The sequence below is a fragment of the Indicator indicator genome, chromosome 15 (genome assembly GCF_027791375.1).
Source record: "Indicator indicator isolate 239-I01 chromosome 15, UM_Iind_1.1, whole genome shotgun sequence".
Taxonomy (NCBI): domain Eukaryota; kingdom Metazoa; phylum Chordata; class Aves; order Piciformes; family Indicatoridae; genus Indicator; species Indicator indicator.
Window position 1 is genome coordinate 3238160 of NC_072024.1, and position 72089 is coordinate 3310248.

Here is a 72089-nt window from a genome sequence, read left to right on the forward strand (position 1 = left end):
GGGGTTGGTCTCTTCTCCCAGGCAACCAGCACCAGAACAAGAGGACACAGTCTCAAGCTGCGCCAGGGGAGGTTTAGGCTGGAGGTGAGGAGAAAGTTCTTCACAGAAAGAGTGATCTGCCATTGGAATGTGCTGCCCAGGGAGGTGTTGGAGTCACCGTCCCTGGAGGTGTTCAAAAAAGATTGGATGTGGCACTTGAAGCCATGGTTCAGTTAGTCATGAGGTGCTGGATGATGGGTTGGACTTGATGATCTCTGAGGTCTTTTCCAACCTTGTTGATTCCATGAAAGGAAGAAATGTGTTTCCGTAACCTTCCATACACTTGAGTTCTGTTGCAGCAACTTGCAGTCTGGTAGACACAGAAAAATCAAGCTCTGCTGGGTTTTCTTTGGTCTTTTACTATGTGACACAGACTCTCTGACTCTGTCTTATCCTACAGAATCATATTGCTGAATGATTTTGTTTAAAATAGGACTGAAGACCTGTCAAACTATAAAACCTTAGCAAAAGAAACTACCAAAATCTAAGAGCACTTGGGGGAGAAAACAATCAAGATAGAAATTTCATTTTTGTATTTAATTAAAAAGAAGTTCTAAAGGTGAGGTTGTTCAGCCTGGGGAGCAGAAGGCTCTAGGGAGACCTTCTTGTAGCTTTTCAGTACTTACAGGGGCTGATAAGAAGCCAGGGACAGACATTTCAGCAGGGCCTGCTATGAAATGAGAAAAGGTTGATGGCTTTAAACTAAAAGATGGAGATTTAGACCAGAGAGAAAGTAGAAATTTTGTACACTGAGGGTGGTGAAACACTGGTCCATGATGCCCAAAGAGGTGATAGATGCTCCATCCTGGAAACATTTCAAGTAAGGTTGTCTGGGGCTCTGAACAACCTGCTCTAGTTGCAGATATCCCTGCTGATAGCAGGGTGGTTGGACTAGATGACCATTAAAGGTCCCTTTCAACCCAAACCACTCTGACCTTCTCATGCCATAAGAAGTTCATTTAGTTGTTTAGATCCCTTTCATCTCTGAACTATGACTGTTTTTCATAACTTCAGGCAGGATTGTTTAGAGTTAGGATTTCCCCCCCGCTATAAAGAATACAAAGTTTTACTCCTCACTTTAAAATAGTCAGAAGCAAAGCTGAGATTGCCAAAAAAAATCAGGACAGCTGCAAGCTGCACTTAAAATTCAACACCACAAGTGTGTCTACCACATGCATACCTACCTGAGGTAATCTCAAACTGCCAGCACCAATTTTTGAGCTGAACAAGTGATAGATTCACCTGCAAAACACACTCTAACTTAACCAGACACCCATTTGCAAGTTTCCTATTTAAAGGCATAAATCCCTATTATTATCATCAGCTCAAGATCACAGCTCAATACCTGTCTGTGTGGATATTTTATTGCTAGGTGCAAAGTCTTGTTCATTTGCTCAAGAAGTGAAGGTTTAGGGGATTCTCTTAGTGCATACAATACCTCCTGAGGCTGTGCCTTGCTCTCCAGGGACAGTGAGGGTGTAAACCAGCTCACCTTCTTGTTCAAAAGAATTATTTGGCAGTACTAGCAAAATCTGACATAATTAGAGAGACAGGGAGCTACTGGAGAGAGTCCAGTGGAAGCTATGAAGATGCTGAGGATGAGGAAAGGCTGAGAGACTTGGGGCTTGTTGAGCCTGGAGAAGAGCAGCCCCAGAGGGGATCTGATCAATGCTGACCAGTTGCTGAAGGGGGTGGGAGCAAGAGGCTGGGGCCAGACTCTTTTCAGTGCTGCCCAGTGACAGGACAAGGGGCAGTGGGCACAGATTGGAACCCAGGAAGCTTCACCTGAGCATAAGGAGAAACTTCTTTCCTCTGAGGGTGCTGGAGCCTTGGAGCAGGCTGCCCAGAGAGGTTGTGGAATCTCCTTGTATGCAGAGATTCCACACCCACCTGGGCACTGTGATCCTGGACAAGCTGCTGTGGGTGACCCTGAGTGGATCTCCAGAGTTGATCTCCAGAGGTCCCTTCCAACTCTCTCTATCCTAGAATTCTGTGATGCTCTGTGCAGGTCTTATTGTGCTGTTTCTGCTACAAACAAGCTGGGTGAAGCTGTGCTAGGTGAGAGTAAGCTTAAACCACACTGTATCCAGTAATGGCAAGACCAGCTCACCATTCCAGACTATTCCATTATGTAACTGGAACTAAAAGAAAACTTCTTCCTTAAAGACTTTTTTTTTTTCCCCTCCTGACCTAATTCTCAAAGAGATATTTTAATTTACAATTATTATAAAGGCAGAAATAGGTTGAAAATAGTGGGATTTATACCTGTGAGAGATACACAGCAGCTATTTTTATGACATTATTTTTTTAAAATGAATTTCTATTTCATGGTGGCCTAGTTCCAAGTATTTGTGTACTCAGAACTCTATGACATCCAAGTTGAGGGTTATCACAGAACAGTGTCAATATGTGTCCATATGATTCACAAATCAAAATGAACTTGTTTGTGTGTACAGATTTGGGCTTTTTGGGGGGGAGTTGGGGTTTTTTTGGTTTTTTTTAGGCGTCTGTACCTAATCCTGATATTCCTGGATGGCTGCAAACTGTACATGTGAACAGAACTGCTTCAACCTCTACCACCCAAATCACAAGCTTGAAAACTTCCACATTTTAGCATTTAATGGAATTGTAGCAGATGGGAAAACTTTTTCTAGTTGTACTATTTAAGACATCCCTCTGAAATCTGTTTGTTCTTCTATAGTGTTATGAGTTTTGGTGGGCTTTTTTTGTTCCTGCAGATAAACAGCCAAATTGACTTCTAACAAACCCAAATCACCAACAGCTCTCTTTATAAATACAACAGTGAGCTTTAAAGTGAATGTAATCAGGGTTTTCACAGATGTTTTTTCCTAAAGGGCAATAATAATAGTAGACTTTGAGCAACTTTCATACCTGGGAGCTTAAAACACCCTTGCAGAAAATCTTCTCAGCTGTGCCCCAACTTCTGTAGCACCTCTGCCAAAAGGCAAGTGTAAAAAGAAAAGATCTGAGCACACAAAAGGCTCTTTTTCAATGCATTCTGAAATGTGAAATACAACATTCCTGACTTATCCAGGGCAAATTCAATCCTTGCAGCTTCTTCTGTCCACCACCCAACTGGAGACGTGGCCTTCAGCTTCTGTATGGGCTGTGCTGATGGAAAGCAGGGATGCTGATCAAATAGAATCATAGGAGTATATAATTGTCAGGGTTGGAAGGGACCTCAAGGCTCATCCAGTTCCAACCCCTCTGCCATGGGCAGGGACACCTCACACTAGGGCAGGTTGCTCACAGCCACATCCAGCCTGGCTGCAAAAACCTCCAGGGATGAGGCTTCCATCACCTCCCTGGGCAACCTGTGCCAGTCTCTCACCACCCTCATGGTGTAAAACTTCTTCCTAACATCCAATCTGAGTCTACCCACTTCTAGTTTTCTTCCATTCCTCCCAGTCCTATCACACCCTGACATCCTAAAAAGTCCCTCCCCAGCTTTCTTGTAGCCCCTTTCAGATACAAGAAGGCCACAAGAAGGTCTCCTGGGAGCCTTCTCTTCTCCAGACTGAACAGCCCCAACTCTTTCAGTCTGTCCTCATAGCAGAGGAACTCCAGCCCTCTGCTCATCCTGATGGCCCTTCTCTGGACATGTTCCAGCACCTCCAGTTCCCTCTTGTAATAGAGGCTCCAGAACTGGATGCAATACTCCAGGTGGGGTCTCACCAGAGCAGAGTAGAGGGGGAGAATCACCTCCCTGGACCTGCTGGCTCTGCTTTTCTTGGTGCAGCACCCAGGCTGTGATTGGCTTTCTGGGCTGCAAGTGCTCACTGCTGGCTCATGTTGAGCTTCTCATCCACCAGCACCCCCAAGTCCCTTTCTTCAGGGCTGTTCTCAAGCCACTCACTGTCCAAATATTCCACTTTTTGCACAATGACTTTTTTTTTCTTTCCCCTAGTACTCTAAACGTTACCCAGACTGCCACTCTCTGCTTAGTTTAGTTAAAACCAGTAGAGATTTGATTTTTTAATTTTTTTTCAGGGTAAGTGAGATAAGAACAATTTGTTTCATATTTCCTCTGCAGACTTTTGGATGCTCCTTTGCCAAACCACAGTAAGGAAAACGAAATGCTGTGCAGAGTGCTTTGAACATGCCCAGGTTGGAGCTGCTGCATTTGGCACGTATAATCATTACCTTCTTCCCACTTGCTCTAAAGGAGCCAGCCAGCAATCTCCAGGTTGTTTTCCAGGGGGTAGATTACCCACTCTTGTAGTCATTTCAGTGGCAATCCAATTACTAACAAATATCCTGGACACAAAACACAGCAATTTTGTGCTGGAGTGACTGCTCTCACCTACCCCCAGGCTTAGTCACTGTGCTCTTCCCTCTTCCCAAAGTGAGGTCACTGGCAAGCAAGTTCTTTTGGCTGGAATGACACAAATGCAGGTGGTAAGGAGAGTTAATTGTGTAACAGTATGAATGCTGAACATCCTAAAGGATGTCAAGCAATTTCCACTCCTCCTAATCTGTTTGGGAGCAAGGAGCACCTGTGAAGAAATGTTTCACATGAAAATGGAAGTTTGGAAGAGCTCAACACATGGCCCTTGTCCCAGATTTCCTTTTATGCTGAATTTAAAAGCATAAAAAGAGGGAGATAATAGCTGGGCAAGGACTGCAAAAAGTGATACTTAGAGACAAGAGCATTTCAGCCTGTAAGTCTACAGGAAAATAATCTAAAGCACATGAAATCTTGATTGCAAAGAAGAGTGTTGTAAAGGTTTGCTCATAAAGGAATCTCACCACAGGGAGAAAATAAACCCTTCCTCCACCTCTAGGCCTTTCAGTGGGGCTTTGGGAGAGCTGGGGACAGTCCTTTTAGCAGGGCCTGTTGTGGCAGGACAAGAGACAATGGCTTCAAACTGAAAGAGAGAGATTTAGACTAGAGAGAAGAAATACATTTTTATGAGGTTGGTAAGACAGTGGTCCAGGTTGCCCAGAGAGGTGATAGATGCCCCATCCCTGGAAACATTCCAGGTCAGGTTGTTTCGGGCTCTGAGCAATCTGCTCTAGTTACAGATGTCCCTGCTGACCACAGGGGGATTGGACTAGATGACCTTCAATGTCCCTTTCAACCTACACCATTGTATGATTCTCTAAGGTCCTGCTGTAGCTGGAACAGTTCTGGGCACCACCTGATGTGAAGCACTGGCAGACTGGGGGGAGAGGACAAAAGTTATTCAGGGAGCTGAGGGTTTCCCTCATGCCCCACCCTGTTTGAATCCATTTGCTACCTTTTGTTTTCTGCTCAGCTTTCTGTGTTTCTTGTTCAGGGTCTTAACATGAGCCAGCAGTGTGCCCAGGTGGCCAAGAAGGTCAATGGCATCCTGGCCTGCATCAAGAATAGTGTGGCCAACAGGAGGAGGGAAGTCATTCTGCCCTGTGCTCAGCACTGGTTAGACCACACTTTGAGTGCTGTGTCCCGTTCTGGACCCCTCAGTTTAAGAGAAATGTTGAGGTGCTTTAATGTGTCCAGAGAAGGGCAAAAAAACTGGGGAGGGGTCTGGAGCACAGCCCTGTGAGAAGTGGCTGAGGGAGCTGGGGGTGTTTAGCCTGGAGAAGAGGAGGCTCAGGGGAGACCTCATTGCTCTCTACAACTACCTGAAGGGAGGTTGTAGCCAGGTGGGGGTTGGTCTCTTCTCCCAGGCAACAGTGACAGAAGGAGAGGACACAGTCTCAAGCTGTGCCAAAGGAGGTTTAGGCTGATGTGAGGAAGAAATTCTTCCCAGAAAGAGACATTGGCCATTGGAATGTGCTGCCCAGGAAGGTAGTGGACTCACCATCCCTGGAAGTGTTTTAAAGTAAGAGTGGATGAGAAACTTAGTGCCATGGTTTAGTTGATGAGATGGTGTTGGGTGATAGGTTGGACTTGATGATCTCAAAGGTCTTTTCCAACCTGGTTAATTCTGTGATTCTCTGCAATGGCCTCAATTTGCATTAGGGGAGGTTTAGATCAGATATTAAGACAAAAATTCTTTACTGAAGGACTGGTCAGGCATTGGAATAGACTGCCCAGAGAGGTGGTGGAGTCACCATTCCTGGAGGTGCTCAAAAAGCATCTAGTCATGGTTAATGCTGGGTGGAAAGAGTGGATGAATCAACCTCTGTTTCAACAGCTTTGGGACGCTGTGTTTCGATTCTCACTACTCCAGCTGCTTGCAGATTTCATCCTTGCTGCTCCTGACAAAACCAGGTGGAGCTGGAAGAGAATTTCAAAATGAACTGGGAGGAGAGTGTGGGGGGATGCTGGAAGCTTGCTTCATGCACAGGACAGAAATAGCCTCTGGTACATCAGCTGGAGTGAACACACTGCACAGTTGGGAGCTGGTGGTTTCTGTCACCTGGCAACCTAAGGCTGCCTCATTTTCAGGGGAGGGTGCTGATAGATTTTTCATAGAATAATTGGTTGTTGTCTGCCCTGACAATAATGAGGAAAAAATAATTTTTTAAAATTACTTTTCCTTTTTTTTTAATTACTTTGTGTGTGGGGGGGAAGGAGGTAAAGGATTGTTTCACTTGGTCTGTAAATGAGCAGTCAGGCATAGAGATTGGTGTTTAAGAAAAGCAACGTTTTAAGGTGCAGAGATGGAAATTCACAGTGAGATGATTTTAACTTGTCATAGAAACATACTTTTTCTTTTAATGCACCATTATGCTTAATGCCAATGCAATTAGAGGCTGAGATAATAGCACTGACATCTGGTTCACGCAACCACCTGCAATAGGCTCAATGCTATCACTACAACCACTGCCCCAAGCTGTGGTATGCCACCAGCACAAAGTTCATTCCTGCTGCTGAAAGTAGGATTCATCCCAACTCTCCTTTGTATCTCAAGGGGTGGGTGCCAACATCTCCAAAAAGACCAAATTGTCAAGCAAGGTGCTCATTTCTTCTGGTTTAAAGAGCTGGAGGACACACAAGCTTGTGGGTTCTTGTACAGAGGGTGCCTCCATGTGTGATACTGGACAAGACAGAGTAGTCCTGAGGTGTCCAAGGAAGACCCCTGGCTTGGTGGTAGGCTTGATCTGCTGGTCATGTTGCCCCACAGGATTCAGCAAGGTTGCCCATCCCCAGAGGTGTATGCTCAGTGTTTCAGATGAAAGCAAATTCAAGGGCAAAATGCCACAATCCCCCCCATTATGGTGTCTAAAGCATGTGTGTGAAAGTCAGTGTGTGGTGTTTCTGCCTAATGTTGGTGGGTGTGAGGAGGTAAAGACATTTTAGGCAGCTGGACCTCACCTGGACCTCACCTGGACTCTTATAATTGCCAATGCATATTGTTTAGTGTTAGGAATCAGGCAAAGAAGCTGCTGGAACACAACCAAAATGTCTGTTGAACCCCAGACCTGATCTGTGCAAGAGACACACAATCAAGCTTTGGGGAGACTTCTTATTTAAGACTACCCTCCTGTTAGCACCTATTTCTCACCCTGGAAGGGAGATGTGTTACCACCTGAAGGGGAATGAAAAGGCTCAGTTATTTAAGATATCTCTACCCCATGTTCAAAGAGAGTGGAGCTTCAAAAGTGTTCAGCCCACAGGAGCTCCATCTGGTTTTTGAACTGTTTTCCCCCTTTGACCTGCTTGGGTTTTGTGTCAAACCCATCTGGGAGATGGAGCAGACCCTTAATGACATTAAGTTTATTGCCATAACTCTAAATGCAGTCCAGATCCAGAGTAACTCCAGGTTGACCACTGCTAGCAGATTTACCTCTTCTAAACTGTCATTTATTGAAGGATATGAAGTAAGGAGCGAGGAGACCAGCGAGGGAAAGTCCGTAAATTAGTCTCCCAGAGCTGTTTGTTTGTATTGCAATGAAGAAAAATGAACTTTCAGTTGCTTCTAAAGGCCTGGGACTGGGAAACCTTCAAACTTTTATAGTTAAAAATTAACTTTGCTTGCTGGGATAAAACAAATATCAGTATAACAGCATTTAGTGGTGGCTCATTCTGAGGTCAGGACCCTAAAAGATAAGAGATCAAGAAGAGGAGGGGTACCATCCTTACTTCCCTGGTGCTGAGTGGTGTAGTCATCAATAATAAATGATGTTGCTAGCTGGAAGATGATCTGTATTCCACAACTGTATTTCATGTATTAAAGAAAGAGAAGCCAATTAGCATCCCACAGAGATATTTTATTTATGCTTTCTTATTTCCAAACTTTAATACACCCAGAACTAAAGCTCAGACATATAGAACTCTTCTTGTTTAATACAGCTCTTCCTCTAATTTTGCTGGAATTTGATAATTTAAGATGAAAATAAGGGGAGAAAAAAAACAAAACTAAAACCAAACAATAAATGCCTTGAAATGATAGTTTGAGACTAAAAATGCATCCACTAAAGACCAGAAAAGACCACAGCTGAATCACAACATCTGGCCTGACCTTCACAGCATTTTCATGCTCCTTGCTGCAGATACTTTTACAAAGAGTTTTGGTTTTTCTTCACCAAGATGTTTGGGGAGGTGATTTTCTGGTTTGCTTGCTTGGCCTTTGTGAGAGGTGTGGGTGTTGAAACCATCTGTGGGCAAATGACTGCAAGAGGACAGAGGCAGCACTGGTAGTGGCCATAATTGAACCCATTCCATGTGTTGGGAGGTAAGGAGATGGAATGGGCTGCAGGGGAGGTAGTGGAGGTGTTCAAAAAAAGATTGGATGTGGCACTTGGATTCATGTTTTAGTGTTAGGTATCAGGTAATAGGTTGGACCTGATGATCTCTGAGGTCTTTTCCAGCCTGGTTGATTCTGTGATTTAAGGGATTTCTTGCTGTCATTGGAAGCAATTCCTTGTGTTTGGGAGTGGATAAAGTTGCTGTGGAAGTCCTGTACTTGAAGACCATAAGAAAATTGCTAACAAGAAAGGATGGAGAAATAAAATCCTCAGATGGCAGCAGATAAGAGAGAAGGAACTTACTGGAAAACAAGACATGGCACTTGGACTAGATGATCTTTAAAGATCCCTTCCAACCCAAGATCACAGAATCACAGAATTAACCAGGTTGGAAAAGACCTTTGAGATCATCAAGTCCAACCTATCACCCAACACCATCTCATCAACTAAACCATGGCACTAAGTTTCTCATCCACTCTTACTTTAAAACACTTCCAGGGATGGTGAGTCCACCACCTTCCTGGGCAGCACATTCCAATGGCCAATGTCTCTTTCTGGGAAGAATTTCTTCCTCACATCAGCCTAAACCTCCTTTGGCACAGCTTGAGACTGTGTCCTCTCCTTCTGTCACTGTTGCCTGGGAGCAGAGCCCAACCCCCTCCTGGCTACAACCTCCCTTCAGGTAGTTGTAGAGAGCAATGAGGTCTCCCCTGAGCCTCCTCTTCTCCAGGCTAAACACCCCCAGCTCCCTCAGCCTCTCCTCACAGGGCTGTGCTCCAGACCCCTCCCCAGCTTTGTTGCCCTTCTCTGGACACATTCAAGCACCTCAACATCTTTCTTAAGCAGAGGGGGCCAGTTGGGGCCCAGATGTTCTATGCTTTATGACAGCTGGGTTCACAAGTTGCTTGTTTGGTGTGAGAGTCTCTCTGTCTGTGGGAATAGCCATGATGGTCTGCATGAAAGTGGGGCTGGGCTGGCTGGCAGGCTCCACCATGGGACTCTGTCCAGCCACTGGTCCCAAAAGCCTGCAGATGCCTTGTGCTGCTTTGCCTGAGGGGTGGATCAGGGCACTTCTTACAGGTGGTCTCTGTGAGTTCTGAAGATAATCCAAGGTATTTTTATTCTTTACCATCTCTTCAGTGACAGCATACAGGTGAATTTTCTCCTCCCTAGGTACCCCAGATTCAGGCATCTGATGCCCATCACCTGCAGGGCATTCACAGAACTCTCTGACTGCAATTCTCTTGCAGAGAGCACTGCAGATGGTCCTTGTACCTTCAGCTTGTATGGGCTAGCTTGGCTTCAGGGGAAAGGCAGCTCTCTAGCTCAGCTTGGCCTCTTATTACTTTGCAGGTGCCTTGTGTTCCAGGATATCATAGGAACTGGAGGCTGCACACATCTGCCCACAGTTTCAGGACGCTTGGCAAGCTTCCCTTTCTACTGATGCTCTTTAGATTCACAGCCCAAGGTAAGGATGTGTGCAAGTTTCTGGGAGGCTGGCCCAGGAGTGGTGGCATTGAATCGAGATTACTTGGAAAATGTTGAACCATGGATCATCTGGAATTCATTTCACTCCTGCCAGGGAAAGAGAGAACAGAGGGCTCCAATTAGCTGGTGCTCATTTTCAGCCATGTCAGTTAATTAGTTGAAGACCAACCAGATGGGAAAGGATTTATCATACTGCTTTCAGAGGCTTGGGCACTGGATGTTGCCCAGTTTCAGGCACTTGGGAATTTTCATTAATTCTTTCTTTTTCCAGGAGGCTAAAGACAGGATGTAAAGGTGGACTCCCTGTTCTTCATGAGGAGGGTTAGGTGCTCATTAAGCTTCAGTTTGCAGGACATGGAAGATGACTTTGCCACCTAAAATTTTCTCTCATAAAAGATACAGTTGTGCTCTGTATCATAATGGATGGGAACTGGGAATGAATTCAGTCCTTCAGGTACCTACTGAGATAGATTTGCTACACAACTTATGTCTTCCAGGCAGGCATCTGCCCACTGCCTTGGTGAACTGAGAGCCAGAAGGAGCAGAAGCAAGGAGCCAAGCCAAGTCATTCAAGCTCATGATGGGGGTTGGTAGGGCTTTCCAAGGCTTGTTTGTAATGAAGGTAGGCAAGGTGTGAGCCGTGTAGCTGACCAGTAGCACTGGGGAGTGGTTTGTGGATCGTAGAGGAGACTTGGCTAAGGAGCTGGAAATCTGTCTCCTCTTTCCTATTTCAGCACAGTTGCAACCATCCTGGAGAAGGACTTTTCTTGGGCTGTGGATACACACAGGTGAGTCCATGCCTTGGGCAATGATTTTATGCAAATCAAATATCCTTGTTTGACAGTGTCATCCATTTAAATATGAGCATCTCTCTCTGACACCACTGATCAGGCTTTGTCCCCATGGCAGAGACACTCATCTGCACCTTCTTTCCCTTGCCCTTAGTTTTATTTTAGGGAACTCTGTGTGCTCTAAACAGAGCTTCTGCCCTGCTTCCCCAGACACCTGTCTCTGCATCCCTTAGTTGAGGCTCTTCCACAACTGCTCCTTTCCTTGAAGACTTCTTTTATTGCACTGCCTCATCCTAACACATGTTAGAACAGCAACATCTTTTTGTAGCACTAGTTTTAATTAGTCCTCACCTTCCCCTGGGATGGCTGCTTGCTCTAAAGCTTTCTGCAGGTGTATATTTTGCACTCCATGTCCCACCTGTATGGAAACACGGCTGCCTGCCCTGAGCTTGTGGGGATTATTTAGGTGGTTGTGTTTCCTCCCCAGTGTGAAGAATTCTCTGATCATGGCTGATGAAAATTCTTGGTGATGGAGAAGGAATATTTTTCATGAAGAGAGAAGGGAAAGATGAAGGAGGACACTTTCAAAGCTGCCTCTGTGAGTTTGGTATTCAGAGCCCACTTGCTTGAAGGGAAATCAGCATCTGAGTCCCAGAAATGGCTTTCAAGAAGTTTATCTTTCAAAATGTGTTAAAAGCAGAAAGAGAGAAAGTAGTTTAGAAGACAAATAAGGAAGTGGATGACACAGTGCAAGGAAGTTATTTTATCCATGTTTTGCTGTGCTTACAATGACTAATCACAAGACTAGCTGGCATGAAGTGCTGCAGATCTCTGTGAATCTGCCATACCAGGCTTTCATGTCATCATGTTCCTGTGCAATGTCTTTGATAATTCCACAGTGTCCTGTGTTGATCTGGTAGCCTCCATAAACCCTGGCTAATTATTTTTGCATTCTCCATCTTCTAATTATAACCTGTTTGCCTGAACCTCTGTGCCATGCTGTTCACAGCAAGTTTTGTGGAACATTTCAGATCATCAGCAGTTTTGCTTCTTGAGACCTTGGAAAATAGAAAACCTGGCAATTCTTTCTCAGTTTGCTTTCCAACACCTGGAATCTTGACATTGCTTATGTGAGCTGCATCTTGGCCCATTTAATTATTCTTCTGTTTGTATGCAATAGCTGACAAATTAGCTGTAATCAAAATATTTGTTATAAGTGCCCTTTTAGCCTAGTTCTGTGTGTGCCCTGCCACAGGGTTTCTGCATAAACAGAAGCTCCCAATAACTTCTGCAGGTTCTGCTTCAGTGGGGGGAAAAGCAAGGAATTATTTTAGATTTTCAGAGGGATTTCTTCCTGGGATGGAGGAGAGAAAGGACACACCATCCTCTTTCTTGGCCTTGACAAAAGCCACTGTGTCCCACTCTGATACATTCAAAATATCTCAGTAATGAATCTTTGGTTCCCTCATCTGAGTAGTTCAACCCCCTGGCAGTGCTGTGCCATTAGCCCCTCCTTGTGTGAGAGCAAACAGAAGCTGCTGGTTCTCATTTCCATGACCTCTCCTCACTCAGTTCTCTCTCAGTTCATTACTGGGATGTTGTCTTCATGGCCCAATAACACCCCTAGGCATTGCTCATCCCTGACACTCCCAAGCTGCTGTGTTTCATCTCTGCTGTGGGAAGAGCTCCCCCAGCTGCACAGCCCCCCAACTTCTCACCCCAAACTGGAACTGGGCTTTACCCATTGCTCTTGTAGAGCTCAACAGCCTGGCACTGGGTGGGCAGAACCTCCCCACCCACCCTGGGTAGCAGGGCACCTGCTTACCAGCCTGTCTGTCCATCTCTGTTCTTCATGTGAATTAATACAGAATCACTTTGGTTGGAAAAGACCTTTAAGGTCACTGAGTCCAACCATTATCTAACTCTGCCAAACCTGGTACTAAACCATGTCCCTCAGCTCCCCATCCCCATGTCCTTTAAACACCCCCAGGGATGGGGATTCAATCACCTCCCTGGGAGCCTGTTCCAACGTTTGAGAACCTTTTCAGTGAAGAAGTTTCTGCTGATAACCAAATTAAACCTCCCCTGCTGCAAATTGAGGCCATTTCTTATTGTCCTATCACTTGTTACTTGGGAGAACAAACACCACCACTTGGCTTCAATCTCCTTTCAGGGAGTTGTAGAGGGTGAAAAGGTCTCCCCTGACCCTTCTTTTCTCCAGGCTGACCAACTCCAGGTCCCTCAGTCTATCCTCATAAGACCTGTTCTCCAGATCCTTCATCAGCTTCATTTCCCTTCTCTGGACTCACTCCAGCACCTCAATGTCCTTGTAGTGAGTGTCCACTTAAGACATAAAGCATCAAGCTCAGTGAAGTCCTAATGTCTGGAAGCCTGAGAGCCACACAGTGCTGAGGGCAAATAACAGGAAAAAAAAAACCCACAGCAACATTCTTCTCTCTCTCTCTTTGTTGATTTAGTGCATTCAAAAAAAGCTCAAGTTTTTCCTCTTTGGCTAGACTTTGGCCATTCCTTTATGTATTGACCAGGAAATCTCTTCATCTGCAGCACATCTCTGTCTCTACTGACTGGCTCCTGCCACATAACAGCTTGACTTCTTTCTTTTTTTTTTTTTTTACTTCTCTCATTTCCTAACCCAGCGAGCTGGGAAATCATTCCTGTGCTTTTCATGCAAGCAGACAAGAAAGGGATTCCTTTGTAATTAGCTAATGCCTCTATTTCCGAGGGTTTTAACATGTTGCTGTTAATCAATTACCATCACAGGAGCCACACAAACTGCTTAGCACCCTGCTGTTAAGTGGTGTCTATTGATATCAGTTCAACTGTTGTCTCTTTCCACTCAGCCATTTACTGCCATGCTCCTCTGATGTGCTGTAACACCAGGATCACGAGGTGATAAGTTGTAATATTTTCTTACACCTGAATTCCCACTGTTTTCATCAGGGTTTTGGAATGAATTACAGATAGATTTCATTCTTGGTTGGACCAGAGGGCCAGGGAATGTAGGGGAGTTGTCATTCAGGCTGCTCAGGTTATTTACATTACACACAGAATCACTAAGGTTAGAAAAAACCTCAAGGATCATCACAGTCCAACCTGTCACCCAAGACCTCATGACTGCTAAACCATGGCACCAAGTGCCACATCCAATCCCCTCTTGAACACCTCCAGGGATGGTGACTCCACCACCTCCCTGGGCAGCAGGTTCCAGAGTCTAACAACTCTCTCTGTGAAGAACTTTCTCCTCACCTCCAGCCTAAACCTCCCCTGGCACAGCTTGAGACTGTGTCCTCTTGTTCTGGTGCTGGGTGCCTGGGAGAAGAGCCCAACCCCCTCCTGGCTACAACCTCCCTTCAGGTAGTTGTAGACAGCAATGAGGTCTGCCCTGAGCCTCCTCTTCTCCAGGCTGAACACCCCCAGCTCCCTCAGCCTCTCCTCATAGGGCTGTGTTTGAGGCCTCTCCCCAGCCTTGTTGCCCTTCTCTGGACTGCCAATCACTTCTCAGGGAAGTGGTTGGGTTGCCGTTCTTGGATGTATTTAAAAGCTGTCTAGATATGGTGCTCAGTAATATGGTGTTAGAGTAATGGTTGGACTTGATGATCTTGAAGGTCTTTTCCAACCATAGTGAGACTGTGATTCTGTATTGTAGCTTGAATTGCTCCTAAGAGAGCTTGCGTTCTTCCTGAAAGACAATCACAATGGAAAGTATTGTGGGCTCCATAGAATTGTCTTCATGGAGATAGTGATTTAAGGCTGTAGGCAATAGTGCAGTTTTGGTTTGTTTTAGTCTTAATCCATATTTGGCCATTCCACTCTTGCCTGGTGGTGTTGGACATCCTGCTCTGTTCTCCTGCATGAAGAGCAGATGTGAAACCAAAACCTGTGGCTGTAATTTGACACTCTCAGCATCATTCAGCACTTCAGTTGTTATCCTTTCAAGAACGAAGCCACAGCAGCAGTGCTAACAGTGGCCAAAAGGCAAAATTTCTGCCTCTAATGCCAGGCAAGGAGCAGGGCACAGATTTGTCCTCCCATCCCTTGCAGGAGGAGAAAACACTCAACCCCTCATCCAAGTGCATGGTGAATGTATGGTCATAGAATCATAGAATGGTCTGGGTTGGAAGGGACCTCCAAAGGTCATCTGCTCCAACCCCCTCTGCAGTCATCAGGGCATCCTCAACTAGACCAGACTGCCCAGAGCCCTGTCAAGCCTCACTTCAAAAGTCTCCAGGGTAGGGGCCCCAGCCACCTCTCTGGGCAACCTGTTCCAGTGTTCCACCACCCTCATAGTACAGAACTTGGTTCCACATACAAACATCCCCAAAAAAAACCCCAAACATTTTGTTCTTGAACGTCTTCTTATTTTCTTGGGACTTCCCTTGCTGCATTCCTGCTCAAGCCACACATGACCTGTGAACCTGGATGGAGCTGCTGCCCACACAAGTGCGACCTTTCCCTGGAAGACTGAGAAACCATCTGCCTGTCCTCTTGCTCTTTAAGACACTGTGATTTCTAAACCTACATTTGTCTGAGAGATTAATAGCTTGGGATATATTCATTACCTTTTTAACTATTGATAAACTATCAGAGGAAATGATGTGCTTTGGGCTGGATTGAGGTCCAGGAAGGTCATAAAATTTGTTATAAAAGAAATAATACCATTTTTACAACCTAATGTCTGACACTGCATCAAGCCACTGATTTCAGTAGCTTGACTTGCCTGGCTTGTGTGAGGGTGGCTTTAACTTAAGCTGTGTTGTCTGAATACTTCAATAGAGTTGAGAAGAGAAAAGTCTGAGTGAAGACAGAGAGAGAATTAAACAGTGTGTCATTAAGCTGTCAACATTTGCAAAGAAGGTTTTGGCACAGTTTGACTTCCCAGTGGTAAGTACTTTGTGTGGTTTTGGTCATTTAGTTACGTATTAAATCTGCCATAAAGCTTTTTTCAGTATTTCTCCTTTTATTAAATACTGTCACAGAAATTGCATTTCATGCTTTCTCTCTTTGCCCACATTATAGCCCTGCAATATTTGTAATAAGTATGTGGGAAGCTTAGTGATTTAATTATGAGTCTGGAAAAAAGAAGTTTGCAGAACTTCCTTGCAACACATACAGAATAAGACACTGAGGTGTCCAGAGAAGGGCAACAAAGCTGGTGAAGGGTCTGGAGAACAGTGCTGGTGAGGAGCAGCTGAGGGAACTGAGATGGTTTAGCCTGGAGAAAAGGAAGCTGTGGGGAGACCTTCTCACTCTCTACAGCTGGAAGGAGGTTGAAGCAAAGTAGGCATTGGTCTGTTCTCCCAAGTGACAGGATGACAGAAGTGACCTCTAATTTTGCACCGGGGGATGTTTAGGCTCAACATCAGGAAAAATTTCATTACTCAAAGGTTTCTCAACCACTGCTCAGGGCAGTAGTTGAATCATCCTCTATGAAGTTATTTAAAAGATGAGTAGAGGAGGTGCTGAGGGACATGGTTTAGCAGAAGACTTTTTAGTGTTGGGTTAATGGTTAGAGTCTGTGATCTTGAAGGTGTTTTCCAGCTTAAACCATTCTGTGTTCTCTGAACACATACTGAATCTGCCATTGTGTTTAAGATAACTAAACCTATTCAGCTTAGGGAGCCTTTTCAGTTTAGCTCCACAATCATTTTTGCAGGAGATCATCTAGCAATTGAAAACCTGGGCAGGTGGAAATTAGTACACAATATCCCACCCACAGTCCAAAGCAGCTCTGTGGCTTTTATCAATACACTGAACAGGCTTCTGTGCAGAAATAAACAGGGATCTGTTTCTGTGATGAGAATCAATGAGTTTTTCTTGGCTACAGTGTCCACCCACCTTTTATTTTTTTTTTCATTTAGACCATTAAACACCAATTTGCTGGGATAAAAGTGTAGATAAAAGAATCAGCTCATGCTTCTTCTTCACTAATAAAAGCAGCTGGGAGTGGTGTGTGGTGGATGTGTCAAGCAAAGTGCTGACAAGGCTCTTCCCATAGCAGCAACTACTGCTTTTGCCTTTCCAAGTCCTTTTGAACAAAGTCCCATTAGAGGAGAACTCTGGTTAATGGTTTGGCTCTCATATTGTGAGATTTCCAACAACAACAACAAAAAAAAGGCATTACTGCATCATCTTTGCTGTACTGAAGACCTACAGGCGAGGTGAGGGGATCCCAGAGGAGGGTTCAAAAAAAAAAAGATTGGATGTGGCCCTTGGAGCCATGGTTTAGTTGTCAGGTGGTGGTGGGTAGCAGGTTGGACTTGATCTCTGAGGTCTTTTCCAGCCTGGGTGGCTCTGTGAAGGCTGTGTGTTACTGGCCTAGTGTCAAGCTGGTTTATTCCTGATCAGGACTCAGCACTGCAGGTGATCCTGCAGCTTTTGCCTGGTCTGTTGTTCCTCAGACACAGACATGTCTGGGCCATTTGTGCATGTCACAGGCTCAAGTCCTAGCAAGACAGACATCAGGGGACTCTTGGGTGAGTTTTTCAAACAATCTCTCCAGGGACATGGGCATAGGGACACCACAGGTTACATCTGTATGTTGGAATCAAGTACAGAGGAGAACATAAGAAGTTCACAGATGTTTTTTCACTTGTGTTTTGGCCCTTCTTCACAGCAGGCAAACTGCTTTGAAGCATCCTAGGTCAGTGTTGTACCCATCTGCATTGCTCCCAGGTCCCCTCCTTCTCTCACTGCACAGTAAATCATGCTGTGGCAGAGCTTTCAAAGGTGCCAGCTGATGCCCATCAGACAGCAGCCAGACACTGAGGTACCATAATGCCTCAGCAGGAGCACCCAGAGTATTATCTCCTGATCTACAGATACCTTCATACCTGTCTTGAAAAAGCCATGACCCAACTGTCTCAGCATTGAATCTGAGAGCTTATTACCTCCAAAAAGTGCTGCTACCTGGTGTTTCCTTTTGTCACCAAAATGTGCCTCTAATGTGGCCATTAAATGTGAGCCAAGCTAATTTTAGCTAGGAATGATGGTGTTCCTTGGTGGGTTTCCTTTATGATGCTGCAGCCCCTGATATTTACCTGCTGGAGCACCTCTGCTAGGAGGACAGGCTGAGGGAGCTGGAGTTGCTCAGCCTGCAGAAGAGAAGACTCTGGGGGAACCTTAGAGCTGCCTTCCAATACCTGAAAGGATCCTCCAGGAAGGCTGGAGAGAGACTTTTCATAAGAGTGTCTAGAGATAGGAAAAAGGGGAATGGTTTTAAGCTAGGGGAGAGTAGGTTTAGACTGGATCTGAGGAAGAAGTTCTTTAGTACAAGGGTGGTGAGACTCTGGAATGTGCTGCCCAGGGAGGTGGTGGAGTCACCATCCCTGGAGGTGTTCAAGAGGGGATTGGACGTGGCACTTGGTGCCATGGTTTAGCAGTCATGAGGTCTTGGGTGACAGCTTGGACTTTGATGATCCTTGAGGTCTTTTCCAACCTTATTGATTCTGTGATTCTGTGTTCAAGGCCTTGAACACAGGATGAGGCCTTGAACAGCTGAATCTAGTTGAGAGGCATCCCTGCCCATGGTGGGGGGAGGTTGGAGTAGGTGATCTCTAAAGTCCCTTCAAATCTAAACCTTTCCATGATTCTGTGATTCTACTTCCAGAGAAGGGACCATGGCCACCAGCAGCAGAAGCTTCTGCAGCCCACAGTAGCTGAGCTGAGTGATTTCTCTCACTACAGGAGAGGCAAGGGAATAGCTTTGGAGCGTCTCCCTGCTAGTTTAATAAAGACATTTTACAGTTTTTATTGTGAGCTACAGCAAACAGAAAAAAAAATAAAAATCACACCCATAGTAAGTACAGAAATATTATATATTAGATATTTTAATTAAAATTTTGATTTATGGTATTTTAGCCCATTTAAAATGTTGAGATTAGCTCAAGGTTGAATGCAGGAAGGATTTTCTTTATCTACATATTAAAAGAAGGAGGAAATGTGGAATATGGTTGTTCTAACATTTTAAGTGCCTTTATGTCAAGAATAAGCTGGGACTCTAGATTTCCTTTTTGGTATTTTTTGTTTTTTTTTAATGAAACTTAATTCAGCCTGGTTAGCAAACCAATAACTGTATTTTCTAATTGAGTTTATTAAAGTAATAAACACAGCTGTTCCAGGAAATGTAAAACATTTCTGCTGCCTCTGAAATGCAGAGTTCTCCAAAGAAGACCTTCAAGATGAACATCTGAAGCTCTGAAGATGATGTGCCACCCAACATTTACCCAGTAAGTCTGAACACTTTGTTTCTAAAGAGGCTGGATATCATCTCATCTCACTCATGTCTGGGAACATTGCAGCTTCTCAACAGTTTTTGAGGAGGCCTCTGGTTTTCTTTGGATGTTTAGGGTGAATTTAGATCTCTAATGCTAACCAATGAGCTATTTGTCTCAAAGGTTCATTAAGCCTTTGACACTGTCTGCCACAAGAAGCTCCTGGCCAAGCTGGCAGCTCATGGTTTGGACAGATTGACTCTGAAATGGGTCAAGAACTGACTGGAGGGCCAGGCCCAGAGAGTGGTGGTGAATGGTGCCACATCCAGCTGGCAGCCTGTCACTAGTGGTGTCCCCCAGGGATCAGGGCTGGGCCCCATCCTGTTCAATATCTTTATTGATGATCTGGATGAGGGGATTGAGTCCATCATCAGCAAGTTTGCAGATGACACCAAGTTAGGAGCAGGTGTGGATCTGTTGGAGGGTAGAAGGGCCCTGCAGAGGGACCTGGACATGCTGGATGGGTGGGCAGAGGCCAATGGGATGAGATTGAACAAGGCTGAGTGCAGGGTTCTACACTTTGGCCACAACAACCCCAAGCAGCACTACAGGCTGGGGACAGAGTGGCTGAGAGCAGCCAGACAGAGAGGGACCTGGGGGTGCTGGTTGATAGGAGCTGAACATGAGCCAGCAGTGTGCCCAGGTGGCCAGGAGAGCCAATGGCATCCTGGCCTGCATCAGGAATAGTGTGGCCAGCAGGACAAGGGAGGTTATTCTGCCCTGTACTCAGCACTGCTCAGGCCACACCTTGAGTGCTGTGTCCAGTTCTGGGCTCCTCAATTCAAGAGAGATGTTGAGGGACTGGAAGGTGTCCAGAGAAGGGCAAGGAAGCTGGGGAGGGGTCTGGAGCACAGCCCTGTGAGGAGAGGCTGAGGGAGCTGGGGATGTTTAGCCTGGTGAAGAGGAGGCTCAGGGCAGACCTCATTGCTGTCTACAACTACCTGAAGGGAGGTTGTAGCCAGGAGGGGGTTGGTCTCTTCTCCCAGGCAACCAGCACCAGAACAAGAGGACACAGTCTCAAGCTGTGCCAGGGGAGGTCTAGGCTGGATGTTAGGAGGAAGTTCTTCACAGAGAGAGATTTGCCATTGGAATGTGCTGCCCAGGGAGGTGGTGGAGTCACCATCCCTGGAGATGTTCAAGAGAAGCCTGGATGAGGCACTTAGTGCCATGGTCTGGTTGATTGGCTAGGGCTGGGTGATAGGTTGGACTGGATGATCTTGGAGGTCTCTTCCAACCTGGCTGATTCTATGATTCATGGGATAGTCTGATTGCTGGATTTTCAAATATGAAGGCAGCTTCAGCTGCATTAAGCCTGAAATGGCAGAACTGGAATTTATATTTAATAATGCACTAAACTCTCTCAGAGGCTACAGTGCAAGCATATCGAAGTACAACATAGTTATTAACAGAGACCATTAGTCAAGTGCAGCAGAGTGTTTGCTATTCATCACAATCACTGAATTCCTCCAGTTTCAAGAAGGAATAAAGTGGAAAGTACAAGAAATGGGTCTACTGCCATCAAACTGGGATCAGAATGTCTAGGATCTTAGCAGGCAAAGATTCACACAGTTTATGTTGGAGATTTTGCTTCTTTGAGTGACATCTCTTGGGTAACAATCATGCTTTGTCTAGTCTGGGATCTTGGAGCTCAAAAGAAGTCCAGAGCTGGAGCCTCAGCTGGTGGTAAAGCCCAAAGGAACTTACCTTTCCCAGATCCCAGGAGTGGTGTTTGAAGGGAGATCTAGCTTTGTGGGTCTGGAAATAGGTTTTTCTCTACAATGCTTTGTAGTGTTTTAAAGAACCTGTTTGGCTTCAGGTTATCCCAGAGGGAAGTACAGAGATGGGCTGCAGCTGTGGGTTTCAGGCAGCAGAGCAGGGACTGATAGGAAGGGTGGTCTCAGGATCACTGCAGATGCCTTGAAATGAGTGAGTGACCAGACCTGAGCCTAGGAGACAGAGAGGCTCCCTGATGTGAATTGAAATTCCTCATTTACTCTATAAAGCTTAAACTGTAAGAGGAAAGGCTGTACCTCAGCAAGACTTGTTGCACATTGATCACAGAGATGCATCACACAGCTACAGCATTTATGGATAAGTATAGATTTTTTTGAGCATTGATCCCAAATCAGCCAATTCTTGATATTTCCACTCTTTTAGTCTTTCTCTCTTTCCACTAAATCAGTCATCCTGGTCGATGAAGTTGCTCTCTCTTCTTTTATAGGCAGTTAACACAATCATTATAAAATGTTAAACTGTAATTAAAAAGGTTGGTTGGTAATTGCAGAAGTCTTGGTGTGCAGCAGAGATCTCTTTCTTTATCCATTTAATATTTTGAGAGATCTGCATATGAGTGAAGCATCAGAATTCCATGAAAGGCACTCTGCTCCAAGCCTTCCCTTGTGAAGCTGTTCCAGGTGGCTGATCTTTCACTTCTTCTCTCAAGAATCAGGCTGGGCTTGACAACCTCCCATTTCCCAGGACCTATAGGAGCTTCACTTAATTAATCTTCTCATTTTTTCAAGGGTAATCGCTCTAATTTGCAATGAAGAATTTATTTATGTATTTAATTACTTATTTATTTCCAAAGAGGCACCATTTCCCTTTGTTTCTGTGTCACCAGTTGGGGGAATTGATTTAGGGACCAGAACCCCAGACACTGTCTTACTGATAGAAAGAGATGCTTTAACCCTGATGGGTGGCAAACCCTGGGAACAGAGCGCAGCTAGAAGGAAAACACAGACAGGTCAGCTCCCTAGAGGCCACTGTGACCTAAGGGAGTTATGCAGGGACCTGGTAACAAGAACAAAGCAAAACTTAGGACAGAATTATGGAATCCCTTTATCTCTTGCTTGACGTTTGCTTAAGCCTTCCGAAAAATATATGCGTTCATGTGATACTTTCTCTCTGTATCCAATCATGAATTTACAACTGTAGTATGGACATACCAATGACCAATTACAAGCTGCCTTCTGATGTTATGTTAACCTATATAAAGGAAAAGCTTTGTACAATAAATCGACACTTGGCTTGCATCAGGCCTCGTCCCGTCTCTCCATCGCAACAACCAGTGGCTTCACACAAGTGCTCAGCAGAGTCCCCTCTTGGTCATACACATCTTGGTATAGGGGATGGGTGCTCTCAGCCCCTGGGCACACTTAGATTCCATCACACCCAACAGCTACTTAAGAAATTCTGTACTTCCTGGATTTTTCTGTCTCTTCCTCTCATGATTCTCTAAGAGTATTGGTTGGGTTTCCTTAAAAAAAAAAAGAGAGAAGAAAAGGGAATGAGCAGTTCTTGACATGAGGCACCAAATTTTCTCTGGCAGTGCTGGGTAGTGTGAGAATCACAGACTGGTAGGGGTTAGAAAAGACCTCTGGAGATCATCTAATCCAACCCCCTCAGGCAGGTTGCCCAAGACCTCAGTGTCCAGGTGGGTTTGGAATCTCTGCAGAAGACTCTACAATCTCTCTGGGCAGTCTGTTCCAGGGCTCCAGCACCTTCAGAACAAAGCATTTTTGCCTTGTCTTTAAGTGGAACCTCCTGAGTTCCAGTTTGTGTCCAATGCTCCTTGTCCTATCACTGGGCACCACTGAAAAGAAGCTTTTCCATCTGTGCTGATCAAAAAGCATCCAGCAGAGCTATGACGACTACTATACAAGGAGACTCCCAGTTGTTAACAGAGTCCTGGTACAAAGCTGTATGTATTTAGTGCCAACATTTAGAAATTCAGCAACTTTCTAGCACCCTCCAGGCAGAACAGATCAAGTTGAGTGTGCTTAAGAAGAGCACTCAGAGGAAAACGAGAGCAGAGGCAGTCTGGAGAAGCAGCTCCCATGCAAAACCATCCCTGATCAGCAGCTGCTGAAGGACACAGCACCACTGCCAAAGCAGCAGGCTGCAGCACCTGCTCCCTGCACGTTGCTGTTCCTGGCAGAGGGCTGGGAAGCGCCACGCCTGTCCCCGCAGCTTCCCCGAGCAGCAGCTCCCTGCATCCACTCCCCGTGCTGGGGAAGGATACTCTGCTCACAGGAGCTCAGCTTTGCTAGGATTAGCCACGGAATATCACCTTGGATCCAGTCATTCAGAAATCTGTGAGCTGTCTGTGTGCTGAGCTTCGGCTTTCAACCCAGGAACTTTGCAAAGCCGCACAGTTAGGTCTCCCCTTGTTTGCGTATTTCAGCGCAGTGTTTGCTGCAGTTTATGTTCTAGGAGACACCATTAACAGGCTGTAATGCATTTGAATCAAAGTGGTTTATTTCCTGCTGGAATTTCATGCTGCTTGTGCATGTATGAATCGGATTTCCAAGGGATAGTACTAAGCTCAAAGCAATTTGCAGAGGGGCAGGCAGAAAAGTCATTAGCAGCACTTTGAAAATAAATTCTTCCAGTTCTGCATCAGTGAGATTTGTGATCCCCTTTACATATATTTTATTCTGATTATTCATTGGTTATCTTTTTGGCACTATTACAGTAATGTGGAAGAATATATTGCATATTGTGAGTACCAGTTTTATTATACCAGCCTCCTAAGGAGGAACACAGGAACACTGAAAGAAAAATAGAAGTAGGAAAAGATCTCCTGGGCTGGCATATCCTGTGTCCCACTGGCACATCACATCCTGTAATGCCTTTCATAAGTAATCTAAAACTCTATGTTCTGTTGGATTTGAAAGGGAAATATTATTCTAGTGTGCCTAAAGATGATTAAAATAAGCCAATAATAGATGTAATTATTGTGAAATAGCGTGAAGATTTTATCCCTTCTTTGGAGAAGAGTTGGGTTTGTTCTGTTTTGCTATCATTTGTTTCCCTGAGTAGGCTCTGTTGAAGAAATTGGGACAGCCTGGATGATTTTCTCTTCCATAGCCTCACACACAGTGAGGTGTGGAGGAGCAGTGAGGTGCTTGAATGCTATTAAAAGCCATAGCACATGGATCTTTAACTCTTCTTTGTGGCTGTCAGTTTAGGTTCCTGCAGACATGGGTTGGAAACTTTGTACCTCCATCCTGAGCTCCTCTCAAGCTGGCCTGCAGCCCATGCCACCTAGGTCAGGTCTGTCACTTGAAGTGTCAGCTGATTTCCCACAGGTCTCACCCAGAGAACTTGTAAAGCTATGCAACATCTTCCTTGCACATTTCACTGTTGGGCTTGGGTGTTTTTTGTTTGGTTGGTTTGTGTTTGATTGTTTGTTTTCTAGTCATCTGAAACTATCACTTCACTTGAAAGTAAGGCTCTCCTCAGCAGACCTCTTTCTGCTGCTAGAGCCAGAGTATTCACATCAGCTCTGAACAACTGAATTGTTTCCCATATTGTTATCCTACACCTCTTAACAAAAAGGAGTGCATCTGTATTCATGGGTTTGTATTCATGGTTTTGCTCAGCCCAGGCAGCAGTGACCTTTGGAACACACCTCCTGGTTCTCTCCCCTTACTGCTTTCTGGTTGCCATCTCAAAGAACCCTTACTGGGCCTCTTCAGGATGAATTTCTCTAGGAATATGCTTGTATGGTCCAGCCACAGGGAGGTGAAGCACTCAGTGAATGGCCATGAAGTATGTGTAGTGTGCTTAGCAGATCTTCAGGCCCACTTTGCCCTGAGATCCCTCTTCCTGAGCTATGCTGGCCAGCAGACACCAGCCAGCAGGTCAGACAGTAAGAAGATGCTTTTGCTCCAATAGCATCATCCTCAATTCTCATCTTGCCATACAAAGTGGAATCCCATTTTCTCATACTGCCTGAGAAACAGACTTCTCAATGCCACACAGAGTAAATAAGATTTGCTGTTATGTATCTCAAGTATAAGATTTATTTTAGTCTACAACAAGGATTTCAGCTAAAAATATTTTCCAAAAAGGAGAGAGAAGCAGATGAAAAAAACCAAAACCACCACCAACAACAACAAAAAAACAACCCACCAAGTTAATTCCTCCCTGCCTTGCCTGCAGCATTCTCTTTCTTTCAGTAGATCCTGGTGGAATTTAACAACACGGTGGCTGAAGAGCTTTCAAATTACAGAGAGAGCAAAATAGTTCCTGTAGTAGTTTGGGGTTTTTTTTGCTAGCTTGTTTTAGCTGTTTCTCCCTTTCTGTTTGAAACTGCCTGAATTGAGACTAATCAGCTGTTCCTCCAGAGAGGGGAAAAAAGAAACAGGCAATGGGAAAATAAAAAATAATAAATCAGGGCATTTTACTATAAAGAAACAATAGACATCGAGGGAGTAACTTTTACAACCTTATATTGCTCTCTTCAATGAGAGCAAAGCTAATAGAATGAGAAGTTAATTTGAGTGGGTTGTTATCACACAAACACTGCCAGGTCTGTGCACACATCATCTGCTTCCACCTGGAGTGAGAAGTTAGACTTTGAGCAATGGGGTTTTGTCTTTGCTATTTCTTTTCTGCACCCCTGAACTTGCCTTAACTGTGGTTATGTTTCTTAGAAGCAGACTAGAAGTGATGCAGTTTATTAACAAATGGACATTTTGTGCTATGGCACATTAGAGATGCTGCTTACTTTAATTATCATTTTATTCTGATGTGAACCAAAGCCTGGGTTTTATTCAAGGTCCACTTCTGGTGTTCCCATCATATAAAGGAACAGAGCTTTTGGAGTGAGTCCAGAGGAGGGCTACAAAGAGCTGCAGCACCTCTGCTGTGAGCATTGACAGAAGGAGCTGGGATTGTTCAGCCTGCAGAAGAGAAGCCAATCACACCCTGGGCTGCACCAAGAGAAGCATAGCCAGCAGGTCAAGGGAGGTGATTCTCCCTTCTACTCCATGCTGGTGAGGCCCCACCTGGAGTACTGCATCCAGTTCTGGAGTCTCTATTACAAGAAGGATCTGGAGGTGCTGGAACACAACCAGAGAAGGGCCACAAGGATGAGCAGAGGGCTGGAGTTCCTCTGCTATAAGGACAGACTGAGAGAGTTGGGGCTGTTCAGTCTGGAGAAGAGAAGGCTCTGAGGAGACCTTCTTGTGGCCTTCCAGTAACTGAAGGGGGTGACAAGAAAGCTGGGGAGGGACTTTTTAGGATGTCAGGTAGTGATAGGACTGGGGGGAATGGAACAAAACTAGAGGTGGGTAGACTCAGACTGGATGTTAGGAAGAAGTTTTACACCATGAGGGTGGTGAGACCCTGGAACAGCTTGCACAGGGAGGTGATGGAAGCTTCATCCCTGGAGGTTTCTGCAGCCAGGCGGGATGTGGCTGTGAGCAACCTGCCCTAGTGTGAGGTGTCCCTGCCCATGGCAGGTGGGTTGGAACTGGATGATTCTTAAAGTCCCTTCCAACCCTAACAATTCTATGATTCTATGATTCTAACACTCTGGGAGGACCTTATAGTTGCTTTCCAATACCTGAAGGGATACTACAGGAAGGTTGCAGAGGAACTTTTCATGAGGGTGTCTAGAGACAGGACAAAGGGGAATGGTTTGAAGCTGAGGGGGAGGAGGGTTAGACTGCTTCTCAGGAAGGAGTTCCTCAGTATGAGGGTGGTGAGACTCTGGAATAGGTTGCCCAGGGAGGTTGTGGATGCCTCCTCCCTGGGGGTGTTCAAGGCCAGGTTAGATGAGGCCTTGGGCAGCTGAGTCTAGTTCAGAGGCATCCTTGCCCACGGTGGGGGAGGTTGGAGTGGATGATCTCTGAGGTCCCTTCCAACTTAATGCATTCTGTGATATTTTTTCCCTTTGTTTTTCCTCATTCTTTAACCATAACTGAGGCGATTGGATGCACAACTACTGGAAGAATTTTTGCTCTGCTTTTTGTTCAGATACATATGGTTTAGATAAATGACTTTCACCTTGAAGCTGGTCAGAGATTGAGCAGATATGGCACTTTGGGACATGGTCAAGTGGTCACAGAGGTGTTGGGTAGCAGGTTGGACTTGATGATCTTAGAGTTCTTTTCTAACTTTAATGATCATTAGGCTAGGTTACCCAGGGAGGTGGTGAAGTTACTGTCCCTGGAGGAGTTAAAAAAATGAGTGGATGAGGCACTCTGTGATGTGGTTTAATGGTCATGGTGGTGTTAGGTCGTAGGTTGGATTGGATGATCTTAGAGATCGTTTCCAACCAAAAGAATTCTATGATCGTATGACCTTAAAGGTGTTTTTCAACAACAAAAAAAATCTGTTTCTGTGACTTTATAAGATTTAATTATATGACCTAAATGAGAAGACCACTCTCTCAAACCCCATTGGTTTTCCAGTCACTTGGCTAGAGAGCCCATCATTTGATTTGATCCTTGAAGTCTCTTCCAACCTGGTGTTCTATGATTCCACTCTTCTATGATTTCCTACATGTTTGTGGGGTTTTTTTTTGTATCACAGTAGAGCTCAGCACCTGAATGTGGGGAGGCTGGAAACATCCTCTCCCTGAGGTGTTTAAGGCCACGTTGGGTTAGGTCTTGAGAAACCTGCTCCTAGTGGAAGGTGTCCCTGCCCATGGCAGTGGGGTTGGAACTGGATGATCTTTAAGATCCCTTCCAATCCAAACCATTCTATGTTGTAGCAATGAACACCAAGCACACCAAAGGTGTGAGAAATCTGCAGCATTATGCAGGGATGCTTGATGCACAGAATCCAATCATCCAACTGAACAATTGTTATAGTGCACCAAGTCTGAAAGGTAGCACGATGGCTAAATTCATTGTATCATCATACATTGTGCAACACCATCTTTCAGCTTTTCACACCCCAGATAAATCCTTCACAAAGTCTCCCAAAATAGCTACAGCAATAGAATTCAGTGCAGCTGTCAGCAGGATCGCTTGAATGAATTTCAACACATTTCTCCTCCAGGAAAATGCTGCTGTAGAAAATGTTTCTCCAGCAAATTTCATCTTTCCACTGCCCATTAAAAATAGCATGTTCTATTAACATATAATACATAAATTCTATGTATTTACAAAGAATAGTAGAAGAATCGACTTTTTTCCTTTTTTTTTTTTTTTATCAGGTTTCCCCAGAAAAGCTTACACTTCAAGAAGCCCCACCTGGATAACTGAAATCCAACTGCAGAAATTCAGAAGGTTAAGAGTTACTGAAAATGTGAGTTAGATTAAAATCTTTCATGTGATATTAACTTCCAGCTGTTGGTTAGCTTTTTCAAACTAGGTTTCTAAACAACAAAATGCTCAAACACACATACAAGCACATGAATAATTCTGTTAGTTTCAATAAGGGAACTACTTAATGATGCCCAAATCCAGGATTTAAGCAGATGAAGCAGTGGTGATCCTTAATGAATTAACATTACTTGACTGAGCTACAAATATCTGACTAGTCACAGCATTTGGAGGGAGGCAGAAAATCCAGGTAGAGATTAGTCATTCTAGACTGCTCCCAGAAACAAGATTGGGTAAGTCATAGCTCTTAGGTGTACCTGAGGCCATGATATCTGAAAAAAAACCACCCAAACAACAAAATAGCCCTGAAGCTGCAGCTCCACAGGATCATTTTATAGAATCCTATCATGGAATAGGTTGGAAGGACCTTTAGAAGTCATTTTGTCCAACACCCCCTATAGTGAGCAAGGACATCTTCAACTACATCAGGTTGCTCAGAGCCTCAACCAACCTGACCTGGAATGCTTCCAGAAGTCAAATTCTCTTGTTTTAGAATCATAGAATCATAGAATCAGTCAGGGTTGGAAGGGACCACAAGGATCATCCAGTTCCAACCCCCCTGCCATGGGCAGGGACACCTCACACTAGAGCAGGCTGGCCAGAGCCTCATCCAGCCTGGCCTTAAACACCTCCAGGGATGGAGCCTCAACCACCTCTCTGGACAACCCATTCCAGGCTCTCACCACTCTCATGGGGAAGAACTTCTTCCTCATGTCCAGCCTGAATCTCCCCACTTCCAGCTTTGTTCCATTCCCCCCAGTCCTGTCACTACCTGATAGCCTAAACAGTCCCTCCCCAGCTTTCTTGTAGGCCCCCTTCAGATACTGGAATTTTGCCTTCCCATGGTGTTGGGGCAGTCCATCCTTGAAGCCTTTTCCCTGGCACACGAACGGACCTCCCACACTGAGGATTTCACAGCTGGGTGGGTCCAGTGCAGGAGCTGACGTGGCCCCAAGGCACAGGATTACTCTGCTAGCACTCCCCTTTACAAGGATTGCTCTAACACTCTCTTGCATGCTGGCAAGCTTGTAAGTCAGAAAAGTAATCATGTGTAGGGTATGTTTTGCTCACAGGGCTTTGTACTACCTGGCTTCAGAGCTTGTCAGGACCAAAGCAGCTGTTCATTGTGCGCTGCAAATTGTCCTTGCTCTGCATTGGGCACTTCTGATGTTGGAAGCACATTCAGATCCTCATCTAAAGAAACTCAGATAAATGGAAGTGATGGCATGTTATTAATGTATTTAAATGAAACACAGGATGAATTTCCTTCCCTGACAGAAGACTCAAACAACTTTCTTTCGATAGCATTATGAGCAATGTTCTAAGTTCCTTTCCTAGAAGCTTCCTTTAATTGCAAGCAGTTCAAGGCAGTTTTCATAACAAAACCCATCTATGAGTTCTTGAATCTCGTAAGATGGGAGAGAATGGTGCATTTTGCCTGCTGTAGTTTTGTCTTTAACTGTTTTAATCATTTGATTATTAACCTTGACATGAAAAATGACAGAAGCGTTTAATGGTTTAATAACTCAGTGGAGTCCTGGCTTTTGAATGAAGTTCAGAAATGTGGCTTAGAACTGATGTGTGTTATCTTCAGACAAATACACCCCACCTCCTTGAAGGATAAGGAAAAGCAGCTTAAACAGAAAGAGTCTCTGTAGGAATCAAATTTTGCTTAGGATTGTGTATGTTATCACATCCCCAGATGCACAGTGTTGAACAGCTGATATATTCCAACGTGAGACTGAATTATTTTGCCATTCCACTGCCCTGGGTTGAGCTACAGTAGACTAAGCCTGGTCAGTGTTGTGGCTTCTCAGCTCAGGCTCTGCACAGTGAGGCCCTTGATGAAGTTCAGGGCACATTTGCGCAGCCAGGGGCTGCTTCTAGCAGGGAGAATCTGGTGGGGAGAGGTCCTGCCAAGGGCTGGGCTGCAGAAAGGCTCTGCCTGAAACTTGCTCCTGGGCACACCAAGAACACTGCCACAGCTTGTGCCACACCTTGGGGGGCAGGTAGGCAGAGGTGGCAACTGTGGGGAGGAGTGGCCAGGACAGGGGAGCTTCAACTAACCACCAAGGGATTGCAGCCCATGGAGGACACCTTCAGGAGCAAGCTGAAAGATTCCCAGGCTCAAGCCTCTTCTTCCCTGCCTGGTGTCCAAGGAAGATTCTGTCCCTCCTGCTGTCCATTCCAATCTGTGTGTTCCTGAACCCAGTTCCAGAATCCAGCTACTGAGTCTGGTTCCCATCTACTGCTGAGTCCAGTCTGGGACTTGTCCAGTGCCTGCCCCCAGCACTAGTGGTGCCAATGGTGTGGTCATTGCCATCAGGGGTTGGGTTGGCTCTTGCTTTGTGTCTCTCTGTTTCTGTTTCATGGGATTGTTCTTTCCATCCCAGCTGGTTTAGTCTTTTTCCCACCCCATCAAGTCTCTCTCCCCTCTTCCCATTTTTTTCCCTTTGGGATTTCAGAGGGGTTCCTGGAGAGCCTGTGGCGCTTGGCTGGTAGCCATCCCAGTCCTGACCCTTTGTTGGTCCCCAAGGCAGGGCACAAATTGTGACAGCCACACTATCAGAGGACACAGGGTAAAATTCTGCTGCTAGAAGTGCATCTCTGTGCCTGTGTGTGGACACTCAAAGCTCCATGTAAGGATGTCAGGACCTTTTCCTGAGCATACATTTACATGCAGGTAAGTTATACAGCTTCTGTATTTCTCTTCTGAGGGTGTTCCTGCCCTTGGTCCCACAGCACACTTTGTTAGGTCTCTTTGCTTTGTGGCACAGGTGATTTTTTGATGCTAAGCAAATGCACATACTCTGTGTAGCTTTTTTTTCCTTTCAGCATTTTCTATCAGTTAAATGCTGCTGTGCACACCTTGCAGTCCAGCTGCTGCTTGCACTTGGACATTCAGCTCTCTTTGTACTCAAACTGGGTATCTGTATGCCACAGAAGCTTCACAGAGTACACTTTCTGGGTTATTTTTTAATCACCCTTATGCTGATCATATTGTTCCCTCCAGCCTTGTGTTTAAGTTCTTTTTATACCTCATCATTCCAGGCTCCTTATGGTGTTAAGCCAGTTGGTGGTTATAGTTGTTTGAATAATAGATGTAATTTGTCAGTTCAAATAAAAACCTCTACTTTTTTTCATGTTACTGTTCCTTTTTTCTGTAAACCTTGACTACTTGCTCTGTCTAATGATCTTCATCTTTATAACTTTGTCAACAAATGGAATGGTCAAACAGCCTCTCACCATGATGTGATTCTGCTCCAAAGAGAGCTGTGCTTCATGAGTCTTTGCTTCCCAATTAGCTCAAGTGGTTGCAATGGGCTCTTTAGTCTTTTAAAGTTTCAGTGCCATCTCCCACAACAAGTTGTTCTGCTTTGTGGTTTTCTAATGCATGATGTGAGCACATTCAAAGAAGGGCAACAAGGCTGGTGAAGGGTCTAGAGCACAAATCTTACAAGGAGTGGCTGGGGGGAACCAGGGTTGTTTAGTCTGGAGAAAAGAAGGCTCAGGGGAGACTTTCTCACTCTCTGCAGCTCCCTGAAAGGAGATTGTTGCTAGGTAGGAGTCAATCTGTTCTCCCAAGGAGCAAGCAATAAGACAACAGGAAACCACCTCAAGTTCCACCAGAAAAGGTGGAGATTGGATAGTGAGGAAAAAAAAGTTCTTCCCTGAAATGGTTGTCAAGCCTTGGATCAGGCTGCCCAGTAAAGTGGTGGAGTCCCTGGAGGGATTTATAAGATATGTAGAAGTGGTGCAGAGGAGCATGGCTTAGTGGTGACTTGGCAGTGAAGAGTTAAGAGTTGGGTTTGGTGATCCTTAAAGGTTTTTTCCAACCAAAATGATTCTGTGATTCTATGCATTGGAAAACAAATCACAGTGGTAATGTATTTATGTCCTGTTTGCTTTTGAACATGTTAGTAGGGAACTGTTTTGTTTTCCACTGACAGCTTACTGTCTTTAGCCTTCATTTGCTAAAAGCTTCTGTTTCCTTCTAGCATGCACTGGATTTGATTCAGTCTGCAGTTCCAGTCTCAGGTTTATATGTGTTTAGATAGATAGAGATACAGATTCATATGTTCCTGTGTGTGTGTGTGTGCACAGGGAATTTCACAGCAAGCCCAAGAACAAACCAGCAAAGCTGTGTGAAGTCAGAGAATTGAACCCTTTGAGACAGCTCTGCAAAGAGACAGATGAAATTGGACTGATTCTCAAAGTGGGTGGTTTTCAAGCTGTCATTTCAGAAGACCCAGGAAGAGGTAAGCTGCTGCACTGGTGACTGGCTGGGGCTCAGCCTCTGACTTTGTGTCTTTCTCTCCCCAAATCCCAAACTGTTCTGTTTTCAGCTCTCTCTCTCTCTGTCCTCTCTTATGTTATACACATCATATATTGTACACACCCTCTCCCTTAGGGGCTTCACTGGCATGTCAGCATCAGCACTCCACACAGTCAAGACAATTTTCTGTCCCTTCAAGCAGGATTGTGCTATGTTTTTGTGCTGCCTAGGGAGGTGGTGGAGTCACTGCCTCTGCAGGTGTTCAAAAACGGATTGGACCTGGCACTTGAAGCCGTGGTTTAGTTAGTCATGAGGTGCTGGGTGATAGGTTGGACTTGATGATCTCTGAGGACTTTTCCAACCTTGTTGATTCGTTGATTCTATGATTCTATGACACGTAGACGGACTGGGACATTGGAATGTCTCACTCCATCACTGGCCACATTGCTTTGGTTATCTGTTTGCATCAAGATAAGTTGGTAGGGAAACAGTTCACTTCTGCTGTCATTTCACTCTGTTTTGTCCCAGCTAAGGGAGCAAAACTGTCAGTTTACTGCTTGCAAGTGACCACATAAGGTCATGATGCTCCCAAACAGAGATAGAAAAACTGAGGTAGACTACAGAGATTTTAGGGTTTGTTTTCCAGCCTTGAGAAAAAAAAAAAACATTGTATGGGTTGTATAGGTGGGTTAGTGCCAGTACTCCCTGAAGTGTGCAAGAGAAGAGGCTGTGGAAGTCAGTGAGTGTTTTGGCTCTGCCTTCTGTGATTGGGCTCCAGATAAATGGTGATTCATGGAGCCACTTACACGGTAAATGTGAAAAATGAAAATGACCTATGCATTAACTTCATCATCATTCCATCCCTTCTCTAAGGCAAATAAAGTGCTAGACAGAGCCAGATGTTGTTGTAATTGAGGTCTTTTTTATTATTTGAAGGGACCAATTTCTAAAGGTCATTGATGGAACTTGCTGGAAATAAGCCTTAAAAAGTGTTGAATATTGATGGCTGAGTAAAGTGAGTCTTCAGAAGGAAGATGGTGCAAAAAACATAACTATTTGGGGGGGAAAAAATGATGGGTCAAATTCTTCTCTCACTCAGGACACTATAAATCTGAAGTCATCTGAAAAAAAATCATTAACTTCAGTATAAATTAGGGCACAGCTTTCCCCATTGAAACGAGCTCAGGATTTTATCCTCACAGAGGAGAACAGAACAAAACAAAACTTACTATGATTTTGCCACAGCCTTGATGGAAGCATAGGGAAAAGATTATGGTTGTCAGGTTTCTTTTTTTCTCTCCTTCCTCCCAAAACCCACGCTCTGCGGGGCCAGGTACTTGCTCTGGTGTGACAGAGCTACGTCTGACTCTCAGCTTTGGTTTTAGTTTTGGGGATGAGATAAAACTAGAGAGCATTTTTATGGTTTATATCTGTTGCAAAACACAGATCCCTACATGGATCTGTTATTTTTTTATTCAAATAATATTTCTATCTAAGAATAATCCCCCCCCCCCCCAAGAAACTATCTGCTAGTGATATACATAACTGTTCTGTACTTGTAGTGCTTTTATTAGGCATTTAGAATCCTAACATCATAGAACATTTAGGTTGAAAGGGACCTTTGAAGGTCATCCAGTCCAACCTCTCTGCAGTCAGCATGAACACCTTTAAGTAGATCACGTTGCTCAGAGCCCCAGACAACCTGGCCTTGAATATTTCCAGGGATGGGACATCTACCACCTCTCTGGGCAGCCTGGGCCAGTGACTCACCCTCCTCAGTGTAAAAACTTTCTTTTCTCCAGTCTAAATCTCCCATTTTTAGTTTTAAACCATCAGCCCCTTGTCCTGCCACCACAACAGGCTCTGGCTTAAAAGACTATGCCTTGCATTTCTTCTTGGCCCTTCTAAATACTGAAAGGCCACAGAAAGTCTCCTGGGAGCCTTCTCTTCTCCAGTTTGCATGACCCCAACTCCCTCAGCCTGACCTCACAGCAGAGGGTTTCCAGCCCTGCCAGCATTGCTCTGGCCTCCTCTTTTCCTGCTCCAACAAGTCCATGTCTCTACTGTGTTGAGGACTCCAGACTTGGACCCAGAACTGCAGGTGGGGTCTCAGCAGAGGGGCAGAATCCCCTCCCTCCACCTGTTGCTCTCCCTGCTGTGTATCAGCCTAGGACATGGGTGGCTTCTGGGCTGCAAGTGCCTGTCACACCCAGCTTTTCATTTGTGCATTTTTCATGATTATTTCTGTAAATCATGTCCAGATTTCTAAACATAAACATAATATCCCTAGCAAAAACTTACACAGATTTTTAGAGCAAATGTTTATGGCCACTAGAAACTTTTGAAGGATGTAATTTGTAATGCTTTTGTGACAGAGCCTTAGCTGTCAGAGCACAAACTGCCCTGCTAAAATTCATCTCCTTTGGACAGCTGGCATGGTGTGATACCTAGCAGATGAAAGAAATCAAGGAGAAGAACCAGAGTAGCCTAGAGTACAGGAGTGACATAAAAAAACCCAAACAAGAAAACACCATAAAATCTTAAGTACCAGTTTCTCTCTTAGCCAAAAAAAAAAAAAAAAAAAAAAAAAAAAAAAAAGGAAAAGGAAAAAAAGGAGGTCAGGTAAGTTCATCTCTCTCAGAATAATTTATACCTCCAACACACAGCTCCTCTCCAGGCAAAGAGAAGATAAATTTACCAACATCCTAGGAAAAAAAGTATGGATCGATGAGGAGAATTCTGCTGCACAACAGCAAACTGTAGTGCCCCAGGAATGGAAAGCAGAGCAATAGAGATGTTTTGAGTTGGAGAAGCTGGCAGGAGGAAGGGATTGTCACCATAAGGAGGAGTGACAGCTGGGAGGATGCTGGCTGCTGTTTGATGTGCTTGAGCAATGCAGAGACAACATTAACTAGGCAGAGAGACTTATACAACAGAACGAGATGGCTGAGGAAAAGAACTTTGTCAGGGATTGAAGGGATTATCCAGTAAGCAAAATAAATGCAGACTAAGTTTAAAAAAAAAAGAAATAGATCATATTTAAAAGGTACCTCACAAAGCAGGTTGCTCCACAGGTCAGACTTGGACCTGGAGAAAACTAGAATGAGCTTTAGCCAGTTTATGGGAACTGCTCAAATCCAAGCAAAGGCAGTTGTTGTTTTCAGCAATACTTACTACAGGATACTGTAGTAAGACTCTGGTTTGATTCTTGGAGGAGCTGAATTCTACCAGTCTTTCAAACAGTTGGAATAAACAATGCCAAGTCTTTATAGAATGCAGCAGGTGCTAGCAAAAGCCCAGGGTTTTATTAGCACTCCAGTGTTCCCCCTGCTACCATAGCATCTACACTGCACACAGCTACTAATTCCATTTGTGTTACTATTATGCACTACAAAAATAATCATTGTGTTGGGGTATATTTTGCAAGTTGTAAGATAAACTCAAGGTAAACCTAAACAAAAATAGGCTCCCCTCTTAGACCTGCTTTGGAGAAATCCACTTTTCATAGCAATAAATGCCATTTCTAATGTAAGCAGCCTTTTTGGAATAAAAAAAAAGAACAAATATTGATTACAGAATTTACAAAATTAAGCTCTTTTGGAAGTGTTTTACATCTCTGTAACTACCTACAGAAGGATGATTGCCTTTTAGTAGTCTATAGTAGATAGACTTCCAGTTTTTGACTCTCAGCCTTATGCAATCTAGATTTTCAAAAGCATATAGTGCTCTACAGTACCTTATATAGTGCTTTAAAGTACCTTATATACTGCTATACAGTGCCTTATATAGTGCTATACAATACCTTATATAGTGCTTTAAAGTACCTTATATAGTGCTATACAGTGCCTTATATAGTGCTATACAGTGCCTTATATAGTGACTTACAGTACCTAATATAGTGCTATACAGTACCTTATATAGTGTTATACAGTGCCTTATATAGTGCTATACAATACCTTATATAGTGCTTTAAAGTACCTTATATAGTGCTATACAGTACCTTATATAGTGCTATACAATATATAGTGCTATACAGTGCCTTACATAGTGCTATACAGTGCTTTATATAGTGCTATACAGTGCTTTATATAGTGCTATATAGTACCTTATATAGTACTATACAGTACCTTATATACTGCTATACAGTACCTTTTATAGTGCTATACAGTACCTTACATAGTGTTATACAGTGCCTTATATAGTGACTTACAGTACCTTATATAGTGCTATACAGTACCTTATATACTGCTATACAGTGCCTTATATACTGCTATACTGTGCCTTATATAGTGCTATATAGTAGACTAGACTACATCCACAGCCTTTCCCACGTCCACCAGGCTGGTCACCTGATCATAGAAGGAGATCAGGTTGGTGAGGCAGGACCTGCCCTTCCTAAATCCATGTTGGCTGGGCCTGATTCCTTGGCTATCCTTCAGGTATGCAGTGATTGCCCCCAAGACAATCTGCTCCATGATTTTCCCTGGCACTGAGGTCAGGCTGACAGGCCTGTAGTTCCCAGGTTCTTCTGTCCATCCCTTCTTGTGGATGGGCGTCACATTGGCCAGTTTCCAGTCTTCAGGGACCTCTCCAGTGAGCCAGGACTGGTGGAAAATGATGGAGAGAGGCTTGGCCAGCTCATCTGCCAGCTCTTTCAGCACCCTAGGATGAATCCCATCAGGTCCCATGGACTTGTGAATATCCAAGTGACTCAACAAGTTTCGAACTAATTCCACATGGATTTCAGGAGTACAACACTGCTCCTTGACCCCATCGACCAGCTCAGGAGGCCAGTTGTCCTGAAGTCCTCCTGCCTTACTGTTGAAAATGGAGGCAAAGAAGGTATTTAGAATCTCAGCCTTCTCCTCATCCTTAGTCACAATGTTACCCTCCACGTCCAATAAAGAGTGGAGGCTCCTCTTGCCCCTCCTTTTAGCATTAATATATTTATAAAAATGCTTTTTGTTGTCCTTCACGGAAGCGGCCAGTTTAATTTCTAACTGTGCTTTTGGCAGCCTGTCACTGGTGGTGTCCCCCAGGGATCAGTGCTGGGCCCCATCCTGTTCAATATCTTTATTGATGATCTGGATGAGGGGATTGAGTCCATCATCAGTAAATTTGCAGATGACACCAAGCTGGGAGCAGGTGTTGATCTGTTAGAAGGTAGAAGGGCTCTGCAGAGGGACCTTGACAGGCTGGACAGATGGGCAGAGTCCAACAGGATGGCATTCAACGAATCCAAGTGCCAGGTGCTGCAATTTGGCCACAACAACCCCATGCAGAGCTACAGGCTGGGGTCAGAGTGGCTGGAGAGCAGCCAGGCAGAAAGGGACCTGGGGGTACTGATTGACAGTAGGCTGAACATGAGCCAGCAGTGTGCCCAGGTGGCCAAGAGAGCCAATGGCATCCTGGCCTGCATCAGGAATAGTGTGGCCAGCAGGAGCAGGGAGGTCATTGTACCCCTGTACACAGCACTGGTTAGGCCACACCTTGAGTGCTGTGTCCAGTTCTGGGCCCCTCAGTTTAGGAAAGATGTTGAATTGCTGGAGCATGTCCAGAGAAGGGCAACGAGGCTGGGAAGAGGCCTTGAGCACAGCCCTATGAGGAGAGGCTGAGGGAGCTGGGACTGTTTAGCCTGGAGAAGAGGAGGCTCAGGGGAGACCTCATTGCTGTCTACAACTACCTGAAGGGAGGTTGTAGCCAGGAGGGGGTTGGGCTCTTCTCCCAGGCAACCAGCACCAGAACAAGAGGACACAGTCTCAAGTTGTGCCAGGGGAGGTTTAGGCTGGAGGTGAGGAGAAAGTTCTTCACAGAGAGAGTGGTTGGCCATTGGAATGTGCTGCCCAGGGAGGTGGTGGAGTCACCATCCCTGGAGGTGTTCAAGAGGGGATTGGACATGGCACTTGGTACCATGGTTTAGATAGTCATGAGGTTGAGGGTGACAGGTTAGACTCGATCTTTGAGGTCTCTTCCAACCTTCTTGATTCTATGATTCTATGATAGTACCTTATATAGTGCTATACAGTACCTTACATACTGCTATACTGTGCCTTATATAGTGCTATATAGTACCTTATATACTGCTATACAGTACCTGGGCCACCAGGATGAGCAGAGGGCTGGAGCACCTCTCCTATTAGGATAGACTGAGAGAGTTGGGGCTCTTCAGTCTGGAGAAGAGAAGGCTCTGAGGTGACCTTCTTGTGGCTTTCCAGCATCTGAAGGGGGCTACAAGAAAGCTGGGGAGGGACTTCTTAGGATATCAGGTAGTGATAGGACTGGGGGGAATTTAATAAAGCTGGAAGTGGGGAGATTCAGGTTGAACATGAGGAAGAAGTTCTTCCCCATGAGAGTGGTGAGAGCCTGGAATGGGTTGTCCAGGGAGGTGGTTGAGGGCCTGTCCCTGGGGGTGTTTAAGGCCAGGCTGGATGAGGCTCTGGCCAGCCTGCTCTAGTGTGAGGTGTCCCTGCCCATGGCAGGGGGGTTGGAACTGGATGATCCTTGTGGTCCCTTCCAACCCTGACTGATTCTATGATTCTAAATAGTGCTATACAGTACCTTATATATTGCTATACAGTGCCTTTATAGTGCCTTACAGTACCTTACGTAGTGCTATACAGTACCTTTAATCACTTCTGAATCCTGGGCCATCAGTAAATGCCAAGGTACATCAACACAATCTGCCAGTCTGGTGAGATTTCCAGTCCAGGCAGGGCGGCCAATGCACAATTTTCTCAAGGATCTGAGGGTCTCTCTCTTGCTTTCATTTTCTCTCTGGAATATTCCCTGAAATCCTTCCCTACAGCTTTGAGAAATCTCTTCAGTCAAGTTTTCCCAAAGCTATGCAGAGGATCATTTCCCAATGTCCATTTATATTCTCTCAGTAGGGCACTGGCTGTTGTTATAAAATGAGAATGTTTATTTGGCTATGCCTAAGGTTTTCCTGGTTTCAGTTACTGTTTTCAGAATGAATAGCTGCTGACAAAACTGACTTACTTCTGCAAGAGGATTCATAAATATCCCCCCCTTTGCTACAATGATCAAGTTTTCACACAGAATTTGACCAAAGGGTACTCTCAAAATCCCTGCACCTTTACAGTTCTCAGAAAATTCGATTTTCATTACTAAAAGTGATCTTTTTGTCCATTTGTGTGCAGAAATTCTTCTCTTTTTGTAGCTGGGGATGTATTTTCCAAGCTTGCCTGGCAAATAGGAGAGAGTCAAAAGATAGCAGAAAATTGGACTCAATGATAGATTTAGCAGTGTCCTACTTTGAAACTGGTCGTGATCTAAGATTGCCATTGCTTCAGAAAAATAAGTAATATCCTATCTGATACTTCTGCCCAAAAGACATTCCTTTTTGGTCATGATTTTAAGGGTATAATTACCTTAATTTGGCTGGAAATCCCTCACATCATATTTGCTAACACAACAGGTAGCAGGAAAGGAAGGAGCAAGCTGCAAATGTCACTTCATTTGATACATTGCTAAGAGCAGTGTGATTTTACTACAATTCTAAATATTTCTGTTTGAATTAAGACAGCTAAGGGCACACATCTGGCTTGGGATAGAAGTGCTTGTGTTATCCCTGAGGTCTGCAGTGTAAACAGACTTTCTACCCCTAAAGCCTGTGAAGCACGATGTGTTTTTAAAGCCAGGCTGGATGGGGCTCTGAGCAACCTGTTCTAGTGTGAGGTGTCCCTGCCCATGGCAGGGGGGGTTGGAGCTGGATGATCTTTGAGGTCCCTTCCAACTCTTGACAATTCTGTGATTATCAAGCTTCATTGCTGGACGTTTTCCACTGGCACCTTCCTACAAATGCAAATAGAGGAATGTAAAATGTTTAACTTTCTACTCAAGCCTGGTGATTCACTTAGTGTGAGCAACAATCCAGAGAGCTGTCCACTACATCCTCAACTCATCCAAATTTCCCTGCCTGTCCTTCACACCTAAGCCATCTGGTTGTCATTTCTTGGCACTCCCTGCACCTCTTTCACAAACAAACCATCTGCTCAGAGCCTTTAAACTTCTATTTGCAATACATCCTCTTTTATCTATTTTACAACTCTTTGCATATGTCAAAATTTTAATTACAGAGCCCCATATTAGGGTGTCATCAGCTGAGGGGGGGCTTTCTCTAACAGCAGTGTCTGTGATGGGCTAGAAGGCATTTAAAATGTGGTTTATGGCTCACTGATATATGGTGTTTATGAAGAGTGCAACAAATTTTGAAGTGAAGAAGTAGATGATGCATGAAGTCAATAATTGTTCCAAGACACCTCCGAGTGATTGATGTCTACATAATTCCATGAATGCAATTGCTTTATTAAAATACCATAACAATATTAATTTATATGAAAATTCGTTTGGGCTAACAGCTAATGCATTTAAATTTCATATGATCCAATGTAATCCTCTCCTCCTAGCTTGGGGGGGGGGGGAAAATGTTTTCTTTCCAGAAATTTATTAGATAGCTCACATCTCATTAAATATAAGAATTAGAGAATCAAAGAATCATTTTGGTTGGAAGAGGCCTTTTAAGATCATTGGGTTCAACCATTAACCCAGCACTGCCAAGTCACCACTAAACCATGTCTCTCAGCACCCCATCTACACAGTTTTTCAATCCCTTCAGGGATGGGAAATCCACCACTGCCCTGGACAGCCTGTTCCAGGGCCTGACAACCTTTTAAGGGAAGAAATTGTTCTTAATCTCCAAACTAATTCTTCTGTGGTGCAACTTGAGATTGGCCATTGGAATGTGCTGCCCAGGGTGGTGGTGGAGTCGCTGTCCCTGGAAGCATTTAAAATAAGGCTGGATGAGGCACTTAGTGCCATGGTTTTGTTGATTAGATGGTGTTGGGTGATAGGTTGGACTTGATGATCTTTGAAGGTCTTTTCCATCCTGGTTAATTCTGTGATTCTGTGATCAGCTTCTCTGTAAAAAAAGAAGGATATACCAGCAATGCAATCTAATATACATGGCAAAATCTTGTCTGTAAAAGGGAAGGATATACCATCAATGCAATCTAATATACATGGCAAAAGCTTGTCTGTAAAAAGGAAGGATATACCATCAATGAAATCTAATATACATGGCAAAAGCTTGTCTGCAAAAAGGAAGGATATAACAGCAATGAAATCTAATATACATGGCAAGCACATTGGTCAGGAAGTGGTGTTATCTTTGGAAAGAAAAAAAAGAAAAAAGACAAATTAAAAAGCAATCCTAAGAGAGACTCCAAGAAGTTCATTGCTGTCAGAGGAAAGGTTCCCACTGAAGCACAGCTGAGATGAGTTTGGTTGCACTGGAGTTGATCCTGAATTGAAGAGTGACTTGGAAATCATCCTTGCTCACTTGAGATGCCTGCAATTAGAAGAAGGATATGCTGTAGAAACCTCTGCTTCCCCATCTGCTTGCAGGGAGGACTGAGAGCTGCGCAGAAGTCCTGTGGAGTAGATCCCAATCAAAACAACGTTAAGTACAGAACTTGCCAGAGTCTAAAGGCAAAACTTCTGCAATGGTTTACTTTACTGTAAGTACAATCCTGGGAAACAGTCATCAAAATTCAGCTGCTCAGGGCAATTCCATCTCAAAGTGAGCACGGAATCACTCCAAAGCACTAGACAGTAAATTGATCTGTGAATGTATTGCAGGTGGCTGCTCCACAGCAGACCTACTCATGTTTGAAGACCAAGAGAAGACCAGCTGGCAGAAGGCAGGACTGCAAAGATGACTTCTCCACAAATGCAACACACAGAGGTGAGCCATTTCCCAAATAAACCTGATTCAGAGCTTATGTAACCCATCCTCAGGACTCCACAGCTGGTTGCTGGAGCAAGATGTAGAGCTGTGGTGAAGCACCACACACCATTTTGTAAGTCATTTGTTTCAGGATGGCTGGGAGATGGGATCCTGTAGAGACAGAGTCAACAGCACAATTAAATCCCATCAGAGAAGTGCATCTCTTCCCTTTCACTCCCATTGTTTTCACCTTGGCACTCTGTTCCTCTAAAGCTTTTCTGTGGTGCCATACACTCTCGTACATCTGGAGCAGCTTTGCTGCAAGGTAGTGAGATAAATCAAGCATTTTGCTGTTTCTTTGCCTCCATCTCGTTCTGCACACAGAGTGATGTATTTTTTTGGTGAAATTTTATTAGCTTGACTAGAGTGAGCAGCTGTCCTAAGTCTAAAATTACACATAGCACTGGAGCAATTCCAAAAGAGCTATTCTAGGCGTGCAAATGGAGGAGACAATCCCACCTTTTTTTTTTTTTTTTCCCCCTTGTTGTTCTCTTGTAGCTGATTACAGTAAATAGCTGAAGCCTGGAAGAACTTGGAAGAAGCATCTTCCCTTTTACTTAGGCCTCCTTTTTAATAATGTAGCTTTTGAAATCACTCTCACAACAAGGAATTTTAATATCTCCATCTAATGCTGTTGTGTACATGCCTAGAGTGATGCATTCCTTACAGAAATGAACTCAAATTCCTCATAACAATTTTTAATTCTTTGAAAGATTGGCAGTGATGATCCCTCAATTTACCAACTGATCTTCTCATACCTAGCTAGGGCTGCACAAAGTAATAACAGATTTAAGTCATCTTTAGGCACTCTAAAACCTCTCCACCTATTCAAACAGTGGGGATTATACTCATCATGCAGATCAATACTACCTGATTTAAAACCCTATTTTCAGTTGCTTTCAAATCCTCACATTTAATCAGGCAGCCTGAATGGAGAAATTTCAGTTTTGGTACTTAAAAAAAAAAAAAAAAAAGGAAAAAAGGATTGATCTTGGAAACTGGTAAAAGAAGTTTAAGGAACAAGACATCATAGAATCATAAAATGGCATAGGTTGGAAGGAACCTCAGAGACTGTCCACTCTGAGCCCCATGCCATGGGCAGAGATGCCTCTGAACTAGACTTGGTTGCTCAAGGCTTTATCCAATCGGACCTTAAACATCTCCAGGGAAGGGACAGCCACAGCCACTCTGGCCAACCCATTCCAGAGTCTCACCACCCTCATACTGAAGACCTTCTTCCTAAGATCCAGTCAAAACTACTCTCCCTCAGCTTAAATCCATTCCCCTTGTCCTGTTGCTTAGATACCCTCATGAAAAGTCCCTCTGCAGCCTTCCTACAGGATCCCTTCAGCTATTGGAAGGCAGTTCTAAGGACCCCCCAGAATCTTCTTTTCTCCAGGCTGAACACCCCCAGCTTGTCCTCACAGCAGGTGTGCTCAAGCCTTTGGATCATCTTTGTGGCCCTCCTCTGAACTCCCTCCAAGAACACCTCACACTCTTCACCTCAATCTTCTGCTACATCTTCAGCTGAAAGGCTCGAATGTTTCTGTGGTTTCCAGGAGGGACTTGCAATGCCTTTTCTCCTCTTCATAACTCAATAAAGAATAGCAGGCAACAAAAAATTAATTTCTTTCAGTATGGAATTGTCTAAGTTACAGATCCAAACAGAGAAAAACTCATTAGATAATAACTCTTCCTGTGGTGTCAACATCAGTTACCTGAGTGCTTTCTGTACTGCTAGTGTACCAGCAAAACAAGAGTTTAGAATCGATTGATCTATATTTTCTCACCAAAGATGACACAAAAATATGATCTTCTGTGATATATCTGTTCTTTTTCACTGCATATATACAATGAATTCATACATATTTTATGAAAACCTTTCCCCAAAAGCTCTTGCAATCCTATAAAAATGCCTCTTCGTTGGGGATTTGTTTGGTTGGTTGGTTTTCTTTTTTTTTTTTTTTTTTTTGAGATGCAGGAAGATTGATAGAAGGAAAAATTATGGGCTTCAAAAATAACTTTGGATACTCTGCTTCACTAATGCAGGCTGCTGTAAAACCAGGCTGGGTGGAAAGTGCAGTGGGGAGAGGACAAAAGATGGAGGCACATCCCAAAGCGTCGTGGCACTGATCTTGACCTCTCAGCCAGGCACTCCTGTTCCTAAAGCTGTCTTCTGCTCCACCAACCTGCTAAGCCTGATGAGAGAATGCATCAACCACATCTACCTAAGGGCAAAGAATAAATCTGTACTTTAAAAGCTTCTCCCTCTTGCTTTCTGACTACTCCTATCGTAATTTAATCATTTTCCTGCTTTCCAGCACTCTGTGATCAGAGGGAGGCCCTTACACCATTTATGATTAGTTTGTTCCACCCATTCTAGTTGCCACAATAGCTCCATCATCAACAGGCTTGAAGTATGAACAATTAGATCATGATTTGCTCTAAGCATGTACCAGACATCACAAAACTCCAGCTGTGTGAACAAAGTAAAGAATCATCTCAGAGAGCAAATGCTGTTTGCAATCTTACAATTTACAGACTAAAAATTAAATGACTATTTTTATCCTCCCTTCTCTGCCAGACACTAACTAAATTTGGCAAAGTAAGCATGCTCAGGATTAAAGTTTTATTGATTTCCACCCTCCCCCCTGTTTGTTTTTTTTTTCTTTTAAGGCAAACTTTAAAATATGACACATAAAGTTTTCATGGCTGCATCAGACTGCAGGAGACTTCCTGGCCATGGTCCCACCTCCAGCTTGCCTGCTGAGAGCTCCCGATCCCAGTTGTGGTGACAGTCTTCAGCCCACTGGTTCCCAGCTTGGTCTGGACAACTCAGTTTAGGTGCAGAGGGCTTCCAAAAGGAAAGGAAAAGTGCAACAAATGAAGCCTGAGAGAAACATCCATGGGAAAGAGGAATATCAGCCAGGAGTGGGCATCACTCCCAGGTTAAGAGGGAGAGGTTACAGCTGTTGAAGGAGGCTGATTTATTCAGCATCCACTCTGAAAGGCTTCTGTCAGGTTATTTTATTCTCATTCCTGACTTTGAGAGATGACTTCAGGCCTTTTTTTAGGTTGAATTTCATTACTTTTCTGTTTCATTTCTGAGTTGTCTTCCATTCCTTTCTTAGCATTTACCCATATGCAAATCCATGATTTTGAGGTGAGAGGCAAAGCAGAAACATTTTACTGACCACTTCTTTTCTTCACAAGTTCCCTTGATAAACTGCTTTCTGTGGGGGTTACCCACCAGCTTTCCACGAGCTTCTGCCTCCACTCTCTTGAACTCTAGAGAGTCTCATGGTCTTCAGTTAACTAGATTGAATCAGGCACAATTTTTGGACTGGTTTTGTGAATAGCTCATTGGTGTTCATTTCCTGAAATGTTCCTTGGATAAAGCAGGAGAGGCTTAGATACTTAGTTTTGTAATGTACAATTCAATAGCTTTTTGTAATATTTTCATTTACTTCTAGAATGAATGGATAGAATTTAAATGGCAATTTTTTTCCCCCCTCTGCTACAGGAGATGAAGGAGTCTGGAGTCTGATATTCAGTTCTTCACTGACTACATCTGGAATCCTGAAAACTTCTATAAGGTCAGTAAAATGAAATGTGTGGGGTCTGCAGCCATCACTGCTAGGATGTCCAAGAGTAGCTATAGTGACAAATACTGTTTGTGATGTTATTTGACAAAGATAGGAGCAATTTTAATGCAATCCAGAGAGAGGCACCAATTTGCAGCATCTGCTGAGACATCAGCTCCACCTACAGAGAAGGCTGTTGCATAGCTCTTACATAAGCATGTTGAGCAGACATCCACACCAGCAGTGCTCACAGGAGTTGCTTAGTTCAGAAAGATTATATACCTATAAAGAGGTACAAACAAGCAGCAGATTAAAGAGGACTGCAGGGGATTACTGAGTCCTCTACAACTTCATGTAGATGAATTTTTAACAACAGGAGCAAATAACTACTAGAAGGTACATTATTATGTAAAGCACAAACCCAGAATTTACATGTCTTCTTGCTGGAGCAATCAGGATTTCTTCATATTTCTGTTGCTAATTGAAAATAAGATTTAAAAAGCCCCCAGAATCTGCCCGGCAGCATCTCAAGCCTCAAATAACTCAGTCTCGCAAGTGCTGAGTATAAATCTGTGGTGCCAGCTCCAGCAGGCAGGGTAAAGGAGTTTCCCAAAAAGCAGATCCCCAATCTCAATTACAAATGTTGCATTTTTCCCTCTTAGTTTGTCTGAAACTGAGGAAGGCTGCTCTCTCTTGCAGTCAAAACATGTCATGTGCACATTCTCACACAGAAAGCAGCGGAGGCTCTGAAGTCTAGCTCAGAGCGTGTTTGATTTCCTGGCTGCCTTATTTGTTTACAACAATGCTCTTAAAATTGTCTCTACCATCTGTGTGGTTTCTAGCTGTTTGAATGAGAATGAGATATTAAAATGCCATCCAGATGTCTAGATGCATATCAGCATTAACATACTCTGCAAATTGTCACAAGGGTAGGGTGCTGTGTTGGTTTGTTGGTGGGTTTTTGTTTTGTTTTGTTTGCTTGTTTGTTTTCCTTCTTAAGCAAAAATCTATTTTTAAATGGAAGGGAAAGAAGTAAATCTGTGAAGGGTGACAAGCAAAAAAAAAAAATTATAAATAGAAGATGCACTGAGAGTATTCAGCTGAAGTTTTCAATCACTTTTTGTGAAAGGGTTAGGTACAAAGTGTCCTTAGTTGCTTTTACTGTAAGTCTATAGAAGGACAATTGGATGAAAACATAATCCTAAAAAAAAAAAAAAAAAAAATCACAGAAAAGCAATGAAGCACAACTAAGCCTGGAGATATCATAAAATGAATTCAACAAAGTGAAATATGAAAGTTGCCTCTTTGTATTTGTCTCATGAGGATGGGACTTCATGAACAATAATAGCAAATATCCATTGGCTATTGATCATCTTATTTAATGAAACCTTTGGCTCTAGCTCTAGAGATGTTTAGACTTAGAGATAAGTTCATTGAATCAACTGTGCAAGTTCATACCTGATGTTCACAGGCTCACAGGGTGTTAAGGTTTGGAAGGGACCTCCAAAGATCATTGACCCCACCCCCCTGCCAGAGCAGGAGCATGGAATCAAACACAGGTCTCACAGGAATGCATCCAGATGGGTCTTGAAAGTCTCCAGAGAAGGAGACTCCACAACCTTTCTGTGAAGCCTGTTCCAGTGCTCTGGGTCCCTCCCTCACAGTGAAGAGGGTGATTTTCTTTTTCTTTTTCTTTATTTTTCTTTATTTTTTTTTCCTGGGAGCTTCATTTTTACACCTCAAAATAAACCTCATGTTTCTGGAATTTCTCCCAAAAGCTTGATGTAGTAATATTTAATTAATTCATTTATGGAACATTGCAACAAACCCCCTAAAAATCATGCCTCTTAAATGTCTGCCTTAAATTTGATGTATTAAAAAAAAAAAGGAATATTGCAATAAAACCCCTGAAAATACTTTTTTGGATCATTGTTGGCATCAAGAATTAAGGGTAGATGATGTCCCCAGCTCATAGGTTCTGCAGGTAAGCCACGTACTGCTGAGTGACCTGCAAATAGGAGGAAGAGGAGATTCTGTCACTCAACAAACATTTTCATGGCTTTTAAAATTGGAGAGGATATTAGAACTGAAAGAATTGGAAATTTGTCTGACCTCCTCTTTCTCTCATGGAATTTGACTCGGCTCCCATGCATCAATTCCTACACCCTTTTTAGGGTAGGCTTTGTAAGCAGTGTGTTGTCAAACTGTGCAAAACTTCAAAAAGAATTCAGCAAAGCCTGTTAAAAAACTTTTGGTGTTGATGTGTTTTAACTTCATTTAACTCAAGGGTCTATGGTGCATTAGCTAGAACAGGGCCTGAGTGCAGGAAGACATTTGAACAGTAATAGTTCAGCTACAATCACCGTGAAAAGAGTGTTTGAAAGAGATCCAGTGTCTGGAACAAAGGGAATGAGGAAATACATTTTACAAGAGGATTCCTGAAGAGGCTGTAGCCATCATGGAGGAGTTGTTGCAAATGCTGGGAAACCAAAGTTTGATTACCAAGGCATCAGTGGTGATTTCATGCTGGGGGTGCTCAGCTAGAATAAAAGAAAAGCCAGTGAGACTCTTCCCAGACATGTTTGAAACCTGTTCATGTATCACAGCCTGCTCAAAAGCCCTCAGTTTTGACAATTGAAATGGTTTGTAGTGAAACACAAAAGCCATAGATATGTTACTAGGCTTCCATGACTTTAATTAATTGCAACCTTTAGCTGGATGTCAGGGCAAAAATAAAAACAGAGCTATGTGAAACAGGGCTGAGGGAAGAAAGGGTTTTGCAGTCACCCACTCCATCATTTTTATCTCAAGATAGCACAGACCAGACTTAAATTGTGTCTGACAAGTGTCTGCTTAACCTGTCCTTCCACTGATGGAAAGCCCCCAGATTCTACACTATTTATTCCACTACTTATCTAGTCTTTTGGCTGGATTTTTTTTTTTCCTTAGTGTTTAGCTTGAATATCCCTCGCAATTTAATCATGGGAATTACCCAACATGTTCTTGTGCAAGCTGCTCTGTGGTAGCAGAGGGGTTGCACTAGATGATCTCCAGAGGTCCTTTCAACTCCTACAATTCTATGACTCTGTGATCACATCCCCTCCCTGATGATGAGGAGTCCACTTTGCAGCCTTCTGTCTGCAGAGGACAGAGCTAGAGCTGATGCTATATAGATTACAACCTATGGCATCACACCTCCTTGATCAACCTTCTCCAGATGAACCAAAGCCAGTTACACCAGGCTTGCCTCATGTTTTCTGCAGTTCTGACTATTTGATGTGTTGTCCTCAGAATTCCCTGAAGTTAGTCCATATCTTTTTAGAAATACTGGCTCAAAGATAACTCCAGCTGTAATCTTGCTGAGGAGTAGCCCTGAAGACTTACTTCACATTGAAAACGTACTGTTCTTGTTCATTACTCCCAAATTTCTACCTGCCTTCCTCTCTCAGTGCCACTCCTACTGTCTTTCACCATAGTTCCACTCCTGAAGACATCTACCCTATCCTGCTTCCCTCTTCACCTTATTACCAAAAGTTAGCTTGATTATGATGTTCTGAAAACATCCATGCTGATTCTTTTCTTATCAGCTTTTATCTTCTGAGTGCTTAAATAGATTGTCTGACTATTTATCCTGGTATCTTTCTGGGCACAGAGGAGAGAAATTATTGGTCTGGAATTCCTCAGAATTTTTTAAACATATCACCTCATTATGGCTCTTTTTTGGGGGGGGTCTAATACCAATGCCATATATAATCTTCACAGTCTGCTATGTGTGTGCTGAGAGCTTAATCCATGGAGAAATGTAGAAGGAAGGGTTGCATTTCAGCTGCTCCTGAGTGAGGATGACAGCTGCAGTGTTTGGTGGATCAATGGCATCACAAAAATTGATCTTTAATAAATGGGCTGAGAGGTTGTCCTGTAGCAGACAGTAAAAATGTATGCACTCTGTTATATGTAATGTTCTATGCATTACAGCAGAATATATGCCCAAATCCCATCCTGAGGGAGGGGAGGATGTATTTTCCATCTTTCAGTTCGTTGTATTTTCTGGGGAGGTTGTCTCTGAACACACCAGAGGCTTCTAATAATGATTCTCAAGTCTTATGTCACAAGAGCATAAAAAGAAGGAAACCTAATCCTATAGTTTAGTTCCTTCAGTCATTAAAATGGGAAATCCTAGAATGGTTTAAAAAAAAAAAAAGGGGAAAATTGTTGTATTGAGGATTGTTTATTCAGAGAATAAATCTGTTTGTGGGTTATTAACTGGAAAGTAAAAGCTCATTTACAATGAATGAACAATAGCTGCTTTTGTTTGGGTGTGATTGGAGTGTCTGCAGCCAGAGATACAAACATTTGTAAAGAATCCATCCAAACAGCTTCATTCACAGCTCCTCAGAGTTATGAACTGATGCCAAGAGGACAACAAATAGATGGCCAGATTGTTTTGTTTTTTTAATCTGGTTTTTACTTGGCATAAAGGGAAATTTAATTACTCTTCCTTCTGAGGAAAGACTTGCTGGCTCTCTACAACTACCCACAAGAAGGTTGTATCTTGGTGGGGGGTGGTCTCTTCTCCCTAACAACAAGCAATAGGACAAGAGGAAAATGGCCTCAAGTTGTGCCAGGTGAGGCTTTGATTGGTCATTAGACAAAAATTCTTCTCTGACAGGGTTCTCAACCATTGGAACAGGCTCCTCATGGAGGTGGTTGAATCCCCATCCCTGGAGATGTTTAAGAGACAGAGATGTGGTGCTGAGGGGTGTGGTTTAGCAGAAAATTTGGTAGAGTTTGGGAATGATTGGACTCAATGTTCCTAAAGGTCTTTTCCAACCAAAACAATTCTCTGATTCGTAAAGCAACAGAGTTTTGTTTTCTGATCTTCATTCAAAATGCAGAGCTCCTGTTGGTGGGATCCTCCAGATGCTACAAGCAGAACCTTATTTACAGTGTACTGAAGGAGGGGTTCAAACTCACTACACCCTAAACTTTTTCACCCCAAGCTTCCATAAAGAACCTGGCAGAGAAAAAGCTCTTGTGATACTTCTGTAGTAAGGTAACAACAGTAAACACTTGGCTTGTATCCTTGCCATCTATGGCAGCTAGTCCTTATTTACAGGGTAGTATCAGCCTTTATTCACAGTATAATGTTCTCCTAAAACTCAGATTAAATGGAAAGTCTCTCAGCTTCTGTTACTCAGATGCAGTGGAGGATTAAAGTGCATTTCCTACGCAGGCTTTACAAGCAGAATGAATCTCTGCTGCTCACTCTGAAAACCGTTTGTGATCCTGAAAGCCAGACTAACAGGTTTTCAAGCATTCAACAGCTTTTAATTCATGCTCTTACAAGTCCTAATAATCATGAATGGCTGATACTAATATATTCAAGGGCCTAGTCATTGTCCTTCTGCCTTTTATGGTTGCTTCTCCACATGGTGGTCAGCCTGGGTTCATCTGGGTCTAAGCAGTGGCTGTTCTTACATAGTTTTACTATGAACTATTTGGACACTTCCAAAAAAAATGGCAAATTATGCACATTTAGACATCTCCTTGAAGGCTTTACCCAAAATATATTGATCCTCCATTGTCTCTCATTGTCCTTAATAGACTGATGGGCAGTCAGGTTCTTTCTGCTTTATTTGATCTCTGCTGCTTACCAGAAATGTAATTTCTTTTCCAGCAGAGATCTGGGCACACTTTTCATTTTGTTGCTTCCTGCATTACCTCAGTAGTAGTTTTTTTCCCTGCTGTTTGAACCATCTACACAGAGACCTTCCAGGGAAATAACAGAATTGCATCAAGGGAAATAAAAGATTTGATGTAATCCTGAGACAGGTTTTAGCTAAACATAGGCACTTTTGTCTTAGAGCAGTTCAATATCTGGGTATAAATATATGGCCTTTGTATACCTGACATGATATTGTCTACCCCAGAAAGCTATGACTGTTAATTAAAGCAGATCAAGGAGTAGCAATCATTTTTTTCTGGCATGTTGAGAAATAATTACTTTTTTTTTTTTTTTTTTAATTTGAGCCTGAGTCCTTCACAATGACTTTCCTCAAGCCCTTGACAGGTGAACTGCAGTTGCACAAAATATTCCTAACCTGCTAATTGCAGCCATAAATATTGTCTTTGAGTTTATTTCTTAAATGCTTCTCAAACAGTATATGGAGAGGTAATATTAGACTTCCTCAATTTACAGTATTACCTGTTTGCTTATAACTATCATGTGCAGCTAAAATACTTGGTAATTTGCTTTTAAGCACTTTTGCAGGAGAAATACTTTTAAATCTACTCAGGCACATTTCACAGAGTAAAAGTGATGAAATTAGGTTAATACATTATTTATGATGAGTGATTTGCTCAGCCCTATGCAAAAGAGAGGAACATTTTTAACCAGTTAAATCAAATCCCTGTGAATAGAGGTGAAAGGATGTTGTTTTCCTCCTTTTTCTCAGTTTCATGTCAGTCTGCTTTAACTGCATATTAAACCTTACCCTTTGCAGTTTGCCTTGTGGCAGCTGACAATAAAAAGCTGCCCCTGAACAGATGAGAAACACCTGGATGGTACAACTAGGAAGAGCAGGATTGCTGCTTGGTCTTGTCTCCATTTTAGACACAATGTGAGCGTCCTTTGCTGGAGGTTTTACACAGCATGGCATCTTCCCCCCTTTTAATTCTCTTTATGCACAGTTCTAACAAAGATTCTGCCACTAGAGAAGCAATAGAGTGCAGAATAGGAAATGAATTCACGTTAATCATGCAGGTACACCTCACTGGATAATTAATAACACATCTTCCTGCCCACATGTAGGACTTCAGAACTGATTAACCAGAAGCTTTCACTGCTGTCCCACCGTGTAAGAAAGTATGGCAGTGAAAGAGGATTCAGCTTCACAGCGTTCTATAGGCTTAAATTTCATTGATGATAACAAGGTGAACAAGAAAATGTGAGAGGTGGGAAAAATATCTCAGGAGGAAAAAAAATATGTATAAAAAATGTAAGCAAGCAATTCTTCAAACCTAAAAAATCATAAAAGAAAGGGGGAAAAAAAGAGAGAGAGAAAGAAAGCAAGAAAAAGAGAAAGAAAGAAAGAAAGGAAAGAAAGCAAGAAAGAGAAAGGAGAGAAAGCAAGAAAGGAGAGAAATCAAGAAAGAGAGAAAGAAAACAAGAAAGAGAGAAAGAAAGGAGAGAAAGCAGGAAAGAGAAAAAGAGAAAGAAAGCAAGAGAGAAAGAAAGAAAGGGAGCAAGAAAAAGAGAAAGAAAGAGAGAGAAAGCAAGCAAGCAAGAAAAGAGAGAAAGAAAGCAAGAAAGAGAAAGAAAGCAAGAAAGGGAAAGAAAGCAAGAAAGAGAGAAAGTGGGGACGGGAGGAAGGGAGGAAGGGAGGAAGAGAGGGAGGGTAGAAGATCAAGGGTAGAAGACCAAGGTACCAACAAATGTACCCAATTTCTAAACCAGGGTTGCAAAAGAAAGCACTTCAGTCCCACAAGAAGCAATTAGGAGATCCAGTGGAAAGAGTGCATTAAAAAGCTGAGTCTCCAAAGGAATGAACTGCTTTTTCCTCATATCTTTCTTTTATTGTTGTTCGCATGGAATTCATCTAACTGCATATTCTCTCCACAGTGTCTGAATGTTGCTTTCCCCTTCCAGGATGATTATCTGTCCTCTATTTTGAGGAGGTATGAATAAGCAAAAGCTTTCAAGGCTGCAGAAGAGGATGAAGCACTCTTTTTATTTCTCTTTGTAGAACGTGAAGACTGTAGGAGGGAAATTACAAAATATTGTTCTTCTCCAACATGCATTAGGGAAGCACTTGCTTTATTTACTCATATCCCACCTGAAACAACCCACAGATGCAGTTAAATAAATAAATTTACACTACACAGTAGGTTTTTATGTATGGGGAGGGGTAAAGAGAGTCAGGGAAATTCCCTCCTGAGCAGAGTGGATTAGACCGTGCTTAGGATTTATTTTGTTGGGGGTTTTTTCATCCTTTCTTTTATTTTTTTTTTTTTTTTTTACAATTCTGCTGCTTCTCTTGTAGAGAGAATTTGAGCTGAAAGAGTTGGGGAATCTTATAAAATCCAGGGCGTTTAGTCCTTGGTTTTACACATTTATCACCTTCTAGATCAGCTCATGTGTGGTTTAAAGCACATCTTTCACTGTAATTCTTCAGTCACAGTCACCTAGATTCTGAAAAGACCTTTATATCACTGAGTCTGTTACCTGCTGTCATGCCCATAGCGCTCACTGCTCTTCCTTGGAGGTAGCTGGAGACGTATTACAAATGTAGGTTAATAGGTTTTATGATCAATCAACGCAAAGGCACGCACCTGTCCTATTAATAATGCAAATGCAATAAGATTATCAAATTAGGAGTAGCTTAGACACAAATATTAACCACTAGCACATTCATTAAAGCTGAGTAAAGCATTCATTAGCTTTGATGCTGCTGGACTGCAGAGTAACAGATACTTTTACCAAGCTCTGCTCACATTGATTAGTGTGGTCCCATGCTGTGCACTGTGTTTCCACAACAGAATTGATCTTTTTTCTTTTTTTTTTCTTTTTTTTTTTTCCCTAGATGAAGGCAAAGAGGATTCTAAACCACATTCAGGGGTGTTTCAGACTGAGATCAGTTAGGGAACCAGAAATATCCTGGTAGAGAGTTTTATCCTGTATGATGTTGTAGTGTGAAAGCAACCACTTTAAATTTGATGCAAGGAGTTTTATATCCAAAATAAAAACAGAATAGAAGATTCTCCATTTTCATTGTGCACTGTAGGGGTATAGGCAGTGAATCAAAGTGGGATTATTCTCCAGTACTCTTGAAATGCTGCTTCCTAAAGTGGTATTCCTCTTCTTTCTTTATTTATCAAGAAACTCTTTGCTTTGACTTTTGTGAACTGCAGGTAAAATTACCACCAAGTGATAATATCTACATAGGCAAATATCTGCTGCTCATGCTTATTATTGAGCTTTGAAAACATGGCCCTCAACATCTATCATCATCCTGTGTAATGGTGGCCAAAAAAATACATCCCTGTACTCACAAGAGAGGTCCAAAGTGCTGAATAGTGTTGCTTGAGTACAAATTGTATATAAGGAAACTCAGAAAGCAAAGACATTGTGGTCAGCACACATGGTAGTTAGGCAACCATGCTCTTCTCAAAGCTGCTCAGGTATGAACCATGTATTGTAAAGTCAGTTAAATTACTGTAGCAGAAATAAGGTCATAAAATATTAATGCCAGTCACTGGAATGAGATCTATGGTAGTCAATAATTATACAATAATTGAAAAAAAAAAGTTTTTTATTTACTTTTTTTCACTGCTTTCTTCTTGCAGGAATGAAGGCAGCAATCATATGTAGGAATTCAAGATTCTAACATGGTAGACACTGTGGATTTCTGTGCTGGTGAACATGGGCTCCTCACTACAAGAAAGATAATGAGTTGGTGGATCATGTTCAGAGAAGGGCAATAAAGCTGCACCAGGGTCTGGAGGACAGGTCTGGTGAGGAGCAACTGAGGGAACTGGGGTTGTTTAGCCAGATGGAATGGAGGGTGAAGAGAGACCTTGTCATTCTCTACAACCCCCTGAAAGGAGGTTGGAGGAAGGTGAAGGTTGGTCTCTTCTCCCAAGTTCCCAATAACGGGTAAGAGGAAATGGCTTCAAGTTGTGCCAGTTGGACTCAATGATCTTAGAGATCTTTTCCAACTTTAATAACTCTGTGATTCTAAGAATGACCCTACCTTCTCAGGATGATGACCACCACATCAATAAAGGCACCCACTGATGAGGGTGTAAATATTGGTACTTCACTATTACACAGATATTAATGGGAACCCTTTTTTCCATGTATCTTTTATAGGGTCTGAGATGAGCCTATGGAAGACCATTGGATTCTTTCTAACAACCTCTATCATTGGCTTGAACTGACATGAGGTCATTACACTACATGTATTAAGGGGCAGAAAACTTCTACAGGCTTTGATCTGAGTGAGTGTCACACAGAGATGAATATCCTCAAGGTCTCAAGAGGGTTTTGATCAAGGAAAATGTACGTTTCCTCCCATTTTTTCTCCCTACCTCTAGACAGCTCATTGTCCCTGTAATATTATCTCATTTCTCTGACTTCTGAAAGGGCCTTTTCATTTGCAGCAGTTCACTGACAGTGAGTGGCAGTTGTTCATTAACCATTATCTCTTCTAATTTTCTGTGAACTAATTGTAAGGAGCCCAAGAACAACTATTGGAATAGTAGTGTATGGAAGGATAAGAGAAGAAAAAGAGAGGGTCAGGATTACATTGGGTCATTGCAATTTACAGCAATATTTCTTTCAAGAAATGTGGAGGTCTGAAAGTCAATTGTTAAAATGCAGGCAGAAACAGGCCTGCTAATATCAATTCAGAAATCAATAGAAATGTCCCTTTTGATGCAAACTTCTATAGCAATTTCTAGGGCAAATACTTACCTTATGACATGACAAGCATCTTTATTGCATAGGTTAAATGAGCCAGTAAAAGGAAAAATATTGCTAGCATATTGGAACAGAGCAGTAGAAGTGAAGAATAGACATAGCCAGGCACAAAAATAAAATAGCTAAAAAATATATATAGGGAAGAATAAAAAGAAAGAAAGAAACAACAACAAAAAAAAAAAACCGAAACCCCAACCCCCCACAAACAGCCCAAAGCTGATGTTAGAAAAATCATGTTCAGGCCATACCTAGAATACTGGGTTCAGCTTTGGGCCCCTTACTACAGGAAAGAATTTGAGGTGCTGCAGGGTGCCCAGACAAGGGCAACAAAGCTGGTGAAGGGTTTAAAGAACAAGCCTTATGTGAAGCAGCTGAGGGAAGTGGGATTGCTTCATTTGGAGAAGAGGAGGCTGTAGAGAGACCCCTTTGCTCTCTGCCTAAAAGGAGGTTGTAGTGAGGTGGGGATCAGTTTATCCTCTCTAGTATGAGGTGATAGAATAAGAGCAAATGACCTCAAATTGTGCCAGAGGAGGCTTAGACTGGGTATAAGGAACAATTTTTTGACTGAAAGAGTGGTCAGGTGTCATAACAGGCTACCCAGGGAGGTGGTGGAGTGACCATCCCTGGAGGGGTTCAAGAGACCTGTGGACATGGCACTTTGGGATATGGTTTAATGGCCATGGTGGTAAGTTGAAGGTTGGACTTGATGATCTTGACGTTCTCTTCCAACTGAAAAAAATTCTATGATCCTATGTCCGGTAATTAAAAGGCATCATTTATCTGCCTAGTGTTTCCTAGAAGCTTGAAAGAAATAGCAATAATCTGACTAAAATTGTTGCAGGTTATGAGTGAAGTAATTTTGCTCATGCCTGTATTAACTTGACTTAACCACAGCAGGAGATTCCTTATGACTTGAGCTGATTATGAATACAAATCATCAGGCTTATATACATATCCCTCATGGTTAAAAATCATTTTTTTTGATAGTAATGAATGAGGGCAGTGAAAAAAAGGTAACTCAAAATCTGCACTTGGAGCACCGTCCCGTTGCGTCAACGCCATTTCAATAACTCACAATAAAAATGGAGACAAATGTGAATGGCAGGTGTGGGAATAAGAAAATCTTTCATATTTCCCTGCCTTTTCAGAATTTAGACTAATAGGTGGATGCAACATGAAAAGACAAACAGGGGTGGGGGGGGGGGAGGAATAAATAATAGCTCTGCTGGTCGCCATGGAGCACACAAGTAAGATACAGGCAGCTGTATAAATCAAGCCTACAGTTAGAGCACAGACGGATTAACAGGTGGTGAAACAACAGATGACATATACAGAGCTGATGGGGAAGAAATATGACCAAGCTGAATAGTTTGGACAAGCTTTAATTCAACACAGCACACTTTTGAGAATTGATGGCTTTTCAAATAACTTCAGACTCTTTCTGCCCTGCTCGTGGTGCCTGCTGGCCCCTGGGAAGAGGAACTAACCCAGCCCCACTGTCAGGGTAACGGCGCTAAAGCGGAGCAGTTGCTGATGGTCACTTCAACTCATTGGAAATGATTCTTGTGATCAGTTACTGAGGCTGTGGCTGGAATCTTTTGAAGTTGGTCTGACTTCACCATAAGGTACTTCCACAGCTAGACCAGAAGTTAAAATGCAAAAAGAACGTCAGGCAAACCCCCTGTCTCTTGGAGAGGGTCCAGAGAAGGGCCACAAAGATGATTAGAAGGATGGAGCACTTCTCCTATGAGGACAGTTGGGTCTGTTCAGCCTGGAGAAGAGAAGGCTTCAGGGAGACCTTAAAGTGGCCTTTCTGTACCTGAAATGGACCTACAGAAAAGCTGGAGGGGGACTTTTTTTACAAGGGCATGTGGTGGTAGGACAGGGGACAATGGTTTTAAACTTAAGCAGGTTAGATTTAGATTGGACTTTAGGAAGAAGTTCTTTACTATGAGGGTGGTGAGACAGTGGAATGGGTTTTATCCACAGAAGTTGTGGATGCCCCATCCCTGGAAATAGAATCATAGACTCATAGAATCAGTCAGGGTTGGAAGGGACCACAAGGATCATCCAGTTCCAACCCCCCTGCCATGGGCAGGGACACCTCACACTACATCAGGCTGGCCAGAGCCTCATCCAGCCTGGCCTTAAACACCTCCAGGGATGGGGCCTCAACCACCTCCCTGGACAACCCATTCCAGGCTCTCACCACTCTCATGGGGAAGAACTTCTTCCTCACTTCCAGCCTGAATCTCCCCACTTCCAGCTTTATTCCATTCCCCCTAGTCCTATCACTAACTGATATCCTAAGAAGTCCCTCCCCAGCTTTCTTGTAGGCCCCCTTCCAGGCTGGATGAGGCTTTGAGCAACCTGATTTAGTGGGACATGTCCCTGCCCATGACTGGAAGGGTCGGAGCTAGACAATTTTTAAGGTCTCAAGCCTTTCAATGAGTCTATGATTCATTGCCATGCAAAAGTTCCTAGTACTTAGATGGAAAATAGTGGGGAGAGTATTGTTGAATTCCTTATGGATGAGACCAAAAATAAATGTTAGCCTTGGAGCAGATTAAAGGCAGGTAAACAGAGCAGCAGAAATATCAGTCATAATAATGAAGGTGGAAGTAGATGGCTCTTCCAGATTGGTAACCTTCATCAAACAAACGCAGGATGAGATCATTCCAACACAGATTGGAAGAATTATGGAGTGAAAAATAAGTTGAGTAAATCAACAAGCACGTCAGGTGAGACTTGGCAGTGAGGATGGAGGTTTCTTTTTTAATTTACTGAAAAAGCACCTTCTATTCTCACAGGGATGAAGCTATAAGGACACGTTGCCAAGAAATGCTGCTGGATACACACCTCCACCCCCTCACCCAGAAGGCTGTTGATGTGTTTGCAGGAGAGAGGTATTTATGAAGAAACTTTGTGTTCAAGGTATGCAGAGTGTGTGCTTGTGCAGTTCAATTCTGGGCTAAAATTAGTGCTTAATGTACAACATTGATAGAATCAGAAATGCAAGTGGTGGAACAAATGAGACTGAGTGGTAGGTCTGTACCCTTTGCATCTTTTTAGCTGGTCAGAGCTCTCCTCTGTACCTTTGTTTAGAAAGCTGCTTGCCTGCTCCCTAGGCTGATGGAAGGGAGGATTGTTTCAAGGCTTTAACCTGTGCAATTCCAGCTGGGATGTTCAGGCTGGCAGGACATGAATGAGTTTTGAAAATAGCAATATTCCACTGGTGGTACCAAGCAATAGTAAGAAGAGAGAAGAGTTGTGATTTATATCATGCCATGATGTCACTGGGAAAGGGAGAGATCCACTCAATGCTCTTCATGTTTCTCCTGGGAACAGCACTGTGCTTCTTTCAGCTAAAGATTGTGCCCCAAGGTGTATTTTGACCAAGAGAAAATCAAACAGTCACATAGACTGGTGGGTACCAATAATCCCAGTAATGACACCAGCATGGGCATAGGAAACATGTTATCAATCTTTCTAGACTTGTGTATTTATATCTACCTCACATGCCACAATTTTGCACCTTGGATAAGTTTTGAAGCCTACCCTGACTTCCACACAATTTAAATCTCCTATTTAGATATCACTCTAATACATTTAAAACCAACCACTAATATATTTTAAACTATTGTTCATCTGCTGCCTAAACTCTTAGACACCTAAGCTTTCTAAAATATCTGCACCATCTGCCACAGTCTCAGAATTACCATCCTAGTTATCCCCAACAAAGGGATGGAGTCATTTAATACCAAATTTATGCATAACACCAGTCACTTGCTCACCCAGCATCCAATTGAGTCTGCCACTGGGGAATTTTGTAGAACTAGTGAGTCAAAGGTGGGGTTAATCACATGCATAGAGGGCTAAGAAGAGTGTATGGAATCCTGTGGATAGTTTGAAAGGGTGGTTATGAATGAGCATATGTGAGACAGAGCAAGGATGGGCTTTTAATTGGGGATAGTAAAATGAGGTGGTTTGGAGCAGAGCGTGGAGCTGAGGGAGATAAGTACCACTTCTAAATAATGGGTTATCCTGAGCCTAGGTTTGCCTGGTCTTCACTTTCACCTGAGCACAGGCACAAAGCAAGGTTCAGTGCTCCATGGTGAGTGCACTCATGTTGACTGCAGCATCACCTTGAAACATGAAAAAAAACTAAAAAATCTACTTTCCACCCCTACTCCAATGACTTTATGAAGACTTTGTAGCTGTTGAACGTCTGCAAGTTGAACAACTTCAAAAGAAACACTGAGAAGTTGTCCCTGAAGGTTAACTGGTGGTCTGCCTAGTCTAGGGAGGGCATTCAGAGGCAGAAATTCAACCCTCCTATAGCAGAGCACACAGCTCAGCCTCAATCTGCCACAGCTCAGTAATGCAATTAATGACCTTCAAGGTGGGAAAAACACAACGGGCTGATTTTTGTCTGAGGTCTAGACCAAGGTATGTCTTAGGTCCTTCAGGAATCACAGCTGGGCAATATCTGTTGTGACACAGGCTCATCTGCATGGTCAATGCAGCAGGCAATAATTCCAGAACTTGGTGACATCTGAGCTGCAGTTTTAAGGACATTCATTTAAACATTTGCATCCAAAGTCACAGTTACAGAGATTGAAATACTCCAGAAGAGCTGGCCCATGGCACTTAAACACTATAAAGATTTACCATTTTGGTGATGCAAGTAGCACACGACAAAAACCAATCCAAGAGAAAGTGCTGCTGGGAAACCTGACTAAGATGACAAAGTTATTATCTAAATCATGCTGCAAGCTATAGACATTATTTTCCACAACCCATTCCTTGTTAATGAAGCCAGCAAATTAAAATAAACCCATTTTATCACTCAGATTTAATGATTTCCTGCTGGGCCTTTTTAACTTTCAGAACTGGCCTGCTTTGAAACACTTAACTCACCAACAGACTTGCTGTCAGTCTTTCATTTCTTCTCCACTGAAGGTTACTCTGCAATGTTCACCTTTTTCCTTTCAGGTGTTTGTGTTTAAAGATGACCACTGCCAGCATGAATGAGTTTGGAGTCCATAATGCTTTCTGAATGTTGAAAGCCCTTAAGTGCTCCAGAAATTTCAAATCCAGGTGAGGGGAACTTGCTGATTAACTCTGTAAAGGCATTTTGTATTTCAGCAGAGTGCTAGGATGACAGCAAATGAAAACCTGCCCTAAAATATAGCAAAATCTGCAGGAAATCCAAGGCACCTGCTGGGAAACCAGCTTTGTCTTTAACTATGATGGTTAATCTTTTTGACTTCTGCCTAGTTCTTCTGGGCTAGAAGGAACTGTCATCACCACCAAAATGCTTGTGTTAATCTAGATTTGTATGCTCTGGGGCTGTTGGCAATGAGGACACTTAACACTCCAGTGTGACTTTTCCTTCAAGGATACTGAAGAGCATCGGAAACATTAAGCTCTGAGGTTGGTAATTTACTAATGAGAAAACTGATTTAAAGAGGAATTAGGACCTAAATCTCTCATCCACTGAAGCCAATGGAAGTCATTCTGTGATTTCCTTGGGCAGACTGCATGTGGATTTGTAAAAGGTTGTGCTAGAAGTCACAGAAACATTAGACAAAAAGTCCAGTACCTTCTTGCTTGTTCAGTACCAGAATAACTGCCCCTTACCCTGTGCCTAAACCCTTGGTATCTGAATCCTTTTGCCTTGGAGCAGTTTAGAAATATTCCATTAAATTTAGATCTGCTAAGATTACATTTTCGTATCACCATCAGCCATGTGCTGCAGCAGAGGAAACGTGGAGCAAATGACAGCTTTGGAGCACTATAAGTTTTTCATTTAGGCTTGACATCAGGGTACCTGCTCACTGCATGGGGATTGAATGATGTGACCTTTAAAGATCCCTTCCAACCCAAACCATTCTATGATTCTAATGTCATTGGTGTCCTCCCTGGGTCCTGAAGGGGGGCTTTAACTGGTTGTGGAGGCTGAAGCTCCAAACAGATCCTAGAAGCAAAGATTAGCAAACATTTCTTCACAGGCTATCAGGCATTGGACCAGCCTGCCCAGGGAGTCAGTGGAGTCACCATCCCTGGAGGCACTTAAAAGACTTGTGGATGTGATGCTGAGGGATGTGGCTTAGTGGTAGTGGCTAAGCATCAGTGATGGAATTGTCAGCTCTAGGCCAGCAGTCGGACTTGGTGATCTCAAAGGACTCTTCCAATATCAACAGTTCTGTTCTATGATTCTGTGATCTCTTAGGCAAATTCCCTACAGAAGAAGCACAAGCTTCATCGAGATGAAAACCCAAAGTCTTGGTATCCCTTTTGGACCCTCACAGTTATTTCAAGCGCTTTACTACAACTGAAGGCCATACCTCGTGTCAGAGAAATGAAATGTTCCCTTCCTTTGAAGAAGCTACACTTTAACCAAAAGCTGCCCTGTACTGCTTCCATTGAAGTAAAGCATCCAGTTTTCAGAGTGACATGATGACACTGGAGAAGTCACAATTAAATTCTTCAAACTTGTTTTTGTGGAGGTAGCATTCTCCAAGGACCTGATCTAAAACACTCTGTGCTCAGTAGGAATTTTTCTGCCTCAGGGCTCCCTTGATGCTTTGCCAGATCCACTATCCCTGGTAATATTTCAAGCAGTTTATTAGAAAATTCCATAATGCAATATGCATTGCTGGTGTGGCTAGAAACCTTTATATCAACTGTCTAGATAAATACTGGTGCTGCTATCATAATACAGCTCAACAGAGGTAAGAAATATAGTGCTGTGTTTACAGATTTGATCCATTCAGGGCCTGGGGCTGTAGTAACTTAGATATAAGAGCATTTATGCACAGCATCACTGGAGCATACCCAGGATTATTTATCAAGATGGTCTATGTACAGTGCCAGCCTTACGCATTAGCACCTCCTCGATATAACAGGAATAAACATTTCATGGGAGAACATGAAGGACACTGGAAAGGTTTATCACAAGCACAGTTTCATAATGAACCCATGGAATATTTGTGTTGTACATTCCACATAAAATATGTGAGAGCTAGCCCTGTAAAGCCCTCCCAAAACTGGGTAAGCAGGACACTTTTATAGTGGTGATATAGCCAAAAGAGCATTGCTAGACTTTTATGGACCTTATGTTTTCTATTGGTGTTCTTTCAACTTATGTATCACTTAAAGGTCATTCCACAGCAGGAGGAGCCAAAAAAAAAAAATAAGAAAAGATGGATTTTTCATGATACATATACAGAACACTCTTAAGGTTTTGCACTGCTCTGGGTTTAGTAAAGTCTAGTGTGCGGTGAGTGGCAAATGGATTATTCTGCTGTGCCATGTAAAGGATTATTTCAGGCATCTGAAATAGTGTATGTAGTTAAAGGTTATGGTAGAATAATGTTAAAGAAATTCATTGTTTCTGGGCCTGATGGTAATGTGAATGATAAAAAGGTGATGACTGTTATAGCCTTGAAGCATTACAGTCATTTTGCTATGATAATAGTCCTCAGATTTGGTTATAGCCCTAATATGTTACCTGAAAGTTAAAATCAGATTCTAAGGTCTGTTGGCACATAATGATTACTTATTGTCTCGAGTGTAATTTCTGGAAGAAAATGAGAGTTGATCTTGGGGATAGATCCTGGTTTCTTTTATCTCCTTCCTTTTTCATTTAGGATTTTGAGGGTTGGTTGGTTTTGTTTTCTTTTGTTTTATTTTATTTCACCTTGCTTTGGGTTTTTTAAGAATAACGAAACATGGAATTTGCATTTCAGAGGAGGAATCAATTTCAGATCTAGCTTGAAATACACCAAAACCATTCTCTCTCCTGCTCTGTTCTTTTAATACTCTTTGTGCTAAAGCTTCGTGGACCTTCTGGTGTTAGAAGCAATACAATAAAGCTGTCAAGTGACTGGGAGCTTACAAACCAGGCCCTACAGATTGGTTTGGGTCTGAGGTACAGGCACATGCAAAACAGCAGCTCACAGAAACCTGCCTGGTCTGCTAGGCTTGTCTGGAGGTTGCAGTGCTGTCTGGTGAAGATCACAGGCTGTGAGGTGACTGTTGAGGTAGGTCTCAGCTTTCTCTTTCCCTACAGAAGCACATAGAAAGGAGTCAGTCACCGTTTTCCCCACCAGGCAGTTGTCTCAGCTCTGTCTCCAACAGTGCCCATTATGGTAGTATTAGCAATTCACAATCCTTTAGTGCTTGTTTAATCCATCATCTTTAGGACTCTCAAACAAAGGGCTTGCTGTCCATGGTCACTGCTACCACTGCAAGCTGTAAGATGGCAATCTGAGCCACAGCAAGGTCACCTAATAAAGCACACAGCAGAAGAAAGGCTCAGAGTCATTTTCACTGTGTGTATAATAAATAGAGAATAAAGTTTAGTGGCAGACAGTAGAAGAGCTGTGAAAGTCAAAGCATTTCTAGTCAGTTTCTGATTCTCCCTCTGCAGAGAAACACACAAAGAAAAAAAAAAAAGGAAGGAAAAAGATGAGAATATTGCAGCTAAAGCCAGGCTGGTTCATGATAAGCTGATAAAGAAACTAAAGGGTCTCACAATTATGACAAGGCAGAGTAGAAATTCAGTAGCTGTTGTGTAGTTTTTGCTCTGCTTTACTTCAGGGGCCAAGGAAATGTCTGATGGGAAGGGGAGTCGTGTCCACAGGGTGAATCCATTTCAGATTTCCCTTCTGTATGGTTGAATACATTTCTTACCCCAGAAGCTGCCTGGTGTCTCTGTATTTCTGGAGCTTCACACACGTGACTGGAAATCAAACATTCAGGGGAGATACTGCAGTTAAGTATTAAACCTGACAGCTTTTATACATCTAGTACAATAATTGATTCCATGTTATGCTAACCTACTCTGCAGGTTAAAGCAGCAAGGAGAGTTCCATATCAGAGAGCAGTCACTGAATTATTATTTGTAAGGTTTTTGCAAAGCACTGAAGCAATTTACATTTCTAGCTTCCTTTTGAATCATTTTTATAGATGATGAATACAGTGACCGCTTGCACAGGTGAGAGGACAAATTCAACCTTGATATTTCCTCTGAGAGGGAAAAAAAATAGAAAAAAAAATAAAGAAAAATTGGAATAATTTAAAAATTACTGAAATATTAAAAGTAGGTTAACTTCTTGAAAGAAAGAGGTGATATATTTAATTTTTCTCCTTTTGTTCAGGTCCATTTACTACCTGTTTGTGGCTTCTCCTAGGAGGGGGAGCTGGGGAGTGCTTGGCAGTGGCAACAGTCTGAGCAATTTCTGGCACTTCAGAGTTTGAAAGCAAAGAACCTAACACTCTTTTAAGCAATATGGCACCAAAATGCATTGGCACAATATCACTGCTGATGCATTTTGGATTCACCAACTCTTCTAGATCAGAAAGAGCTCAGAGAAGAACCCATGCTTCTCCAGTATTCTTGGCTGAAGGGGTTTTCTGAGGTAATTCTCAGATTGGAGTGAATAGTTTTTGATAGAACACAAAATGGAAATTAATCTGTAGTCCAAAATACTTGGGTTTCTTCAGTTGGTTTTCTTTTTTTAGCACATATATTAATATATAAGGAAATAAATGTAGGCTTCAGAGTGTTTGATGCAATAGAAGTTGTCCAACTTTCCCTTCCAGGGTAGGTAACCTTTTCTCTCTGCTTCAGATTCACCGCCACCATCAGCAAAGTGGTTGAAATGTGAGTCTCCTATTCTTCAGAAAGCTCCCTAAATTAAAAGTAGGATTGTTCAGGTTGAACTGCCTTCAATATTCCCAGTTATTACTGTGTCACTTAAATACATATCACACCTGGAAAAGAGAAGCTGCTGTTGTGGGCAGCTGCGCCGGGCACTCGATTCCTAGCCTGACCTCACACCACAGTGATGCCAAGTGGAAAATGATTAACCTCAGGATTAACTCACCAGGCAATTCCTTTTTCCCTGCAGATAAAAGTGGTTACCATGACCCATTGTAACAGAAGAGTAACAGAATTCCTCCTTCAGAAAGGACCGAATCAGGCTGTACATGGTCAGAGGCCACTTCTTTTTCCTGAGCAGTTCTCACTGTGTATTTATGGTGAGGAATGAATGTTGCTTTCTTTTTTTGCACATTAGGACTGCTGAGCTAAAGAAAATGGGTATAACTTTTCTTTTAATTCTATAATCTTATTATCCCAGCTCCAATAAAAGCTGATAATGAAATCTGAGGATATTGAGAACTTGGATTTTTTCCATTAAGTTTAACTTGAGTTTTTTTTTCCAAGCAGTGCAGTACTTACTGTAGTCCAACTCTTTTTAAGACTATCCAGGGATGCATAAACCCTTGCAGCAAGCCATTTTCTGTCAAAATTACATCTGACCTGCATATTTTTGCAATTCTCTGATGCATTATACAGTCAGATCAGGTTGTTCCTTGACCAGTTGTTCACCCCTATCAATTGCATTAGCATTTAACCTGTCAGTTTAAATTACAAAGGTAACAAAGGTTTAGGAAGGTTACAATAGATCCAATCTCACACAGAAGTCTGGAAGAATAATCTTAAATCATCTTTCAATGCTGGTGTTATTTTTCCTCCTGCCATACATACTCTCCCCTTCTAGAAGCATCACTGTGGGCAACTTTTTATGATGAAGACAACATGAGATCAGCAAGGCATGTGAAATAAGAGGAGTACCAGCAATAAGACAAGCATGTATATTTTATCTGAACTTAGATTGCATCTCCTGTCTCCTCACTCATTTTCTCTACCCTTTTTCAGGGCTGAATTTCCTCCTTTTCTCTCTGTAGAGATTCTGTTCTTCATTCTGTCTGATTAGTAAATTAGGTCCTATTCTGTAGTCACATAGGCAAGTCATCAGGGGTTGGAGTCCTTTAAATCCTTAATTCTTTATACTTGAAGGTACTGAGTCTGCAGGAGGGACAGCCCAGCCTCTCCTCAAACTAAGGTGCATTCCTTGCTGAAATTAGGATGTGCTGGCTTCATCTCCCTGATGTGGAGAAGCTGCTCCACCCTGAATGCTGAAGAGGGCTGACACAGCATTTGCATGCTAGACTCTGGGCAGGGCACTTGATGTTTTTTTTATCTAGATATATATTTAAATGCATAACTGATAGAATTATGCTGGTTTGGGTTTGAAGGGACTTTTAAATGTCATCACATCCAACCCCCCCCTTGCATTCAACAGGGACATCTTCAACTACAGCAGGTTGCTCCAAGCCCCAAACAACCTGACCTAAAATGCTTTCAGAGTTAGGGACACCTACCACCTCTCAGGGCTATCTGGGGCAGTGTTTCACTACACTCAGCACAAAAGATGTCTTCCTTCTCTCTAGTCTAAATCTCCTCTTTTAGTTTAAAACCATCACCCCTCGTTCTGTCACAACAACAGAAGATTGTCACAAGAATCTGTTGAGTAGCCACATAGGAAATACAACTCCATGCTAGTCACTAAGAATTTCCAATGAGCCTTTGGAGCCATACAGGTGTCAAAAAAAGACACTTTTTACAGTGACAAGAGTGATTCAGCCCTTATTGATGTAACCTACAATATTACTGCTCTTGAGGCAAAGACAAGTAGATTACTCTGCAGTTGCATGCCAGGTTTTATTACAGAGTGCACTGGGAATTGTCAGACTTCTGAGACTCCTCTCCTATTTGTGCTCTCAGAAAGCTCTTATGGCTTTTCCCCAGCAGCTCATATTCTGTTTTCAATACATATGGAATAATGTGAAGGAAAGAAACAAAAGCTGAAGTTATTTTCAGCTTCAGTGCGACACTCACTGCTCTATGACACAGCTGTGGATTTTGTTATTCTTTGCACAGAGATAGCTTGGATTTAGAGTTTTGTCTCCATCACATCCTCAGTTTGTAATAAGACCTAACTTACACCTATCATCTTAACTGGCCAGATGAGGCTATTTCCAGCAGAGATTCCTTCACCAGACTTATTCTTCACTGATGAGAGGAGAGGTCCCCTATGACTGAGGTGGGGCAAATTGGATAGAGCTGATGAGCTGGGTCCCTCAGAGAGCTTGCAAATATCAGAACAGATTTCCCAGTGCAAAATGCTCCAAGGGAAAAAACAGATTTAATCTGAGGGTTCTGCTTTATGCTTCCAACTCCTTTATAATGAACTTCTTCACTGGATGCATGTGAGGAACATCCTTTTCAGTTAGCAAGGCTTTTTGTCTTCGAAGAGCAGAACATTAAAACCATATAAAGTGAAGTGGCTCCAGATTTACTTTCTGTTGCTTCACTGTAATTTCCATCTTTCCCAAAATAAGAACTTTATTGGGGAACAGACTATCCACTGTTCCCCAGTGTCTCAGCAGAGCCAGAAAGTTCAAGTGGAGAGGCAAAAATAAGAACGAAAACCAGAGACCCACAGCACTTGGTCTTCACATTCCTGCAGCCACCATCAAGCAGCAAAAAACCAAAGTTAACTTGGTTCTAATCCTTGTACGACAGAGAAAAAAAATAGAAAACCAAAACCCCAACACAAACCCAAACAAATAGAAACACAGAAGTGTTTCAGGCTGTATGATCACATTTTGATTCTGCAGCTCTTGATTCTTTGAACCAATAAGAAGTGTTGTCCCCTGACCAGGGAACTCTTCTTAAGAAAGAACAAAATACTTCTCTTATCTCAGCTAATACCCTGGGATATTCCAAAGGAAAATGAGTATTTAAATATAGAGCTGGCCCTATAAGAGCATCTCATCAAGACCATCATTGTAATATACTCCACAACATCTTGTGTGAGCTGAGCACTGGTGAACCACAATCTATTTCCAGCTGCTTTAAATATTTCCAGCAAACTCAAATGGAACCATTCCCATATCTGCATGTGTAGTCCCAATTTAAACTACTGCTAAATATTCCAAAATAAAATCCTTATCTTTTTTTTGTGTGTTTAGTTTCTTGCAGTGTAAACCCAAATGCATCTCCCCAAGCCTACCAAAAAAAAAAAAAAAGAAAAAAAAAAATTCAACCTGACCACCATTTGGTAGGCTTTTTTTCCAATGAATATTTATAGTGGTGCAGGTGTCAGACTCTTTTCAGTGAAGAAAAAAAAAAACAAACAACCAAACCCAACCTTATTCAGGTGTTATTGATGTAACTCACAGTATTACTGCTCCTGTACAAAACAAGGTCATGCTGGAGTTACATGTCAGGCTTCATTAAAGCATGCATTGGGAATCATCAACTTGTGATGCTTGCTGACCCCAGCACCTTGCAAGTTCATGAACCCCTAGCAGGGCTTTCTCACACCACACACTTGCCACATGGCTTTGCAGAGTCAGCTAATCAATACTGGTAAGAAAATGGACCCAAAGTTGCCTGACTGGCATTATCATCACAATGTTGCAAACCTGATGATGTTGTGAGCTGTGAGTACAGTTTGCACCTCCACTTGATAGTTTCACATCTTCCTTCTGCTTGATTCACATCAAGTGCCTGGGAAAAAAAATAGAGCTTTCTTGCCTTATCCAACTAAATAATCCTGTTTGGAGGATGATATCTTCTTAAGCAGAAACCATCATGAGTCAGAGAGCTCACTTCCAGCAAAGCTGAGAAATATGCACCAAGGGGAAAAAAAATCTTGTTTCTCTTAAAAATACATCTTCACCTTTTCCATAGAAAGCTTCAGAAAGAAACCACAAAAACAAACACTACTGAAGAGTAAAAGAAAGAGAAAAATCTTTTACTGAAAGGCATTGGAACAGGCTGCCCAAGGGAGGTGGTGGAGTTACCCTCCCTGAAGGTGTTCAAAAAACACTTGGGGACATGGGTTAGTGGGCATGGTAGTGGTGGCTTGATGGTTGGACTTGCTGAGCTCAGATTCTATGAAAGGGGAGAAAAAAAAAGGTCTGATTTCCTTCAGTTCCTGCCCTAGATGTACTCTCAATATAAGTGAAATTAGGTGGTGGATTCACTATGGCACACATGCACTATTTATGGGCTGCAATCAAGCTGCAAGCTGTGGAGTTCAGTGCCACTGTCTATCATAAAGTCAAACTCTGAGGCTAAATAACTTAATATTCTGAAATTTTGTACCTACCATCTACTCATTCTTTGGAGAGCAAATGCCTCAGTTGAAGGCTCCAGTGTCATTTGTCTGGAGTGCTGACCTTCCTTTGAAGTATTATCCACATTTGTCTCTGTTGTATTCATGAGAGCAGAAGAGAGTTTTTTTTTTTTTTTCTCCACCAGCCCTTGTTGCTATCAAATTGCTCAACTTAAATATTTAAATGGAAAATGGCTTTGCATTTTTAGTGACATTCAGAGTCATTCAGCTAGAGAGGCTTTGCAGTACAGCAGAGGGGAATCGTGATGAAGCTGATGACTCACTGAGATTTCTCCAGTACAGGTACAAGTGTTCTCCAGTACAAGTGTTGACCAGCTGGAGATCAACCAGGGAGTGCTGGTGGACAAGCTCACCATGAACCATCAATGTGCTCTTGTGGCTGTCATAGTTTTAGAGAGCAGATAGAAACTCTTTTGCAGAATCACAGAATTAACCAGGTTGGAAAAGACCTTTGAGATCAACAAGTTCAACCTATCACCCAACACCATCTAATACTCTAAACCATGGCACTGAGTGCCTCATCCACTTATTTTAAACACTTCCAGGGATGGTGACTCCACCACCTCCCTGGGCAGCACATTCCAATGGCCAGTCTCTCTTTCTGGGAAGAATTTCTTCCTAACATCCAGCCTAAACCTTCTCTTGCACAACCTGAGACTGTGTCCTCTTGTTCTGGTGCTGGTTGCCTGGGAGAAGAGACCAACCCCCACCTGGCTACATCCTCCCTTCAGGCAGTTGCAGATGGCTGGCAATAAGGTCTCCCCTGAACCTCCTCTTCTCCAGGCTAAACACCCCCAGCTTCTCCAGCCTCTCCTCACAGGGCTATGCTCCAGACCCCTCCCCAGCTTTGTTGCCCTTCTCTGGACACGTTCAAGCAACTCATCTTTCTTCTATAGATCTACCTTACTGGGGTAAGGAGTAAGAGAAAATGCTCCACACAGGATTGGAAATATAACTGGAAGTACTATTCACAACCATATACAGCAGTACAAAAACCATACAAAATCACAGAATCAGAGAAACATTCAGGTTGGAAAAGATCCTCAGGATCACCAAGTCTAACTGAGAACCCTCTCAAGGTTCACTCCAAACCATATCCCCAAGCATGACATCCAAACCACCTTTGAACACCATCCAGGGTTGGTGACTCAACCACCTCCCTGGGCAGCCTGACCACTCTTGCTGGGAAAATTCTTTTCCTAATGTCCAGTCTAAACCTACCCAGTCACAGCTTGAAGCCATTCTCTCTTCTTCCATCACTAATTACCTGTGAGAAGAGAGCAGCACCAAGAATTCACATTCAGCCTCTGCCCAATTGGCCATTCTGGGCTCACCAAAACCTCACCAGACCAACATGCTCCAAAACCTCATCCCAACCACACCTCTGTGTCCAAGCCTCCCTCCCCTCATACCTCCCTATGCCCCCATGCCTAGGTCTGAATTCCACAGAAGAAATGAGCTCTGCCAAGGCTGACCCAGGCCAGAAACCTTCCCCACAAGAGATAAGGTC